Source organism: Cyanistes caeruleus, chromosome 6 (genome assembly GCF_971803275.1).
Source record: "Cyanistes caeruleus chromosome 6, bCyaCae1.hap1.1, whole genome shotgun sequence".
NCBI classification, from domain to species: Eukaryota; Metazoa; Chordata; class Aves; order Passeriformes; family Paridae; genus Cyanistes; species Cyanistes caeruleus.
In genome coordinates, this window is record NC_141706.1 from 49,843,510 (window position 1) to 49,915,598 (window position 72,089).

Here is a 72,089-nt window from a genome sequence, read left to right on the forward strand (position 1 = left end):
GTATGTGGCCCAAAAGTTGATTACTGCTTTTAACTTGGCATTTGTCTGATCTATATTATCACTTCTTCCACCTCCATAATCACTACAAGGTGGTTCGCTGAAAAACTATTTTTATTTTATATTTTCCAGCTCCTGAATAACTTATCCAGGTGTAAAATTCTTAAATAATTATTTAGGGATGTAGCTTGTGCTGGCCTGGAACATAAACTGATTCAGAACACTCATTCTCTGCATTTGCTTGCTGTCCTTAGAAGTTTAATGGTTCTCAGTCTGCCACTACAGAAAAAAACTAGAAAACTTTTGAATGTTGAGATTGAGACAATAATGGTGCCAACTATACCTCAGAGAAAATCTGTTTTCTGGATTTTCCTAATCTCTAGCATGTAGTTTACAACTACTTAAGCACAACAATTCCTTTTTTAGACAAAATAAGACACATATTTGAAAGTCTGATGCTAGTGGAGGTTTTTAAAAATGACCAGTGGTGATTCCAAAATTGACTGTATGCCCAATGTACATACTGATATTGGGAAAAATTCCAATATTGGATTAGTGCAGGAAAGATAAATATTAAAATGAATATTTGCACTTTCAAATACTATTTAACAGGACATATGTCCCTTTAAAATCTCAGTCTTGGTGAATACTGTTGAAAAAAAATTATAAAGTGATTCTATTCTTGTGCAAGATGTTTTCTTCATGTCTGGAACACAATGCCTTGAATTCTCCTAGCGCATGTAAACATCCTATTTTATAAATAAAAAGCTTAGTATATATGATGCTACATATTTTTGATATTTTATATTGTGAAGAATTTTCTGTTCATTTATAAGGAAAATAAGCCAAATTCAACTGCATCTAAAAATAGCTATGAAAGAATTATCAGACATAGTGAATGGCAACATGCAATTGCGCAGCAATGCTACAGTCTGGGAGAGACTACACTGATTATATGAACAAGTAAAATCATAGACCCTCTCAAAAGGAAAAGAAGGGAACACAAACTTATGTCACTTGACAGCAAATGAAAAGTAAAACAAAGGAAGGTGGGGTTTTTTATACATACATACATAGCTAAACAGTGGAACACATTGAGAAAATATTGTGGATTTCTTGTATTATAAAAAAAGTTATAATTAAAATTTGGGTAAGGTGATTAAAAACAGACCCAGCCTTGGCTATACTAAATAGAATGATCCAGCTGAAACTTTCCTATACAACAGCTCTCCAACAGTAAAATCTCTGAAGTGTGGGATTTTATGCCATGGAAGTATTACTTTATTCTTATCCTATTTTTAGTATATTTCCTGGGCTGACATGCCTAGTTCCAGTGGACAATGGTGTTCTAGACTGAACTGATCTTTGAGATGATCAATCTTCTGTTCTGTTCTTCTCTTCTAAAGGCAAAGATTCAAACCCCAGCTGTTCAGGAGAACCTGCAGGATGATCAATATATATATATACAATGTGCTTTGTATTTTAATTTCAGACAGCACAGTAGGTTGGGTTGTGTTGGACTCAGTTTGTCTGAGGGACACATTTTTCAAAAAAACGGTGTGAATTTAAGTCTTTGAGATTTTTATATTGTCAATATCTTCAAGTTAGAGAGAAAAAAGGGGAAGCTGTTGATTTAAAGGAGGTGGTAGACCACTAGGAAGGCCAAGTTACTGGCAAGTAGATTCATATCCTTCTCAAGTGATTACACAGAAGAATAAGGATTTTGACTTCTGTTTTGGCTTTGGTCTTCTGAGGTATCATAAAGTAGCAGAGAAAATAGTTCAAAGAATAGCAATAAGCTTAATAAATTTGTATCCATGGAATGGGGCAACTTAGTGAAACTCCACTGCTGTTAAAATTTTATCACTTAAAAATTTCATTTTGCTGGCTATATTCAGTTGCTATAACTTCTTTTCTAGTCCATGTATTGATCATCTATGCTTTTAAGTGCCGTAAAAGAATGAGAAAGTTCTTTTTACCAATATTAGGTAGAAATCCTGAATTAAAAGATTTTAATTTACTTAAGTGGTTCAGTTGTGTAGTAACTGTAAAGTCTTGCATGTACTTGTATCAGTTATAGGTAAAGCTGCTTTGCTACAAGAAAATAAACCAATAGCTTTTCATGAAGGAGTTTGGTTGTCACACAGATCAGGGAAAGAACTCACAAATTTTGTCAGTTTTCACCTCACTTATGAAATATTAATAAAAAACAAGGACATCAGAGAAAATATTTACAGTTTTTTGTTAATCTTAATGTCTTCATTTCTTTGTAGTCAGGCTACTAAGTTTACAGACGTTACCATCTAATTTTTAGGAATGCTTGGTGCTTCAAAATACTCTAAGATAAAAATTAAACTGATGGATTTTCAGGCTCCCGAAGAGCTACATCAGTTGAAGTCAGAGATTGAAATGTGTATGTCTGGAATTCTTTTAGCCACAGATTTTTAAAAATGTTTTGTCTGGTTGCCAAAGTTTTCAGAGCCAAAATATATGAGAGAAAAGTCAAACCTGGGGGAACCTCATAGTCTATACCCCTGAAGGTAGGAGCCCTACATACTGGAGATGGACTCTGATACTCTACTTTTGCACAAAATACTGGTCAGTCATGGCTAATACTTTTTGTTTTGCAGTTAACTGCTGCCACTGGTCGATCCTGACAAATCAGTTCATAAAAAGGATAGTCCTTTTAATGCACACGGTATGCTGCGTCTGGCATTGTCAGGCATTCATTATTTGCACCTAAAATATTTTCTTAAGAGGGGAGACACCCTCCACTGCAGGTCCAGTAAAACAGGCTAATCAGGGACAAGTTTCACATCTGTCTGCCAAGTTAGAAACAGAGCCAGTGAGTATACCACATACCTCTGATGCATTCAAGTGTGCACCTGGTGTTAGTTAATTGGGTGAAGACTTTTTGCCTGTGGGTGGAAAGGATTTAGTGACAGAAGGTTTTTCTATTCTCCCACTACCCCTACCCACAAAGAGAACATGATTGACTGGCCTATTTTTCAAGACTGTCTGGTTCAGGACTGGGGAATGTTCAAGGTTAAAAGGAGAGTTATTTGATTTACAAAAAATAAATAAGCAGGTTTTAGGATACATAAGACAAATAGAATTCTTTTCTCAAGTAAACCTTAAATTCTTACTGACATAGAAATGGAAAATGGAGTAAGAAGATTCATTATAATGATTTTATTGCTGATTTTTCCAGCAAGGTGTTTGGAAGTGGGTAAAACACAGCTGGTTTCTTTTTCCACTGCATGTGTCTACACAGGGCATAGGGGCATGGCTACTGGAAAACAGCACACTGGTTTCTGGCAAGGATAATAAATAAATGACAATGTAAAAACTTTCCCAGATTTAAAGCATGCTAGAAATATTTAACAAATTCAGATTCACAGCAACCATCTATTTTGGTTCTCTTTTACAAGAGAGGGAATAGAACCACAGAGCTTTGACCGCCAGATCCTGTACACTACTCTGTGCTGCAGAAGACCCCGTGGAGTGTAGAGGTTGTAAAGTTCTGTTCAGAGACCCATTGTGATTTACAGCTCACATGGTAGGCATCACAAATGTGCTGCAGTTCCTACTGTACAGGAAGGAAAGCTGTGACCAAGCTAAGGTACAAAATAATATAACTTGTGAATGTAAAGGTTATTCCTGTCTCTTGCCACTTTTCCAAGCATGTTTATTCATGCTCATAAATAGTGGGAAGCAATCATTCTGAGTCCTCTTGCTGAAATCAAACTGCAAAGCAGATGATTCGACACACTGACAAAATAAAAACCCCTTCTATTCCACCAGGAAAGGTGGGAAAGCTTATTGTTAGCAATGGAATTGAAATTTTACTAAATCCTCATTAATTCTCAAACTCATCTATATACTAACACATGGAGGAAAGTGCTGTGAGATGAGCCCATAGAGAATCTCAGACTTTAAAAATTTTATTTTTAACATTCATGAGCAGGTGGACTACAATTAATAATAGTTATAGATGGACTACAATAAAATAGCTTGCTAATAAGTAACTATGAGGGCTGTAGGGGAGATTTAGGAGTAAACTGCAATGATTGATGATACTGAATTAGGAGAATCTGTGGACTCCCTCAAATGCAGAGAGGCTTATTGGGAAATCTGGAAAGCCTAGAAAGTTGGGTAATTACCAGCTGTATGAAGTTTAACAGCAAGTGCTGCATTTTTCACCCCAGAATCTCACTAATACATCCAAGAAGGGGAGAACAAGCTGCAAAGCAGAGAAAGAGAGCTGTGGTTCTGGGTTGCTGGCAAGTCAAACAAAAGTGTATCAGGGTGCATCAGGACCAGCATCACCTGCCAGTCAAGAGAGGTGATTGTCCTACCCTGCACTGCACTTGTGTGGCCTCATCTCAAGTCTTGTGTGCAGTTTTGGGCACCTCAGTGCAAACTATTAACGTGTTCACAGGAGGGCAACCAAGATTGTGAAAGGTCTGAGGTCACTTGGCTTGTTCAGCCTGGAGGAGACAGCAGGGTGATCTCATGGCACCTAGAGCTTCCTCGAGGGGGGCCGTGGAGGGGAAGATGCTGTGGTCACCAGTGATAGAACCTGAAAGAATTGAATGAATCTGAAAGGTTCATTACAAAGGAGAGGTTTAGATTAGACAAGGAGAAAGCTTTTCACAGAGAGAGTGGTCTGTCACTGAGCAGTCTTCACAGGGAAGTACTGGACAATTCAAGGAGCATCTGAACAACAATCTTAGTCATATGGTTTAGTTCTAGCTAGAACTAAAAGAGCAGGACTTGATGATACATATGGGTCCCTCTCAATCTGAGATATTCTAGGATTCCATGATTTCTGAAAGTGTGGATCCAGTAATTTTAACTGGTTGCTGAAGAGGTTCTAATTTGCCTGTATGGCTATGAACTTCAAGTGAAAAATATTTTTCGACTTTTTTAAGAGAAAAATAAATCAGGTGCACTGAAGGCAGCCCTGTTTGAAAAAACTAAATTTATTTTAGAAGGAGGCACATAGATCAAGTGCTAATTGAACAAAATAAGAAATTCAGTTTCCTTTGAAAATGATATATGTTTCTCCACTGTGAGAATTTGGTGTAGCTCATAGTCTTGTACAAGTGAAGTTTCTCATATTTCTAATTTTTTTCCAGTTTCCTTTGATTTTTTTTTTTTTATTAGGAGGTGGAAATGGTATTAAACTTTTCAAAAAGAAAGCTGTCAGGATCTTGTCAGTATATTAAGGTATGAAGGTTGTAACCATGCATGCTGTGATTTTAGACTGTGGTTTAGGAAGGCAGTTAAAGAGCAACCTAAGTGAGTATCTGAGTCATCTCTTTGGAGTGACACATTTGAAAGAATTGTCTCCTACTTAATGTGTCCTTGTCACCATACATGTTATGCATCATCTGAAATGAATCAACTTAAGCTCTGTCCCACTTCCTAACCATTTGTTCTTCAGCCCAAGAGAGAACTGGAATTTGTGCTGACTATCTGAAATATTTATTTTACTGGAATGTGAAAAATAAAAATTATTATCAGGAGAAATTGCATGAAGTTTAATGCAAGGCGTTAAGTCTCAGGATCATTAAAATAGCTACTAAAGGGTGAAACACAGTAAAGCCTACACATTTATAAGTTTGTCAGAGCATCACAGCTCTCTGCAGTCTTCTGTAACCTTTAAATGGGTAGGTGTAGGAGAACACAAAAAATGTCACACTGTTCTGGTCACTCCCACCCATTTAGCACTTTCTCTCCCCAAAGTGCCAGGCTGTGGGGACTCAGATTCAAACTTGAAAGAGGAAGCCTTTTTTCTCAAGTGCTTAGGTCTGGTTCTGCTTGCTCATTCTGCTTCAAGTCCCCCTATTTAAAGATCAGATCATTTAAAGGAATGAAGTGTAACTTACTGTCCCTTCTGAAGTAGATGGTAATATCCTTTTCCTGAGGAGAATCGAATGATTAGGAAAGTCATATGTGTCTGTGTTAGCAGCATTCAACAACAGGAAAAAGCATCGGGGGTTAAGGTATTAGAGCAGTTGTTGGGAGATTTTGAAATTAATTTCCAATCCAATGTGTTTTCAGTTTTTTCAGGTTGCAGTCAGATGAAGAAAGCTGTACTCCTACAACTGAGCCTGATGGGAGCCCAGAGCATCTCTGCAATGTGTCGCAGCACTGGCAGCTCTCAGAATCTTATTGCAGAATCCTAGTTTCTTTCTGATCTTTCAGAGGTGATTGGGATAGTGAGTACTTTCAGCAATGGTATACAGTGAAAATACTTGTAGAACAAAAAAGGAAGAACCACTTTTTGAAGCAAGAGAAGACAAGATATGTTGTCATGTTCCACACTTCAGGATGAAGTACTAGCAGTAGTTTGGGTGACTATCACGATACTTACATGATAGGGTTTGAGGGTCCACCTGCACTTTTTAAACTGCAAAAATGAAGACAGAGAGGCAGCTATCTCAGTATTCAGATTCCACTGGGGCTGTGCCTACTTTGCACTTAATCATTCACTACAACAAAAAAAAAATCTAGCCCAGGAAAGATAGATTCCATGAAATATTTTCATCTAATAAAAAAGGAAAAATTGTTTATATCAGGAATCCAAAAACAGACCATGAGGTTTTGAGGGCAAGTTACAGTGCTGAGATATTGAATTATAACTGTTACAATTTGAAAGGTGGATTACGGAACGCATCAGCCCTTAAATCATGGATATATTTGTGAAAATGGACAATCTGCAAATAGGAAGGGAGACTAGATATTGAAAATGTATTTTTTAGTGTCAGTGACTCAACATTTCTGTTAAATAAACTTTTTCAGTTAAAAGTCTAAAGTTGTATTTTTTTGGGGTTATTTTTTTGCATGAAAATATGTTTCTTGTTTCTGTAAAAGTTGTGGTCTATGTTCAAGCACAATCCCTGTGACCTCAAAATCTTGTAAACCTTATTCAAGCGCAGCCCAGCAGACATGGCTGAAAATTCAGTGTCATCTAGAGGATGCATACTAGTATCACATGATAACATAAGAAATATTAAATATGTCACCAATTAAAATTGTGAATCAGGCTTTGGAATTTTATCATTCATATATAAAAAAATATTACAAGTTAGTATGGCTAGCCATAAAGGTCAGTACACTGGACACAGTTTGGTTGTCTCTAATAAATACTTAAAGTCAATTTTCTACTTTAGATCAAAAGACGAAAGAGCAATAACTTGAGAAAAGAAATAATATTATCTTTCCATTTAAGCAGGTTAAAAGCCATTTTTAATACCAGACATACTGAGGCAAGACTCGTTATTTTTGAACTTCCAAGTCATTCCATTTTAATCTGTGATCTGATATTTTTATGAGGCATTGTTGAGCTTGGGGAAGGAGGGTTTCTTGTCAAACTTCACCTAGCAAATTTTTCTTCAGCTTTCAAAATGAAAGGCCCAGCTACAGTCATGCAAAAATTATTATCATAAAAGTGTAATGGAAACCAGGAACTTGTAATTCTGCAAGAGCATGACTTTTTTACCCTTCCAAATCTTGTCTTTGCCTCATTTCTTTAATTTGTTGGATCTCATTTTCTGTTGATCATCATCAAACAGCATTTTGTCCCACAAAATTTTTGAACTAGCTCTCAATATTTGATTTGTCTGCTTTGTAAAACAGACTTTTTTTTTTTTTTTTTTGAGGGAAAAAAGGTACAGCAAGGACACAGAAACATCCCTAACATTTATGCCTGAAATCCCTCATATTAATCCCTGAAATTAATCCTGGTGTCAAACACCTTTTGGCTTTGGCCCACTGATTCCAAATCATAAAGCATTGTATCTTGTGTTAAGTACTAACTGCATAATCAGCACCTCTTTCTTTACTGCTTCCTTTGGATTCCTTCCTGGCATTCGGCGGAGTCATCAACTCCTTCATTCCCAAAATTATCAGCATTTGTAGCAATACCAAGTGGAAATTTAGGAAATTTAGATGTGTTAGATCATATCTCTCTCCTGCATTTCTAAGACTCTGAGCTACCTTAGAAACTAGGATATACAAGCATGATTTTTCTTTATATCAGCCATGGCTCAGCTGCTTAAGGAGACAGTATGATACCCCACAGAAAATATCTGTCACATATATTCCCAGTTATTTCCAAAGGATGCAGAAGGGTGCTAGGGAAGAAACAAGAAGAAGAAATGTGCAAGTATTTAGAGAAAAAAGAAACATCATGAAATATTGATGAAATAGTTAAAATGTTGCCAGTCAACAGATGAGCTAAGTGCCAAGGGTAGTAATTCCTTGTATGATGCACAAAGTTAACACTTTTCAATGTCTTGATCTTTGACTACAGGGGGGAAATGAAGCTATTTTATATTTAGAATAAGGGTTTCATGCAGGATTTCAGAGCTGTTCTGGAGTTCACATTGATTCATAAGTCAGTCTGAAAAAAAAAGCCTTTCCTGCATGCAATGGTCTTAAGTGGCCCTGCTACTGGATGTGTTGAATGACTAAAGTTCTAGAAGGAAAGATGCTGTAAGACTTTAAAGTAGTTTTAGTTATGATCTCAAGAACATCACTTTGCTCTTAACAGTACAAGCTGTAATGCGAACAATCATAAAATGCTCTTTTCATCTCCCTTGTTTCTTATAAAACTCTATTTTCTGTGGCTAAGAGCTATTTTTCAGGATGTTATTCTCCGTATAACACTGTATATTTAACTTACTGAGGAGAAAAAAAGAAAGGGGGTGAGGGGAAGAAAGGAGAGAAAAGGAGAAAAAATGTGGGCATTTCTCTTTTCTTTGTCTTCACAGAAAATAACATAGTACCCAAGTTAAGACGTCTCTTGACTAGACTTGTGAAGAATTATTAAGGAATAAAAGAAAAGAAATGAAAGAACACTCAGGAAATCATACAATAACTTTCACTGATTATCATCAAAGCCATGAGAGCTACTAATTTTGTAAAGTTTTAAAAGTGCTGGATAAGATTTGCACTTAGGCTTTTCTGAACATGATTGAGTTTATGAATTCCCTCCCCACTGTTCAGTACAGCTTTTAGATAGATGTAAATAGGACAACAAACACAGCATTTCAGGAGAGAACAGATCATCCTTTTGGCTCTATAACTGTTACCTTCAAATTTTCTCAGACAGACATTTATTTGTCTTAATTAGTTAGCTGTCTTCTATTAGTTAGTAGTTAGTTCTCAACTTCAGATATCAGTTGATATACGAAGGCAAAAAGTACTATGAAACTACCCCCTCTTACCTTGAGTGAACAACTTGATTTTTGTAGCTATAACCATCTGAAATTTAATGTTTGTCATCACATGGTTTGAAAAATGTGATTAAAGGATTGCTAAGAGTCAACTTGCTCCAAGTTTAGTGCGAATGATGAAAAAACCCTGTGTTTTGCTGAATAGAACAGGCAGGCTAAAAAATTTCTATCAGAAATATAGAAACTTTTTGAATAATATTTATCACACATGATGATATATTGATTGATTTGTCTCATGCAAATATAAGGGAAATATAAAGGAAAACAAGGAGAGGTAAGTAACTCTTTTGTTCTTTCAAGTATAAAAAAAACTTAGTGATGTTAATGTAAGATACTGTACTGGTGATCTAGACACTGAATTAGTGGTGTTGTTTCTACTTTGGCCAGTTTAACTACAGACGTAGTAGATGTTTTATCTTTCCTGGTCAATCTTAACTCATTTTCTTCAGCACCGTTTCAAATCGTTGCCTAAAAGAGTGGGTTTATGGTTGACAGTGGGTTTTTATCTCCATGATTTGTTATACATTTGACCTTTGTAGAAGATTCATTGAGGTTTAGTTCTGCTGCGGGTGTTTACTTACCAGGAACTCGGAGTGAGATGCATACAACCAAGTTTACATAAGCTGAACGGTCATTAGGAGATAATGACTTTCAGTCAGTGCTCTTTGAGACTGAATTTGAAGCAGCATCTTTAGGGTCAAAGGCTTTGACTCATATATCCTTTTTCTCTCTTTAGCAATTTACCAGACTTTTATCTTTTTATCAGCAGCTGTTCAAACAAGGATATGAAGACATGTATTTATTCCCTTGAAAGAATCAACAAGAGGCATTGTGAGACAATGTTTCCTTGAGATGGGTTTGGGAAGCTAGCAGAATAATATTTTGCAGGTTTTTTTAAATTGACTTGAACTTAATAGTGATTAAAATAATGAATTCCTGAATATAGAGTTCTTGTATTTAATGAGCATGAAGGGTGTTAAATCAACAGCGGGAGCCAAGTCCCTTCTGTGTGTTAACAAACAGCAGCAAAAAAAGGATTATCTGATACTGCTCCATTCATGCAACATAGTTTTATCAGCAATTTCCTATGGAGTCAGAAAAAGACTATGAATCCCAAGTCTTCCTGACAATGCCAACAAAAGATTATCATATGTTCTTTGGCATTTGGTACTTTTTTAGTGTTACTTTTCTATAAGTGGAAAACAATTGAAATTGCTTTTTCTTTGCTGAAATAAAGCAGGGAAAAGCAATACCAATGCTGAAACCAAAGCATAAACTGTTTCTAATAGTTAGTCTTGTTCTATTTTTAATTTAGAAGCCAACAGTTCAACGAACCAGTGAGCAGACACATCAGCAATATCTCACAAACTGGAAAGTTGCTTTTCTTGAAAGGAATAGTGATAATATCGTTGCCTGCAGCAGGATTAATATTTTTCTCTGTAATATGAAAGGATTTTAAAGAAATATTTACAATTTAAAGAAATATAGCTTTACAGGGAGAATCAAAACAACCAAAACACTCCAGAATGTCAGGCATGGCCCTGCTTATCTAAGCTGTAGATCCTAGTAAAATTCTCTAAGTTCATGAAGAAAGGACTTAATTTACAAAAGCTTATGTAATAAGGTACGTGAACTAAATCATTGCAGACCAAACCTAGGATAGACTTAACCTATGATTTATTATTTTTGTTTATACAAAATATTGTATATAGTAGAAAATGTTCATGTGCTTTCATTTCAATTAAAGTGGAAATTTGACATGCAATTTTATTAGATGATTCCACTAACAGAAGGATCTCTAAGTTGCAGCACACAGGTGCCTCCTTACCTTCTACAACTCTCTGAAAACCATACTCTTCTCTATTTCCCTGTGCTTACTATCCATCCCATTTCCTGGCATAATCCTTGCTTTCTTTGTGCCATGTGCACACCCACAACTGGTGGTGTGGGGTCTAGCATCAGCTCTTTCATCTGTCTTTGACATGTGCTCTAGCTTCCCTTACGTAGCTTTCCTCTGAAAAGTTAAAACAAACTGATAGACTAGACAGATGTTTCAAAGAATATATGCTTTCATTGAAGGCAGTGCTTCCGAGAAACTGGTAAGGATAAACTAAGCATTCAATGACACACCCCTGCAATATAATGTTTCCAGTCTGTTTGTTAAGATGCCCATAACACCTTGGTTACAATGATGGGCACAAATACCAAAACTTTACAATTAATCCTTGCTCATTTGGCCATTACTATACTATGATTGAACGACTGACCAAAAACTTGTTAGTCAAGAGTACTGCTCCTAATTGATCCCAGAAGTTTTTAACTAGCAGTAACCTTAGTAACATTAGGCTGGAAACATTGTAGCAAGTTAGAGAAAGAACGATCAAAACTTACAGGTCTTTCTGTCTAAACAAAGATGATAATTAACTTGAATTAAAAAATCTAATAGCTTTCATTGCTGGCAATTGTAATTTGTTGATTTCCAAGTTCATAGAAAATCTTTAATTTTATAATTGTGGAAGAAGAAGAATTTTAATAGTCAGTCATGGAAATATATTCATCAAAATCTTCTATTAAATTGATTTCTGTAAAATATTAATTTGAAGTTCTAATTTCTTGGATTTCTTTGTACATTTGATATAATGGATGTGATGAATTGCTTTTATGTCCATTACTTTGTAAAAATGCTGTGCTTGCAGCCCAAGATGGAATAAAAAAGTAAGAGACCAAGGCTTTCCATCCATGAAAATTTTCAGTCTATTAGTGCATTTATGCATTAAAAGAAAAATAAAAGGGCCATTTGATTTGGAAAATATTTGAAAGAGTCTGTTGTATGAATAGTGCTCAGAGAAAGTGTTCAACAGCTCTAAAGTAATGCCATATCAATAAGTAGAGGAATAAATACATCTGGGGAAGTCTGATTTCAGAATGGATTGTCTTGCTAGAGGACTGATCAAAGAGATTCCATCTGAATGAATTATACTGAGTCCTACACAACTGACCATGTAAACTCCAAGGCCCAGCTGGGATCTCTGCACATATGTAGCTAGGCAGGGAACACCATCCTGGTTTGTAACTGCATGCCGCAAATTTGCAAATGGCATGTGCCTATTTTTGAAAGCTCAGTGCAAGTCACTCCTGTTTTTCTCTTCCTGAAAGTCCTGACATTCCATAAACCACTTTTCCTTGGCTGTTTGTTCTCACTAAAAATAAAAAAATAAAAAAAAAAAATCTTCTTTTTAGCTGTTTGGCATCTGTTATTTTTCAGGAAAAGCTGGAGTCCTGTAATTCTCAGACACACTAAACCCCCAGGTATTCTAGTCATTTTAGCAGAATGAGGTCTCCCAAATATATCATGAGAGACAATTTCTGGTGAAGGTACAATCTTTTATTATAGAGAATAATTCCTTTGTTTCCTTACAATTCCTTTTCCCCTACAATTCCTTACAGTTTTTAAACAGTAAACATCTTCCTCAGGTGCACATTCAGAAGGCAATAGTTTTGCTTACCGATTTATTGATCAGTTTTGGATTCATTTTAGCAGAGACTCAATTAGCAAAAGTTACTTGATGTATTTCTAAGCCCTAGAACATGGGAGAAGAGTCTTTTCAAACTTGACATGTAAATTGCAGTGAAGAGAAATGACTACTGACTGCATTTATTACCCACATTATTGGCCAATTTATCAGCTGCTTCTGACACCACTTGCTTGCTCTGCCAGAGAAAAAAAATCCCACATCAAGAGTAGAGACGAGGTAAGCTCTGAAAAATCAGATTGTGATGTAGCTTTAGAGCACCAAGTGATGAGACAAGGAAGGGACAGGAAGACAATAATATCAAAGCCTTAATGCATTAACAATTTCTTTATCTTTCATTCTCCCACCTCCAGTATATGCCTGTGTGTTCTTTTGTTGCGTAATCTGTTGCAGGCAGCTCAGTTTGCAAACTGAAGCAGATGGAGGTGCAGGTTGAGCTCTGGGTGCGAGCCTGAGGCAGCAGGCCGTGAGCTGCCAACCTTTGCATAGCAAAGGGTGAATGGATGCTGGGAGAAGCAGCAGGAGCCCAGGCCTTGGGAGGGGAACAATTGAAATTTGTGCGAGCCTGGACTGCGAGGGGATAAAAGTCCCAGGGCTCGTTGTTTGGGCTGTTGGTGGAAATACCAGCTGGGGTGTTCCGAGCTCCTGCACCCTGCCAGGAGCAGGGAGGAAGCTGGGTGTGGGTACAGGGTGCAGGCCATGGGCCGCGGGCTCAGGCCGGGACCCGCTGGGCCGCTGGGGCTGCCCAGGAGGCGAGTGGCCTTTAGTGCCCGTACCCAAAGTCTCTGGGGTCAGCTGCATGACAGCCAGAGCGTGAATGGCCAGGCTGGGGAGTTTCCTTAACGCTTTCGTGGCACTGGAGCCCAAACCAGCTGGGATGTTCAAGTACTCTTCTCTCAGTGCCTGAAAAAGAGAACGTGATTATCAGTGTAGGAATAAGCACTCACTATTTTCTACCAAAATGGCTACTCAGGTGAGCAGGTGTCAACAGCTGATGAGACATTTAAAACCTCCCCTCCAAGCAGCTCAACAGCAGCAGTTAAACCTCAGCTATGTCTCTGGCATCTCATACTATCAGGCCTTGTTTCTATGAAGAAGGCCATTCACTTGCTTGATGTTTTATCTGGCACTTGTCCATGCACAAAAATCAATCTCCAATTCCTTTTAATGTTTAGCACTAAATCCAGAAAGCAAAACAAAGCATATGAGTCTTGCATTTATTATAGCAGCCTCTTGTGCTTGGCTTCAGGGCAGCCTTCTAATCAAGGGAATGAATAAACAGTCATTGACTCACTTTCAGGGAATACGGGAGACAGCTCAATCTTCTTGAAGGCCAGCACAGAGCAGGGGCCTCCAAATCATACATCAAAACACTATCACCCTGTTAATTTAGCCTGGCAATTATTAAGATGTTAAAGCATTTGTACTACTATCTTTGTTGATGGAAGCTGAGGGACAAACTCAAACTTCCTTTAAATGTCTACCTTCATGGAAAATGAAAGTATCTTATAATTAGTACAACATTTTCAAATAAGTTTTTTTTTTTTTTTTAAATTTTCTTATTGGTTTCTCCTCATCTAAAAGCTGTAGAAGTATGAATTTGTTCATGAGCATATGTGACTGTTTCTGCATATAAATAGTAATAAACAGGCATAAAATATGCTTTATAAGACAATAACATTTCATACCCACATAGTTTTTTTGTGGACCAGATTCCCTGGATAGTTAAAGAATTATATTTGCTCTCATTTTTACTTTGGTAGTAAGAATCTTAACTACTGTGATCCCTTCAAAATGAGTAGTAGATTTCCTAGTTTTCTTTAGACCACTCCAAGGACATATGCATAGAATCACATCTCAGACCATTATTCTAGGACATAAAAATGAATTGATGTCATATTCAAGTGTTCTTTTGACCAGTATTTGCTAAATGAGAAGTGGGCCATGTTCCAGGTGTACACAAAATGTTAGTTTATATTCCTCATGTTTTCAGGATCTCCTGAAGGCTCTAGTCGATGAGAAAAAATGAACCCATTCTTATCTCTTTATTACTGTTTAATATCACAGTTTTCAAGGTCTGCTTCAGATTTTTGGGTGATTTTTTAGTGCTTGAGTTTAGAAATGAGTTTAAAATGAAAAGAACACTTATTTTAGTCTTCGTATCTTGAAAATTTTCTAAAACCTTAAATGATGAATATTTGAAATGTCACCTGAAGTTTTATTTTTTTTAAAAAAAACCCTTGCAGTATAATTTCCTTTTACTGTGTGATCAGAAATAACACAGATAATGATCTGTTCCCAGCAAAAACAGTGCAGTTTCTTCAAAGCTGCATCAATTTTGATTAGTGCAGCAACACATCAGACAACCTGCTGCTACAAATACTTCTGAAACACTGTAGTTGATAAAGAAACTTGCATTACTTTCTCCTTACTAGCTGAAAATTTAGGTTTCAATCCATACAGAGAATGTAAAGATGAAAAGCTAAATGTCACATACAATTGCGGAAGTTCAGTAATCCCAGATTGCTCATCGGGCTAAACCGATGAGATAATGAAGCACATGGTTTCAGGAAACAGAAAAATTTTATTTACCTGCCCAAAGGAGAAAGACAGTATTTCAAAATGTTTTCAGTTTGTGGATTTTTATATATTTTTAGTGTTTAGCTACCTGGTAGCTTTGGTAGTTTTGAAAAATTAAAACAATTTGGTAGGCATCAGTGCAGAGGATGTTTAGAACCTAACAAAATACACATTCATCAAGCCGTTCAGTGGAAATCCTAATTTCTTGTAATGCCATAGAATTGTGTATCCTTGCTTTTTCAAACTGTTCTACCTGCTTGTCACAGATTTGTCATATAGTTTTGTGCACAACTTTCTTTTATTTTTTTACTTGTTTGTTTTCTTCCTGTTTTTCTTGATTTCTTTTGCTTACTTTCTTTAACCTTCATTTCTTTAGACTGCATTCCTTCCTTCCTTCTTTCTTGTCTGTCTCTTACTCTCCCTTTCCTCTCCTGTTTTTTTCTTTCATTTTCTTTCTCTTGCTTTTTAAAGTTAGAATAAAACTGAATCCCAGATGAAATTTTCAAATACATCTTAAGATGAAAATATTCTGGCCTTTCCACTGTCTATCCTATTTTGTTAAAAAAAAAGATGAAATAAATAAATGAAACAACTTATATTTTAATTATGTCTCAGAATAACAGTTGTCAAAAAAATAGATTCTTTTATTTTAAATTCCACAAGCTACAGTCAAAGCTAGTTTTCTAAATTTATAGAAATTTCATGTATTTTGAATGATATAGAAAACATGAATCAAAGCAAGATAATTAAAAAGGTAGAAAAAACAAAGAAGGAAAAGAAAGATGGAACACACCTGCTTAGCAGAATTTATAGTCAACTTTCTTGGCTGTACCAATCACTTAGAACATTAATTTGTCTTTTAAAGGATTAATGTGTTTAATTAAGTTTATGAAGCAATTCCTTAAATGCTAAGTTTGTATCTGGCAGAATAATAAATTCTTTGGAAAGGAAAAAACCGTACAACATAGCTTCACCCTAAACTGTTTTTTGTGTCCTTTTTCACACAATAAAACCTGAGTGAGTTTCAGAGTAACAGATGGTTCTCTCTATTATATTTACTCTTTATTCTATCTTCAGATTATGTGTCTGAAGAAAATACTCAAGCTTTAATAATGTTCTCTGTTATATTCTGAGTCCTCGCTATCTGTTGAAGTCAGGATAAAAATATAAATACAGTAACTGTAAATGACGAAAATGTAGCATCGTCTATTGTTGCATCTGTCTGTGGCTTACTTGACAGGCATTTTATTTGTATAAGTATGAAGACAATTCTTTCATTTATATTGGTTATAGAGCTTTCTGAGCTTTCTGAGGGATTCTCATCCTCTTAACTCGTACAAAATAATTGTGAGGACATGCTGTCATTGATGCCTTCAAATGTTGAAATCAGCTTGACTCAAACATTTTGACTGTGTCTATTTTCAGCTTGACCTAATGTTATAAAATTGCAATATGTTACAATCTACTAAGTGCAAACATCTTGAATGGATTGACTTCAGGCCCAGAAGACCTTCTCTGACAGTCACACACCTTTTCTGTGATGTTTTTTAAGCTGTACTTCAGGCAATTAAATTCACTGGCAATTGTCCCACTATTCTTCTGCTTATTCCCAGAGAACAAACTTCACAGAATTTTAGAGAACCATGTTTTTTGGTATCACACATTATGTTTTTCAGCCACTAATTAGCAGTATAGACAGGGGAAATGTAGCTTATGAGGCATGTTATCTGCAGGTGATATTGAAATTATACTAATTTTCTGTGTGTGAGAATAGTTGAAAGGAATTGAATTGCTACATGTTTATAAGCTAAAAGTATTTTTTTTTTAATGTGTAGTAATCACCTTACTCATCCCCTCCCAGAGCTAGAAAACAAAACCATACTCATAAATAAAAATGATAAATAAGACTTTTACTTTTACATGCCAGATTATTGCAAGACTAATACAAAAACTGAATTTGTTCCCATAAATGCTTTTGCCTACATAATTGGATTATGGAGAATTGTATCTGTAGCTTGACAAGGTGGACTTAAGTAATTTAGGTAAGAATTGTATTGATCTTTGTACCAATATCTGTTATGGTTTTCGCCACTTCTGTATCATCGTTTACAAAGGAAATATTACATTTAAAAATACTTTTCCATAGCTATGCTTAGTCCAGTCATGTAAGTCAGTATTAAATGTATGTAAAGTTCAACATACAAATGGTAAGATTATATTTTTAACTACTAGGAAAATTGTATACTGTGGAAGCAAGCTAAGGAGAGTGGGTATCTCCACATGTTTTGTGAAATTTGAATTACCATCAGTTCCACTTGAGGGCCAATGAAATCCTATGATGTCAAGAAGGGATTCTGTTGCTTAAACATTTGAATTTATGTCTGTTATGCTTGGCATGGTGTGCCCAACACATCCTGCACATTCTTTAATGACAGCCTTTGTAGCTAGAGGTGTCTGAAAAGGCAGCAGATGATGGAGTTTAGGGGCCTGACTGCTTGATGCATTGTTTGTAGGTTAGTTAGACTGTGCTGTTTGTAGAGTTCCAGATATGGATCTGGAAACTATTCAAAAAGATCAACTCTTCCTAATGAAAGATGGTCTGTTTTACACTTCTTGTGGGACAAGATGTATTGATTAGTACAATTCTGCCCTTTTTTCCCTATTAATAAAAATTGGTGAATTTACTGAAATTAGGTGGTAAAGTTGAAATTATAGTAATATCCTAGAATATACTTCTTATAGATGAGATATTTCAACATGGAAAATGTGAACTTGAAAAAAAAAAGGCATAGACTTTTTTAATTTTTGGAATAGAATTTGAAGTCCTTGGATGTTAAATGCTGTAATTTAAATCAAGCAAAAACGTTTGTAACATTCCATTCTAATGAATGGAACAAAATAGACAAGAGAATTCCCTTTTGGTGACCTCAAAAATAGGTATGTTGACACCTTCAGAAGTGTCTGTAAATAGTGGATTAATATATCGGATTTTTTTAGGTAGGATATTAAATTTATTCTTGTTACCATAAGAATAAATCATCATTTCTTCTTTTTAGAAAGTCATATGTAAAATTGGAAGATAATATATTAATATGTTCCAAATAAATTTACATTTTCAGAAGCCTGTTTGGAAGTAAGCAAGAATCTGAATACTTCAGAAGTGTAAAACTTAGGATTCCTGTACTAATTTTTGTAGAATATTGTCCTCTGTTCATTCTTTTGCATAAGAAAATCTGTTAGCACCTAAATTTAATATAAGGAATACAAGAGGGGCTCTGAGTGTTTATAAACACTTCATTTTAGGGGAAGGATTCCATATCTTCTCTGTCTAAATTATCTCCACAACAGCAGGACACAGTCTTCGTCCAGCACATGACATTAACTTGAGTTACATTATTGCAGTTTCCTACTCAAAGTGTTTGGGAATAACAGATGCTCAGATAGTTGACACATCCAATTTAGCTATCTATATGGCCAATAGAAAGAAAGCTGTTACATTTCAGTGAAGGAATAAAAGTATTTATGACAGTACTTTCCCTGAGTTCCTGTCTGGAAAAGGCTTCCAGAGGCTTTTCTATGCCTGTAAGTATTTGGAATAACTAATCATTTCTTCTTTGCAGACGAGGGAATTCCTGTTGATTTGCGATGCAAGGTGTGATCAGCCACAGCTGGCTGATAGCACATGAGTACTAAGAACTTACTGGAAAAAAATTGTATGTGAACTTTCTCATTGGAGTTTTTTTGGGAAGGTTGGAAAGATTAGATAGATGTTAGAGCATCCAATTCTAACTTCACTTATGAGATTAGCTCTTAAAGTTCACAGCCCCAGTTGAGTGAGATGGCAGTGGTCCTCTTGTCCCTTTTGTTTGATGTGCCAGCGTCACGCCAGTGATGAGTGAGACAAACATATGTTACAAAAGCTGGGACGGACAAAGCTGAAATACAAAAGCCCTCAATTACATTTTTTTTGCTGAAGTATGGAAAATAAAATAAGAAAAACTGATCTCCCAATCGTAAAATGAAATAATCTGAAAGTAGGGTTTGTGGCCTGAACTCTGACTGTTCTGGCTCTGGTGAGTCTTTGGCATTCAGATCATCCTCATTTCAGCAATGTTGGGGTCAGTGCCTTGCATATGTGCTACTGCCCATTTGTGTTCTGCCTATTTGGTCTTTTTCACAGTGAGACACTCCAATGTTTCTACTCTTGAATGTTTGTACTTGTCTTTTATCTCTGAGGCTGAGCTTTCTTGTTAACTTCATGAGTTCCTAACAGCCTGCTCAAGATTTCTGAAGTAATTTCCAGGCTTTTGAAGAATATATCTAATTCAAGATAATTCCCCAAATTCAGTGCATTGCACTAATCATAGCTGACATTTTTGTAAGAAAAAGTGTCACAGTCACAGTGATCCAGCTAAAATTCCAGTTTTGTTAATTATGTCAAAGTGTCAGTAACATAATTCTTTTGTGAGTAATTGAATATTATGCTCTCTATTTCTAATTTGAAACAGGAATTATAAATCATCCCAGATACTTCAAGACTATGTCCAGTGATTCCTTTTTATTGCTTACTCTGTGACAGTGGAATTACTAATCATTATTGAAAAAGATACTGTTTATACTAATTTTCTACTGTCTTTTCTAATATATATCTTTGTGTTTCATTAAAAAGTATGAAAAATAACCCACAGTTGAAGACTGGATTAAATGGCACTTCAGATTTCCATGCCAGATGAGTACAAATGCTGTAGTAGATTTACAAAGTGTATTTGAGTCTCCAGCCCTGCCAATGGCTACTGTGTTAATAGTTTTGATATCACATAATTCAGTGCCAATATTTAGAATGCATCTATAAAGAGGTGCTTGGATCCTAAATCCTGCGTAATGGGAGCTAGCTGACAATTTCTCAAGACAATGTATGGACCACTGTGCAGCAGAAATCTCCACCTGTTGTTTTAGGACTTCATTTCTTGTCAGTGACAGTAAAATCCAGCAAAAGTCAGTGGATACTTACACTGTCTTTGCCCACATTTTCTTCAATCTGAATAAAATATTTCCCTCTCTAAGATTATCAGTTTTCATCTCAAAGGTCACTCATAATGGGAAACAAACATCAGAAAGACATTAACTTTAAGACACTGGGGTTGATGTCACTAAAAGACACAGTCAGTTCAAAGCTGGACATTCTCTTCCTCACTGTCTTTTTTTCCTTTTTTCAAAATCTACCAGTCCTCTCACCTCATAAAACTTGTTAATAGAGACCCTTGTTCTGCCTAAACACTAAAAAAAGAAAAGTTTCCTTCACTTACATGTGCAAATCTTTATCTCCATCTGTTTCTTATTCCATGCTTCAAGCCCATCTGTCTTCTTTATGATCTAGATGCTCTTTCTCATAACACTATCAATGTGGTAACTATGTTCATTTTTTTAATGATCTGGGAAATGCTTTTGTCTGAGTTTCTTATTTTTTATATTTTCCTCTCTATCTCGAAGGCTGATTAAAAAAAACTTGTAAAGGTCTTTTAGCTCTTTGAAAGTCTGTTTTTCTCTTAATTATTCCAGAGAAGATTCCATAGGAAAAAAAAATAAAAATCTTCTCAACAGTCCTTAATGGTACTATCAGAAGAGGAATGGAACATAAATAACTCACTGTTCAATGTTCATTAATCCCTGGATTGTTAACAGAGACCTGATATCAAGTGGAATGTTTACAAGTTTTACAGTACTGCCTGTTGTTCTGTTCCCCACACCTGCTCCTTACCAATATCCCTCCCTTACAGAATCTCTGGAGATAATTTTACATCATTTAAGCAAACAAAAAAATTTTCTTTTTATAGCATTACAGAATAGATGTAATGTAAATGTAAAAATGTAAAGGATAAAACCATTTTTTTATTTGATTCAGAATTTATAGATGCATATAGTAATTTCTGTGGTATTATGTTACATTAATCCATACTTTATTTGTAGGAGTATAGGATTTTCCTTTAAAAATTAGGGGGAAAAGATCAGGCAAGATGGAAAGACAATGAGAAATGGACTTCCTCCTGCTCCACTGAGTTCATTGACTTCACCTCAGGAGAACATACTTTATGTGATGCAAGAAGATAATCATTTAAAGAGGCCTAGGAAAAACAGTATTATATGTCATGATTATTTCCCCTAGCTCATCATAGAGCTTAGCACCCCTGGGTTCCCCAGTGCACATGTACATAATACTTTTTGCTTACTTGGGTCATTAAATGTTCTGCTTCCAACACAGTCTGAACTCAGGTACTGATTCTCTTCAATGAGATTGATATGGAAAAAATGATACAACAGCAGAAAGAAACAAAAATTCTTTTAGTTAGAGGCTATTTTTTGTCCTAGTACTATTTTGTCCTACTACTGGAATACTACAATATTGATAAGGATAAGATAAAAAAACCAACTCAGTAAAAGCTTGCATATACCGATCCATGTAGAATGGATAGCTCTGTTATTATGGCATTTGCTAAAATAAGGACATCCATATTTTTAAAAGACAGTTTATTTAATTGGAAACAGATAATTGAATCTGTCTTCCTGTGAATGCATGGAAAACATGGTTAAGATACCATCTGACTTTCTAATAAAAATAGTAAATAGATTTTCCTTTCTCTGGCAAAAACATGGGGTTTTGTGTATAAATATTGCACTGTTAGCTTTTTATGATGTTATGGTGGTTTTAAGTGAACAAAGTTTTCTTATGGAGAACTCCATGCTAAAGCCATAGAAATGTCACAACTAAACTGTAGTTAGTTATGACTAACTTCTTAGATTGTGGTGCTGGTATGTTCATGTTGATTACTTGGTTTTCTGTTATGGATTGCTGAAATATACAACCCCATAACCAATTTCTTAAATCAGCTCTGAGACAAAAGAAACAGTGCACATTCACAAACCTAGAATAGGCACTTAGAAATCCTTCTGATTGTATGTTGTCAGCTCTTTCTTACCTCTGTAGGAACCAACAAATAGTTCTGTGATTTAGGCTTCTAAAAAAATTTTATTGATAAGAATGTGGGATCCTGATTGTCTTTATGCTCAGGTTATTGCTTGGAATGATGGTTTTATACTAATAGTTATCTATCTATTTATTTATTTATTTTATCTAGATTGACCTGTGAATTCCAAGTGTTATTTAGAAGTTATCCAATAGGTTTACATCACATATTAAAGTACTTAAGTAAATATCTGTTCTGATATTTACTTAATAACCAAGAAACCAAGCTTTTAATTTTATTTTCAGTCTTTATCATGGTCCTGTGTCTTACTGTTTTTAGGTTTTCTGAAATAACAGTTAAATTCACTGTTTTGAAGAAGCTGTTGCCACAGCTCATTTTCCTCCAAGAACGGCTCAAATTCAGAGAAACCTCCTTGTATAAACAACATTCCACATCTACTTTGTTCTAATGATACCTCAGTATTTGGTAAACACAGAGACAAAAGTTCATTGGTCTAATTGGCTAAACCTGACTCTATTGCAGCAAACCATGTTCAATTTCATAATGAAGACAAGGGTGAGCAATGTTATTTTACCATGTGTGAACAGCCACATAAAACTAGAGTTCAACTGTCACTGTTTTCCCTAAAAAAGTTCCTTCCTGCCAAGAAGCTGAAATCATCTGGATGTAATTCACCATCTGAAGACCTGTTGTATGGAGCCTTCCCTAATTAAAAAAAAATATATATATGAAACCAAGTGCCCTCCTTCACTTTTTAACCAGCTTTGTAAGTCTTTAGAAAATCATTTCCTGTGCTGCAAAATTGTCCAGAGATCATACCTCCTTTGGAGGCAGCGTAGGATCTTCGATAAAAATTTAGAATTCCTCTTCTTATTTGTCCCTCTGTACTTTGTGCAGAAAATAGGAAGAAAAGATGTTAGAATCACATTGCAAAGGCTTCTCGATAAATGTTCAAAGCTGGAGTCAATATGGGTTGCGATACCTTGTGTACAGATCAGTTGTGGAATACATATTTGATTTTGCCTCTACCAATAGCATTTTGAGCATACAGCTATGATTCCTTTAGATACTATCTGTTTAAAATTGCAAGGGCATTAATTTTAGAAATAACATTTTAAAAGGAGAAGTGATTGGGCAGACTTAAAAAACAAAAATCAGAATTCCACTTATGATGAAGTCAACATTTTCCATTATGCTTTTAAGTCTTCTTTCTTTTTGCTCCACATAGTCTATGCTCATGAAATTCGGCTGTCATTAAAATCCAGCAGAGTTTTATCACCAATTTCAAACTAGAAAAGATTTCATCCTGGGATTCTAGTGGGATTAATTTCAGCATAAGGAACTATTCAGCCTGAATAGCAGCAAACAAATTTGGTCACAGAATAAACTAAGCTCTTGGGTTTTATTTTCCTTTTGCCATTATAATGCTTTCTTGTACTGTAAAGGTAATATTAGAGGTTGTCCAAGACCACATAGCACTTTAAAAAACAGCCAGATAAAGGATGCCTTCAACAGGTATAGTGTGAGTTACATGGGACAACACATGTCTTAATTCAAAGGTGAAGGAATTAAAACCCACATTGCTTTTTAACAATGAGTAGTTCAGAGTTTTCATTTCCTTGGCAAACTGCCTCTCCTTCTCCTTAGCAGCATTACACTTGTGTTTATTTAAAATATTCACATGTCTTTTACAATTTAGAAAGAAATCTCTCATTTATTTACCTAAATGAAGCCAGTAAAATTGATATACTCTGTAGGGGTCTTTCTTCTAAACTTCTTTTTCTCTAATATAAAGCTACGGTGGCTTAGTTTTAAATTTTAGCATCCTGTTAAAAAACCAGCAGTCATCTTTTTCTCGTAGAACTGCTCCTCTCCTTTTCCAAACTAAATATGACAACTGTTTAAGGCATTAGACTGCTAATTGAGATTATCATGCAGTGAAAAAGATAAAAGAAATATAAGAGTAAAGAAAACTTTTCCTTGATATTTGGAACCAATGACAATGTGTTTCAGATGACATCTAGGTGTTACAGAACAAGGTCAAGTTATTATTATTGTTAATTATCTTTACTTGATAACATTATCAGCTATTTCATAAATGAAGCACAATGCCATTTGTGATATTGATTTTGAAAGGTGAGGGCTTATTTACATTGGATTCAGAACATCAGTCAAACTAACAAAACCTTAGATGATAAGACTTCCCTAATGATGCCCTGCCCCTTATTAATTCTTTTAAAGACTTACATGTTTCACTGCAGATATGTATACAACCTGATAAACATTCAAACTTCTTTTTCTGTCTTTTGTTTTTCTCTTCCTTACACCTCTTTCTTTGTACACAAGGAATTATGCTACTTTTACAACTCAAAGAGGATCCACCTCATCGTCTTTCAATTACCTTCTATTCAATTTCAAACCCCAAGAACCTCAGTAGCAGGTATTTTGTCTCGATACCATTGACATGACATATCATTCCTTAAATATCTAACTGTACAAATGTCAACACTCATATCAGCCACCTGAGGCAGACTTTCTTTACTCTTTTGCACTTCATGTTCATACTTTAAATGAAGACATAACGTGAGCTATCCACTAGTATGTTTCAAAACATCAAATCAATTTGTGTATTCTATTACTAAGAAAAATATTAAAAAGTGACCACTGAAATCTCCATAATATCTAAACACCTAAATATCTAATGGACAAAGGCATTCAAATCAGGTTTGGATAAAATTTTGGATCTCACTTGTTGATGCAGGATCAAAAGTGAAAACACTACACTGATCCTCTCCTTAGAAAAAAAAGACAAAATAAAACAAAAGGCCAGGGTTGTTTAGGAGGGCTTAAAAATCTACCTTACTAAAACTTGTTAAGAAGGGTTTTCATACATCAATTGATTCTTTCAGAAAAAATTGATCCATACCTTTCAAAAGAATTTTAACTTCCTAACAAGTCCAAGTTCAGGGCAAATTTTCTTCAGGTTAATCCAGTGTCTTCATAGCAATTTCAAAAGTTAGCCAAATGGTATTGATGGATGAACAGCATCTCTTAGGACACCAGAATGAAGGTAGAAATGTTTGTCATTTCATGCTTTAAGAGACTGAAATTCATTAACCAAAAGCAATAGGAAAACCAAAACAAATCATCTGAGAAATGTTTTAAATACAGAATGGATAGGTTCTGAAGGTCCACAGAAGCCACAGTCTTGTTATTGACAAAACACACATCAAAACACACACACAGAGGCTGCCTCGTTTCATTTGGAGGACCAGGGAATTTGTGTGTTTTATGGTTTGAAACAGAGAAAGGAATAAAAGCATTGATAATAAAATATGAGCTAGGTTAGAGCAGAGCATTAGACACATTTTATAGTCATAGTAGAGATACAGACAGACACAAACACACAGGGAGTAAAGGAGGGCAGGGAGAGCTGTCAATAGCTAATAAAGAAATCCTTAGAGTGGATGCTGGACACTGCAGGTAAGGTAAGTAATAAAACACCAGGAAAATATGTATAAAAAACCAGTGTGGGGTAGAGAAAGACTGTAGAGCAACTATTCTCACTGTCATCCAGTGACATGACAAAAGCACAGAGGCACATATATAAATACAGGAAATTCCACTCTTTTTTTATTTCATTTTTTTAAAATTCATTAGGGTCAGGGAACTCTGGAATCTGTTGCCTGGAGAGTTTTTTTGACTGTCTGTCTGTGAGATATTTGAAACTTGACTTGATACAGTCATTAGCAATCTGCTATAACTAACTGTGCTTTGAGTGGGAAAGTTGAATTAGTTGGTCTCAGGAGGCTCCTACCAGCCTTAGACTTTCTGTGATTCTGTAATTGATCAGAAGAAATAATATGAAATTCAGTTTTAAAATCACATAACAAACAAGAGATTACTTTAATTAGTTTAGCCACACACCAGTGAGAAATAAAGCTATTATCAGTCCTATGAATCAAGTCAGAATTAAGCATTATATAATAAGTAAGAATTAAGTTATTCTGTGTTTTGAGAGCATGTATTCATATTCACATTCTAAGTGTCAAGTTTTTAATCTTAGAGTAAAAAGTGGTGCAAGTCTCCATCACTTTATACGCTGATCCTGAATAATCATGTCGTTATATCTTCTATCCAAGACAACTTGGCTGATGATTTTTCAGTTAATTTTGAAAAACTTGGAAAGGTTCAATCAAACAGGATAAAGCATGTAATTATACTATATCTAAAATATCCCAGAGACTATCAGGTGATGACAGGGCTGTTTGCATGACATAGATTTCAAAATAGTGTTTTAGTGACATGAATGATAATATTTTAGAAAAAGCTGGCCAACAGCAGAATGTAAGTTTCCAGTGTAATATTATGGTCAAATGTGATCCTCAGGCATAAATAATAGATTACTGGTAGAAGTGGGATGATTATATTTATTGTATCACTTGAGTCCTGTAGAGTTGTTACTGTAACATGGGTCTTGTTTAAGTGTATATTATTGAAAAAAAATACTGACAAATCAGAGAAGGTTCAACAAAGAGAATGTGTTTAATTATAGACTATCAAGGAAATGATGTTCATGCAAAGTAAGAAATTTGATTGGGCACTTAGGATTTAAATGTGTTTTGTTGGAAAAAAAAAAAAATTATATTGTGTGGTTAGATATTTTATTACATACATTGCCTAGAAACCTTTTCAGCATATGGCAGCTGAGACTGAGTTGTTAACTTCTCTTTTAAGAGAACATTGAAAAAAACAATGTATGAAAATGGCTTTCTAGGGATTAAAACAACAACAACAAAAAATAGTTTTGTTTTTTCTTCCAGAAGATATTTGAAAATTAAATCTTTGCTTTGTGTTGTGTCAGGCACCAGGTTATATGAACAAAATAACTGAGCATTGTTCAGTGTAAAGATGTCTGAGTCAGTTGTCTTTGAAATAAATCAGCTAGGTTGGGTCTGCAGAGCAGCATAGCTGCAGTGCCATGCAAGTACAAGCAAATGATTTAACTGTCCTTTTGTAATATATTGACTATGGACCTATAAAATAAACACATGCTCATGAAACAAAAATAATTAAAATAGAAGAGAAATATGAATCTTTGTCAAATAAAAATGAAAGCAATGAAGACTATATGGAGGGCTTTCAGAAGTATTGCATAATGACTGTGAAAAAGAAAGAAAAAATGGATTAATCTCATGCTACACATTATCATTAATAAGCCTACAAAAAATTTTCATGACACATTGATGAACTCAATATATGATTTTTATCAGTATGTTTTACAGAATTCAAGAGCCATGTTTTGCAAACATACTTGGTTAGCAAAAACAACCTATATTACAGGATAAAAGCATGAAAATAGATAGTACTTTAACAATTCCTAAGGTACATATTTAATTCTATAAACATAAAAAATATGTACATGTATTTGTATTTGTATTTATGCATACATTTTTGTGCTTACTGGTGCCAACCTAGTATTAGCTATGATCATTAGGTTGTATTATTTACATTCACAAGTATTTAGGTAACGTTTGGATTAATCAAATAATTGAATTCTGAAGTATAAATTAATTATAACGCAATAAGATCTTCAAGGGTTCATTCTGAATGAAAGATAATTTACATATATGTGTATTATCTGCTGCTATCCTACCCAAAAGCAAGATCCTCAAAAAATAGTTTTCTCTTCCTGGTTAAATAGGATGTAATAAAATTTAGTGAATATTCTAAATTGTGAGCTGCAGTACAGGTCTATAGTGTATAGATAAAAGAAGAAAAGCTGAGTCTGGGTGGGATTTCAGCCTCTCCTTTATATTCATGAGCCACCATCGTTTGAATTCTTCTGTGTACATTGCAAAATAAGCAATCATTAGCATTCAGGAATTTGCTTATGAATGCAGTCTAACAACAACAGGTAGAAAAGTCAGGATTCGTAATGAAAACTCAAGATGAACTACTTTAAAGTCCACGGAATTGAAATTATTAATTTTCATTAATTTACAAATACATCTAGATTATTCTAAGTTGGATGAGTAGGAATCAGCTGGTTCATCAATTATGCTCCTACAAATTAAAGGTAGGTAACAAGTACAAAAATAGTAATAGATATTTATTAAAAAGGACCAAATCTTTGATTTTAGTATTTTTTGAAAAAAATTACTGATTAGTTTTAATCATGATATTTACATGTTTTAAAAGGAACCTAGTGTTAATAAATTTTCATGTTTTAAAGTTCCATAAAGATTTTCTTGTGCTTATTTTCTGTGATTCTGAATGTGGGAATCTATTGAACCTCAGTCAGAAAGGCTGAATGTATGCTCATGGACAGACAGCGACCTTGAGGGAGAGAGAAGGTGTTGTAAAATGCAACAAATGCAAAGAATTATGAAAAAATAAAAAGTACTGGACTCAGTTTCAAATAACTTAGTAGCGCAACAATATATAGAGCAAACAATTTAGTAGAGCAACAATTACCTAGAAATCAACCCCCTTTTCACATATCTTCCCATATCTTTAAACAGTAAAACACTCAGAAGGAACCTAAGGAGAAATCTTTTTTTTTTTTTTTTTTTTTTTTTTAATGATGGAACAGATCAATAAGAATATGTCTTAAAGCTACACAGATGAAATTGGGGGATTTAAAACTTTTTCATCTTCCATCAGATATAGATGGTTTCATTCTATTTAAAAATAAAGTTAAATCCAAATTCATTATTCCCAAGTGCTCACATGAAAATATTTAGTAAATACTTTTGAATTTTTTTGCACTAAAAATAGTCAACAAATCCATGTGATTCAGTTTGCTATGCTTTGCTTCTTCTGGTTCTGCAGATGAATGATGAACTCTGACCTGTAGATGATAAATACTTTGTAAGTATCAATTTAACACACTCATTTTGTCTCATTTTTGATGATATGATATTTGCTTGTTTGTGATTTGATTTAATCATTTGTTGCCATTAAAAAACCTCACCTCTTCTTGGATTGAATGGATTGAATTAATGATTTTTTATTTCCAAGTTACTAAATGATGAAATAGTACTTACAAGCATTTAGTATTTAATATTTAATAACTACTATAATATCAGAGTAAGATATATGATATTATCTCTTGGCCTCTGTTTCAAGTGAGTAGAACTACTGGAATCAGTTTGTTGGTCGACATTTGTGTTGATGATGATCCAAAATAATCCAAATTTGTTTTCATCCATTACTTCGCAGTATTCATTCCAAAGATTTATTTACCAAACATTTCCACACATGCTGAAGTATACAGCAGTGAACACCTTGGGAATTCAAATTACAAATCCTGTGGCATTGAACTGTTTTCCAAGAGTAAATGTATACCAAACATGGCTTTTTGTCAAGGTCATATTTTTCAAGGTGGGTGACAAAAATTCACCATTCTGCTTATGTTCTTTGGATGCCACTCCTAGTGAATAAGCAGGGCTGCAAAGGTGTTCTCTCTGAGTTCCCAGAGTGCTTATGTCCTGTAAGTCACAGAGCCAAACTTCCTCATGAAACATCCTGTCTTTGGCCTTGTGTGATTTCGGGTAGAATTTCTGAAGAAGGCCAATGCAATTTTTTTCTACTAGTTGCATGTAGTGTATTTAATGTAACTGGAGAATAAAGAGAGAAGTGGTGGGATTAACATAGCAATTTCCTGCACTGAACTGAAACCTTGCTAATCAATTTTAAGTAACCAGCTAATGCATTTATGTAATAAACTAATCAATCTCAAATGCACATTTTACCATTTGGATTGAATTTAATATCCCAGCATGCAATTAAGTGACATTATTGACAGTGGTTTGAACATGTAATTGGTGATTTGATATTACAATTGGTGTTCTGTGCCTGAAAACAATTTTCTAATAAATTCACTACCATTAATTTTTTCCTTCATATTCTGCAGGACATATAAAATATAAAATAGTAACTAATTTGGAAAGAATGAATATCTTGGGTTTTAACCACCAAATTCCTGACCTAGATCCTGTTTTCAAATATTTTTTTAAAAAAACAACTGAGCTGAACATTTTAAACAAATGTTATCAGCATATCTTTTAATATAAATAAAAAGACTAGTAATATTTTGCAGTATTTTCAGCTGATGTGAAATTTGGGCTGAGTCTATGTTTGAGACATTTTCTGTTATGTTTAATGTGTGCAGAACTATGTACTTAACTCTTGTAAATTTTCACAACTAGCATGATGCTAACATTGCTGCAGTAGAGATAGAGAATGTCTAGAAATGGTACAGACACAAATGTGTGTCACAGAATAAAGGAAGTGTTGGTATTTAGAGAAAACTCAGAAGTTTGGGCAACCAAACCTTTAACTAGCTGACTCATTCAATTATTCATGTCCTGAACTTTTTTTGTGTGAAATTTGATATGTGCCAAAACCTCCTGGATAGTACCGGAATATGTATTATTATTATTATGAAGTACCAGAAATTTGGTATGTACCCAAACATCCTTGTTTCACCAAGAGAAGGCCAATATTTCAGCTGCACATTTCTATCTCTGTTAGACACCAAGATCCATCTACATCATGGCAGAACTAGCTGTTATCAGTATCCTATCTTTTCTAGTTGGTTAACTGTTCTAGCCATTAATAATCTCAATTATGGCAGTTACAAAACTTTGCTTGACAGCTTATTCCATTGTGTTTAACTCTTCTTTCAGCAGTAAATCTTTTGTCCTAATATTTAGCCTACTTTTTTTCCAGTGAAGCTTGAGGCAATTATTTCTTGTTCTGACTTCCTTGACGGTGAAGTACAATTAATCTCTTTCTTCTTTATAGCATCCTTTTATGTTTCTGCAGTCTTCACTAAAGTACTGTTATATAGTTCATTCATATTATTTATTTCTTTCTCAGCACGTGGATAGTAAATAAAACATGAATGACTGAACACATAGGAGATTCAGAAAGAAGGGGGTGTGTGCAGGTATGTATGTGTGTGTGTTTGAACATTCATATATTTTTTAAAATGTCACAAAGCCAATCAATATTACCTAAAGCACAACTTTCTGTAAAATTCACAGGGCTGTTCAAAGCCAATGACACAGTGTGACCCCCACTGCAGGTTAATAATTTACCTTCCTAAGTAAAATCCTTTAACACACCAAGATGAAATGACATTATCTAGAGGAAGTAAAGTACATAAACGCTGTTGCTAGTAGTTCAAAGAAGAGGGACAAAGTACATAGATCCCTTTAAAATTTTTTGAGTGTTTATATCTCTGGAATTTCAATTAACTAGCAGAAAGCTCTTTATTCACATGCAATGGTTGTAAATTGTACTTGATTTCCAGTCAGTACATTGATGTTATAATTTGTATATTTTGTAGATAAATAAAACCAGCTTAATTTAAAATGATTTATAAATATAGGGAAAATATTTTTATTACAAACTTTAAACACTCATTACACCTGAAACAATTTTCTTTGAATATTTTGAATATTGAGTGCTCTGTACTAAAACTGCAGTAAAATTTAAAGCTTTTGCACAGTATTACATGATGATATAGCACACTGAGGATCTTATATGAACATAAAATACATCATGTTTTAGGATATAAGCACTTTTTAGACATCAAGTGTCAACCTCATTCCTATGTAATTTGATAACTGAATGCTTAAACGTGTCTCTTACAAATCATATTCTCTGTGCTATCGGTCTCTCGCTGAAACTCACTCAGTTTCAAAAACCCACCTGGTTTCAGTGTGACAAAGATAACTTCTATATGAAATATCTTGTGCTCCAACAGGCAACACACTCACCCACGTGAGGGATGGCAGAGTTTGATAAGTCTTTATCACTGTAAGGAGGAAAGTTCTCATTGCAGACTGGTATGTCCTTCTTGTGACAGATAATGTTTTCAAGCTCATAAATCTCTACATATTGACAGAATTATTTGGTCATTCTGGTATGAGACACAGTTAAACCTGAAAGACATCAGTGCAGAACAGCTTTGTCAGTGAAATCATGTACTTCTCTTAAACACAGGCATTTTGAAAGCTTTTAAAGTCCCTGATGCTGGTCAAAGCATTTCTGGTTTCTATCGGCAATTTCATGATGTTCACCATATTCATGTCCTGCAAAGCATCAGGACAGTATTAAAAAGTCTTGATGTACAGGTAGATCCTTCAGCCATGATCTGACTTTTTTTCATTTTTTCCCCATATTACACAAATTTAGTACATATCCTAACTTGTGCTCTATCTGGGAAAGAATTTGACCTCCTGACCTCCTGAGCTAGGGATATAATCTAATAAATGTCAAGGTGGTTTAGTAGCTCTTTAAAATCAGTAAAAAAGGGCAATGACAGTATGAACATGTGCCTAGAAAGAATAAAGTTTTCTCACAGTTAATGTTTCATCTGTAGGACATGAATACTACATTTTATTCTGGTCCCAAGACAGATTTTGTTGATTCATTCAAGGTATGATCTGGTCAGGACAAATGGAAGGATGATACACAGGGTTTTGTTTATGGAGTTAAAGAGGGGGAGAAAAAGTAAAGCAGATATAAGTCTGTGCTCAAAGAAGCATTGGATCATTATTTTTAGTTATTATAAAAATAGAAATATCATAATATGTTGCTAAAGACATGCATATGTATAGATCTTTGCACTTGGGGCTTTCAAAATATTTAATCAAGATTTTAATATAACATATTAAATATATATTTAATATAATAATGTACCTGTGGTAGCTAAGGAAAGAGATATTGAGCAGAACATCTGGTGGAATCACCTGACACTCCTCCTTCCCAGAAAGCAAGGGTCCATTACTTCCACCCCCAGTGGTGAGTGGGGGGTACAGAATATCACCCTAGACATGCCCAAATGTCTCCAGCCTTTGCCCCTCAAGTCAAGTATGAAAAACACCTGTTCTGGCTAAAACCAGGACAAGGTTCATTGTGAAAAAAATATATCTTCGTTATATAGTTTATTTATGGAAAAAATACAAAGTACACAAGGAAGTGCTTTAAATGTAGGATGTTTATGCATGGGAAACTTGAATTTCTGCAATATGGAGAAACATCTGAAGGTCTTTTAAGAGATGCAGAAAGGGAGAAAAATAATTTGGGAAGACTTACAATAAAAGTGTTACTATTTATTTGATTTAGTAAATATTATTGTGGTTCAATATACTTCCGTACGTGTTGAGGATCAATGGCACGGTGCAATCAAACCTGTAGCCATGGTCAGGTTACACAGGTTTCAAGTAAAATACCTTCAATTACTTTCAGACATTTTTAAGACCCATCTGACCACCCAGTGTGAAATGCACCTATAGCAATAGAAAACAAGCTACATTATTGATTGAAATTATCCATTTAGAGCATTTGAAGTAAATAAATGATTACTGGGTCACAACAGAGTGTGGCCACCCAGTTAATAGAACAGAACAGTATGAAGAGGATAAAAAACATAAGGTGTGACTATAGGTTAACTAGGTTCTAGGCATGTACTTCTCTTTTCCCTGTCAATATTGAACACATTAGTAAAGACCCTGGTTTAAAAATTACTCTTTCTATGCTGAGACAAATCTATTTATATTTGATCTAATAAAAATTAAATCACTGAGTTTGCAAGACTGAATGTTTTCATAGGGGAAGGCAATAGTTTGGGAGTGGTGAGGAAGTGAATCATCATCATTATGGACTGCTGATGAGGATCTTCTCTCCAAATATTCCTAAGAAAACTGGAAACAGTTTTATAGCTTTATTCTGGGCAGAATGATTAGTGATTAATCATCCTCCAGAACAGGGAAATATTCATATTCATTATTCCTATACATAAGCAAGACAGCCTTACATAAGTAGTTTGAGAAACACAGATGGGATCATCACCCGAGTGAAGGATATATAATCTACTTTAAATTAACTTCCTCTCCTAGAAAGAAATGAAAAAGTTGTGGGGGTTTTGTTGGTCTGGTTGGTTGGAGTTAGTTTTTTGTTTGTATATCTTTTTCTTTCTTTAAACTTTTATTGAGAGACTTTTTGAATTAAGCAGCGTGTTTGAAAGCCATCATGCATGTCTTCTAAATGAGATAGGAAAGAAGTCAGCCATGCTTGTTCTTCCATTTTCTTGGCCCTGCTTAGAGTAAGACAGCCCCTGGCTAGAGCATAAATCAGATCGAAAGAAAATCCTTGGTGCTGACGTGACTGAAAACAAACATAAAAAGATGTAAGGATAAAGAAGATTAAAACAAGAACAGAAAAGCACTCTCAGCTGATTCTTCTCTCCAGATAGAACTAATGCTGTCAATCAGAGCTGCTGTCTCTGTGCTCATGTGAATGGTCTTGCTCCTCAGGGACAGTTCGTTCTCCCGAGCTCCCTTGTGCTACGTTCAGTTTCCGAGGCAAAGGTTCCTGCTACGTACATAAGGTCTTGTATATCATTTAGAGAAACAGATGCAGTTCTATGATGACAGGCAGAGAAGAATTTCTGTCTCCTTAGGTGGTGAACTTAGCTGTGATGGCAGCTGGCCTAGTGCCCCCCTTGGCCTTTTACCAGAGTGCTGTCAGATGTTCCAGCCATCATATCCCCAGGCACTTTTGCCATTTCCTTGGGTCTGAGCTCAGACAGAGCTTTTCTGTCTTGGGATTTCCTGACACATATCTCAATGCAGACCCTCTGCATGGCACCCACCACTAAGATTTGACTGTTAATTTCCAGGTGAATTGTGACTTCTCAGATTCTGTCTGGAGCCTCAATATGAAATTGCTTAAATGGCAATAGTGTATTATGGCTTCTCATTAATTCTTTGCCTTTGAGCTCACATAAATCATGTTATTTTAGTGCTCAGGTTTCCCTTTTCCTTTTGGACCCCTCTAGGGCTTGTCTTTCAACTTTGTTTAAATAGAAATAACCTCTTTTTTTTTTTCTGTTTGTTTGTTTGTAGTATAGAATGCCTAAATTAGGTAAGGCTTTTTGCAGGATAGTCTGCAAAAACATGCATGAGCACATATACCTGCGGTCACTCTCCTAGCCTCCTAGATCAGCCTGACCTGTGGTAAATGTCACATATTGCATATGGGTGTAATAATATCCTCTTCTAGATCCTCTGTTCATGGTATGCATATGTGTGGTGTTTTTTACAGCACTAAGGTTATGAAAAACCCCACCTCGATATATTTAGAGATTCTGCACCAAAGTTTTCTTTTTTATTTTGTAAGATTATTATACCCCTCAAATTGCAACAGCCTCTTCCCCTCTCCTCCTGCTTTTTTAATTTCTTTTTTTACATTTAATTTTAAACTAAAGGGATAGAGAAGCAAGGCTATATCTAATAGCAAGGATCCTACCTTGAGTACAGTGCATAACTCTAAAGAATTCAAACAAGTCAAATTCAGTAGTGAACCTAAAAAAAGCATTTGTGTCATATTACTGTGGTAGATGAAAATGCTTTCATTATGAACTTTGTTTTCAAAATAGATTCTTTGTTCTCCAGTTAGATGATATGATTAACTCTGTTGCTTGGTATGTCTAAATATGCTTGATTTTTTTAATGAAGTGTAGGGGAAATTCATACTTGACTAATGGATCCTGCACGCTTGTTTCTGCTCCTTCTTGGCCAGCAAAGTAACAATACTTGATATTTATGTTATCCTCTGATAATTAGGTGCAAAACCACTTTCCAAATATTTCTAAACAAAACTTTTGCAACTTAGGTAAGCCATGTTCACTTATAGTCCCTAATGGCAGGCAACCAAAGCATATAGATCTTGTTTATTTTTAAAAGTCATCCCACTCATAAACAGATTTTCAAATTAACATTATACATGGTCTCATGTAGCTTGTTCCTTATAGGAGCTGCTGAGAGCTGTCTACTTTTGAAACCATAGTTACTATTATATAAATAAAAGGAAATTTTTGTCTTTGAAGTCAGCTGGGGCTCTTGAACACACTAGAATACATGGCTCAGGATTCCCTATAAAATATGTGCTGAGCGAAATTACAAAGACCTTATTCCAGTCCAGAAGTACATTTTCTTCAGTAATCACTTCAGAAGTTAGGCCAATAATACCTACCTCTGTTATGCAGGCAGACATAATTAGTAAAAATGAGCTACTGACAGGAAAACAGAAGCTCTTTCTTACCCTCTGCGCATCACTTATAATTGCTTTTATGTTAAAATACATTGCTTAAAATGTCTCTGTCAACAGATTTCTGGGACCAAATGTAATGTGTCAATTTGACTAAAAATTGCAACATGGCAAGAAAAGAATCCAACAAAACAGCTAAATACATTCTGCCCTTATGAAAATACAATTCTTCTTTTTAAAAACTGTGTGAAGGACATAAAAACCTACTTGATTTCTAGTGCAGTTATAGGAATTCTGGTTGTATTTGTTTTTTGTCTGTTTGGTTAATTGGTTTTTTTTTTTTTTTTTTGGTTGGTTGGTTTTGGTTTGTTTTTGTTTTTGGTTTTTTTTTTTATGACACATTCCTGGACAAACTACAAAATCCCAGAGACAGGTCAAAGTTTGTTAGTCTGGGAGATGACAAGCTATTTGAGTCTCCAGAGTCATATGTGTATGCCTGTGTGTGTATATACTCTCTGCTAGTCTTCAAACATAGAAATCTTGTTGGAGCTTGTCTTGAAATATTTGCCCTGTGTAATTTAGTCCAATACAAGGAAAAATGTAAGATAGTGGAAAATCACGTGGAATAACTTATGGTGAAGGAATCAGTTAGGTCTGAAAATAACTATTAAAGCAATCCCTATCAAGAAAAAAATACAGAAATAAATGAGATTTAATTTTGAAAGTCAATTACCATATTATCTCTACATATCCAGAACAAATGCTTGTACAGTCTCCAAAACATTAATCATTATTATGGCACTGTGATGTTTGATCCAAAGTTGGTTTGTTTATTTAATTTTACGTAATTTTTGTTCTGCTTTCCTTTGCTTTGTTTCAATCTGTTCTACATGGTTTTATGGAAAGAACTATTTTATTTTGGACAAAGGAGATTCTTTGAAACATTCTACTGAAAGCAAAAAAAAAAGCATTACACCTGCTGAGATTGCAATGTTTCCTACCCTTTCTAGAAAGAGATTCACCTGTCTCAGCTTTCCTTCCTTCTCTCCTTTTCTCATCTCTCAAGTCTGTCCTTATAATAGTCTGTACTTTCTAATGCTTAATATTTTCTATATACTCTACAAAGTTCTTCTTACATTTTAGTATTGGAAGTGTTAGAGAAAAAGATTTTAAAGATTTTTTTTTATATCTGGAAGCAGAAGCCACTCAAAGCCAATATATTCCACATGAAAATGAGTGTTGATTTAAAGATAGTTACATTACTTTTGCACCAGATACATATAATAGTATACAATTTTTAATAATTCACTACTTCTAAGATATTGTTTTCAGATTTCCATGGATAAAACTCTGAAGTTCTTACTGACTCTCTCCCAAAAAACAGCACTAGAGTTTTAAATCAGGAGTTTCAAGTAGCGTTTACATACTCTCTGAAATAGTTTCTACTCAAAAAGTAATGTAGGAATTCTAGACTTAGACAAAAAAATGGAGCCTTTTTTTCTTTTCTCTCAGAGAGATACAGTCAAATAACTTCTAATTTCTGGTGCCTTCATAACTGTTATTCATATTCGTTCCAATATTTTATGTTCTCCTAGTATAAATTGCAGGATGTTTACATTTTCTTTCTTCAATAGGTATAGTGCCCCAAAGGCAACAAATGCAAAGCTGGTACTAATACCAATAATGAGTGACAGTTTTCATAATCAATTGTGAAAATGAATAACAATTTTCAAGTGCAAAAATGCAGTGGTACTTTCCAAGGAGGTGTTGATGTATGGCGCAATCCATGGACTCTTACAACGTTTTGTATCATTTTCCTTTCCTTTTCAGAGCTCAAACTGTTATAACTGTGTGTGGAGAGACTTTCATTTCTCACTCCTTGGAGAAGAGAAAAAAAAAAGCAAAAGATTGTCACTCCTCTCTCAGTTAGGAAAAGACGTGCAAAAGTAAAAAATAGATCTGTGTTCCACTGTTGCTGTAAACAAACCAGCAAAGGGGAAAAGAAAGAAACTCTCTAAGGAAACACAGAAGAAAATGATTCCTTGTCTGCATTAGGCTACAGTTCAAGCAAGTGACAGAGTTTGGAAGAGATGTGGAATGACGCCCCTGTCTCGCTGCAGCTGGCAGTGGGAATGTCCTCATCTGTTTACAATTCACTCTCCCTGCTAGGGTTGCTGTAAATTGGCTATAAGAATGTGGTTAGCTATCTCCCCTTGACAGATTTGCCATGGCACACATATATATATATATGTTTACTTCTTTCCAACTCACTGAGGCTATACAAAAATCCTTTTTAGTTGTTTAGCCAATATTTTCCTTTCTGTCATATCCTTATGAAACTGATATAAATATAACAGTAGCCCACAACATATTTCATTCAGTGTAAGAAAGAAATGTCTTCCCTTGTCTTGTCCTTTAGTGTTTGAGAGAGATAACCAAGCAATGCATTAATCCTTAAGATATAATTATATTCCCAAGAAAGGGAACATCTTAATGAAAATAAATTTTGTTCTTGGTGGAAATAATCACAATAATTTTTACTCCCATATCAAGAAAGATAACAAAATAATTAGTACCTGGAATTTTTATATATATTTTAGGTATTTTTATATATAATTTCAAAAATTTTAACAGTACAGGAAAATTCTAAAAAGTCACCCAGTTCTAAATCATCTTCTAAAATGCAATATCTCCTCCTCCAAAAAAATCCTCAATTTTTCTAAAGTTGTCCATCAACGTAGTAAACTGAAGACTAAATTACTTGGCTTTGAATTTAGTATGTACTTATTTTAAAACCTTTAATACTGCAATTATGATTAGTTATGAGGAACTTTATTTGTATGAACACAAAGTTATTACTGTAATAAAAGAGGTCTGAGAAGGCTGCAGTGACAGCATTATTAAATGTAAGTTATCCATGTCTACTTATTTCCTACAGAGACTCTGGAATCAAGCCTAGGACAACTATGGATACTTGAACTAGACATCTCAAGGGAACATGCCCATTTTACTGCTAGCACAATCAACTACAAATTTCCTCAAGGTTCTCATGAATTTGAAGATGGACAGTTAGTAAGACACCTGAATATCATTGTTCAAACAAGTTCAAGAAAATTAACTCCAATATTTTGATGCTCTAAACCAAAGAAATTTATAAAGTTAGAAATGCATTACAGAAAAAAGCAATTTCTCATGGCTTATGTGACTTTAGAAGGGCAACTAATTAAAGAAATATTAAATTTTTGATGTGAAAATACTGAATTTGCTATCTTCTCAAAGATATTTTTCTAACTTCTACATGTAATAGGTGGCTCTGGTTTACTTTTTAATATTTTTTTCCTAAGGGCGAATGCATAAGGTTTTCAATAGGATAGGACATACTGTTTGTAGGTTTAACGTGGGAAATAAATTTATGAAAAACAACTGGTAAAATGCTTCAGACGCAGTTTTTGATCAGGAAACTCCATGGAAGAGAGAGAACAAAGATATATACTTATGTTTAAAATATTGAGGGTTTTAAGGCATTGCATTTTGAGCACTGACTGAAGAAATCATATATTAATAAAGCAATGTTGTGCATTACCCAGTGAAATAAGTAATAATTTAATGGTAAGAACACATGCAAGAGCACAAATCTCAGTACCATATATATAAAGCAATTCAAGCAAAAATGCTACTAATTTGCTTTGAATTCCCCACTCCTGGCTAATACAGTGTCCAAGTCTGAGACACTAATTTCAATATACCCCAAAAATATGAAAGAAATTTATAATTTCAAGCACTAAAAGCAAAAGCAAGCAAACAAAACCAAAACAGAACCAGAAAACAATCTGTATTGTCACAATATGAAACAGTTACTTCAATGAAAAATGAAGAGTAGCTTAAAATAGTAGAGAAAAATTACAGAATGGGGAAGGATATTGTGGGAAAAAGTTGTCATTCAATGCAAGTAGTTATCCAGAATTATCATGTTTAGCTTCAAGCCTCAGGGAAATGGCAAGATAAAGAACAACTTTCAACAGGAAGAACAAGTCAACATTTGTGTAATACTAAATAAAACTTCATTTTTGCACTAATATATGTTCCTATGCAATAATTACTTGCATTACCCTCCTTTTTTTAAAAAAATGGAAACAAAATATTAGATATTTAATTCTTCAAGAAGTTAAATATGTTTACATATTCTTCATACTTCACAAATATTGATTCATCACAAATAGCTCAAATTTGATTGCCGGTTTAGACAGTCTAACCTCCACACCTCATTGCTAAGGATTTTTTTTTCCCCATGTAGTACATAATGATTAGTCTGGAAAACTGCATTATTCTTGGTTGTTGTTTTTTTTGTTGTTGTTGTTTTTTGGTGGGTTTTTTTGTTGTTGTTACTATTAATTATAATTACTATTATTAGTAGTACTAGCAGTAGTAGTACATTAATTTAATATCTGAATAATCTTCTGACAAGGCATTCTTGGTTTTTTGTTAGCTATAGGTGCAATTTTTTTCAAAAATATAAAAAATTTCACACCAGATTTATAATGATAACAGTTGTTTTCAGTTTACACAAAAATGATGAAATGTAAATGATATGATTTATCATATAAATGAATGACATTGTGAAAACTTGTGAAAACTGCTTTGATTTTTTTTTTTTTTTTTGTTAATGGAAGGTCAAGGATCTTACCCATCTTCTTTTATCCAGTAGAAAGAATTTTTTTAAACCCTAAATAATATCACTTTTCCAGACCTCTTAAAAAGTATTCTGTTCTACAAGATGCAGAAATCTTAATTCAGCTATTGTTTTGAAATTGACACTGACTCTAGGAGGTATCATGCCTACTTTGAACTGAATTTCATTTTGATTTAATATTTCCATTTTATAAAATATTTATCATTTAGCTGTTGGTTTGGTTTTGTAGGTGTTTTTTGGGTTTTATTTTTTTAAATTCCACAGAAGACCCTGATGCAATTACTTTTGCTTATGGAGCTGCAATGGTATAACAGATTCAAAAGTCTCTATTCCAGCACAGACAAATTAAGTGTTAAGGGTCACCAAAACAGCCAGCTCCAACACTCTTTCTCTTTTATCTTTATCTCCTTACCTACATTTAAGATACCATATATATGCAGAGCTCATACTAGTATTTGTAATGTATCAAGGAGTACCTGATAGTATCTTATCTACTATTCTTTTGAGACTTACTGATCCTGTGACTGAATAGATATGGAGGAAATGGGAAAATAAAAGCATGGCAGCACATCCAGTTTTGCATATTACTGTTTCTTTGAGTTCCAGAGTCCTACTCAGCTAAGATATTCGTTAGCTTCATCAAACTCTGAACTAGATAGTTTATTTTTTTCATTTAAAGGTCTGTTTGTCTTTCTCCCTTGCTTCCACAAAAACATAATTTCATGCTAAGCATACAAGCCTTTCTTGTCAGTATTAGAAAAAGATAAGGCTAACTCAGAAGTTATTCTAATGAGTCAGTGGCACTGTGCTAAAGCAAAACCCTAGAGTGAGTTTAGAATCAGGAAGACTGAAACAAGTAAATACAGTATGTCAGTCTGCAGCCCAGAAGTAAAGTTATTTTCTACCTCCTGTGTACCTCTGGCAGCTCTCTATATTTGCTCATCTCCCATCAGCATCAGCAAATGTAACCACTTAAACTTGATCCCTCTGTCCTGATCAGTTATATGGAGAAAAGGCAGTAAAGATCTGTCTTAATTCATGTGTGATGCCCTTAATGCTTCCCTAGAGTGGAAATGATTTTTTCTTACTAGAATTATCTGCTTTCTGTTTCTTACACTAGCTATTTATCTGTTTCCATATCTCATGAGAGATACTTGAAAGCTTCTGCCTAAACCAGGTACCAATTATGCAGAATTAAGAACAGGCTGTTGAAAATTCAGTCACAGAACATGTGCTGTCATTTTCAATGCCATTGGCAAAGCCTTGAATTGTAGAGGATGTGAAATAGTCAGGAGTTCTCATCTTCACTCAGAACGTTGAATATTTCTTAGTAAAACATAGAAGTCAGGTTAGCTTCAAAGTACCAAATCTATTTGTCAGAGATGAGATCTGTATGGAAAGGGTGAAAGCCCTGTTTGGATAAAGCGCTGCAGATACATATGAGCAAAAGCTTGGTTCTGACGCTGTAGCTCAAATTCAGAGTGCAGCATTTTTTGTGAGCCATCCTGATGAATGGAAGCTAAGTAAAAAATTTGCAGGTGGGGTTCATGGTGGGAAAATCTGGCATTCTGGAAAGTGACACAGGATCTGGGTACAACCCAGTCATCCCATACATTATTATTTTTGTAGTTGGAGGGCTCCTATCTCACACAAAACATAAACATAGGATCATCTGTCTGCTCAAGCTTTTTGGAAAGTTGTGGGTGTGCTGTTATTATTTTATTGGGGACTGCTGCTTTAGGTCTCCTATAGGATGCTATCCCATGTCCACTTGTCTTTAAGCAGAAGAGAAAACCAAGAGTAACTGACAAATGTTTGCTTTCCCTTGCATGGTGATGATTTAGCTCATCTTGTTGTCTGTTTATTGTTATTACCCATCAGAAGTTGAAACAGATATCACTGTTCTTTTCCTATGTATCTTCATAAAGATTTTATGCTCATGCAAATTTAGACCACACTTCCTACACATTCTATGAAGAGCAAGTGAAGATGGAACTTACATAAAGCCAACTTTTGGCAAAGGTATTGTTTTCATTTCATTTTTACTTAGAAATATTATAATATGTATAAATCTTATACAAATGTGAAAAGTAGTCATTACCTCTGTAATGAAATATTATTTATCATTTTTAGTTAATTATGAATTACTGCAGAATTACTGGAATCAGAAGGTCTGTTTTAGAGTGAGAAACTAAGACTAAAATCACTTGCCCTCAATTGCCTAGAAACCTGGCAGGAGCTGTAGGAAGAAAAGGTAAGTGCTTTAGAAACCCTTTCTCAGTTCACAAAGAGAGATTTCTTTTCCTCTTCTTCCTTCAAAGTGCTATTAAACTAAAACCCCAAGAAATTGGCCAAATGTGTCTGTTTATACTTTGGTCACCAGCTTACTTCGCAGTTAAACTTTTTCACAGGAATTTGACCATCCTTTCAACTGGTAGCATTGACAAATAATAGCTATTTGAACAGAAAGCACAAGACATCCAGAAGCAAACTCCATGGCATATATCAAAGTATTCATCTTGCACCATATCTTGAAAATTCAATTCTTATAAAAGCAAAATCATTACAGAAACACAACTGCTCTGAGGACATAACTGGGAGCACATGGGGGTTGTTTTCGATTGAAGCATAAAAGAATTTTAAATCAATTTCAAAGTTCAATACCCTCCAAGGGAGGGTAATGAGGAAAGTATATGCAACAACCCTGTTTTCCCTGAGAATATTTTGTTAGTTTGCTGTGTTACCCAGGAGATTTTACCCTTGCTTTTTCTGGATGGGTAGGTAAGTGGAGAGCAATATGCAAGCACCTGAGAGGGTCAAAACACATAAAGATTAATTCTGTATTCTGACAACCCTTGCACATTTGTATCCACAACTCTGACTTAAACTTTTTATGACAAACTTGGTCCATATGGTCAATGAATATTACCTCTTTAAATTAACTAATTAACCAAAATAGACAAGAAACACTCTGAACTATAGAGATAAAGAGTTTACTTTCTGTTTATTGAACTCTAAAAAAGTACTTCTTTGGTTCAGAAGAGAGCTTTGATGAGTTTTGTCCAAAGTTTTTCAAAGCTGGCAAAATAGGTACTGTGGGCCAGTGGAGAATCAGATTGAGTTTAAACTAAATTAATTCACTTTAATTCACACAAATTGTTTTGAGATGAGAAAAATGAAAAATGGACATTCTTATCAAGATATTTTGAAGATATTCTGCTATTTGAAATGTCAGAGGCAATCTCAACAAAGACATCATAGAGGGAAATAAATTGGTCCTGGCAACATAAAGAGTGCAAAATATCACATAGATATCACTATCATACATAAGACAAAAGTTTAAAAAATGGACTATATATGTTCTCTTCAGTATATTGAAATTATTGATAGATTTTCTTTACTTAATATGCATGGTGTCCTGTATGTCATGGTTTAAGATGACAAAGTAGTTAAACACCACACACTCTTGCTCACAACTCTCCCTGTAGTGGGATGAGGAGGGAATTGGAAAAAAAAAGTAGAATTTGTGAGATAAAGATAGTTTAATGGGACAGAAATGGAAGAAAAAATGATAATGCTAGTAATAATAATGATACAAAACTTAGACTGTACAAGGCAAGTGATACACAATTTACTTTCACAGGCTCACCACCTGACCGATGCCAAGCCATCCCTTGGCCAGCTTTCCCCCAGCTTTATATGCTAAGTGTGACACCATATGAAATGGAACATCTCTTTGGCCAGTTTGCATCAGCTGTTCTCTCCATGTCCCCTCCCAAATTCTTGTGCTCCTTTAAGTCTACTCACTTGTGGGGTGGTTTGAGAAGCTGACCAGACCTTGACTTAGTGTAAACACTGATCAGCAGCAACTAAATATGTTATGAACATTATTTTTATCCTAAATACGAAACAACTCCATACCAACTACTTGGAACAAAATTAGCTCTATCCCTAAAATCAGGACAGTATTCCAAAAAAATTTTATTAGGAATTCTGGTGTTAAATTCCTTTAGTTAAACATGTTGCTGATCTAAAAGTCTAAGAAAAAGATATTTAGTGACATTTTGCTTCTTAAGATATCCACCAGATAACCCATACATAGCTGTTATTCTGTATGTTAAATAATGTGCCAGTCATTATTTAACATATCACAACTGCCTTATTATTAAACGGGAATTAAATACATATTAAAGGTATTTAGTCTGAAGTATGAAGATAAATATCAAATTTCTTCATGCTTTTCAATGGCTATGTGCAAAGTATGACTGTTATATTTTTACAATATTTCTGCTCTGTTTAATTTACTAGAATTTGACCTTAGGGTTCTTTGCCTCCTGAATGGTGATCAGGGTAACAGGGCCACTGTGGGCTATGAACTCTCAGACAGGTTTGGTGAAGTTCCTTGTAAAAAACTGAATCTCTGCTGAGTATTTATATACACCACCAGCACAAACCATCCCTGGAAGCATTCAAAGACTGATTGGATGTGGCTTTGAACAACCTGGACTAGTGCCCATGTCAGGAGTGTTAGAACTAGATGATCCTTAGGTCCCTCCTAACCCTAACCATTCAATGAATCCATGATTTTATTAATACCTGTGGGGTATAAATGTGTCTTCTTGGGAGAGTGTCTACAAAGAAATGGTGAAGCTGAGCTGCTCTGGCAGATGTATCAAAAAAAATCCTCATTGATAGCTTGAGGAGTAAACTGCAACTTGAAGGCAAGTATTCTTTCTCATGGTATGAATCAGATATTGCATATATCCTTTTGATATTAAAAATAACTTCGTCATGCTTTCACAGTATTTGGTTCCCTTTAAAGCTGTACTTCATATTGCAGGGGAAAAAAAAAAGGATTTATGCTCACACTATAAATTTAAATCCCCTTCTCCCCAAATTTATTTTGATGTAATTTTGTAATTTTGTAAAATGATGTAAAATTGTAATTTTGATGAATTCTGGAACAAGTCAGTACAATGCAGAAGAGAAATTTTGTGTTTTCATGAAATTAAGAAGCATTTGGGATTTAATTTTGCATGTCTCCTTACCATTTTTTTATTTTAAATCTCAAAAGGAAGAACCCATCTCTTTATACAACATCGATATATGTTGAACACAAGCCTTACAGCCAATACAATTAAACATCTGAGCAATGCTTAGACATTTTCAAAGTTAATTATTTATTCTTGAATGCTGTTTATATTCAAATTTCTGATCTTATTAAATTGATCATTTTGTAGACATATAAATATTTTACTTATTGATAAAATTATTTATGTAAGTATTGAAAGTTTTCAAGAGTTTATTCTTCCACAACTAATCTAAATTTTGATGAGAATAATGATGGCTTTAACAGAATTAAAAAAATTCCTTGGCTTAAATAGAAACTTGTCTGAATAAAAACCATCTAAAATTAAGGAAACTGTTATTTGGCCTCAAATCAAAGAAACTTTCAGGCATTTGTTTTAATCAGCCATCAGTCTTGGTATTTTTTCGCTGAAAAAATTGTGATTAACGTTAAATGTGAGTTAGTAGAAGAATTATAAATTAACATTCAGCAGAAAACAGTAGTAGAAACATATTGGAATTCTTCTAGAAAGAATTAACTTGCCACTCTTCAGCAGTCCAAGGAGAATATTGTATTGTAATTCTGGAGAATTCTGTGGACTACTTTTCTTTGAAGCAAAAACAGAAAGAAGGCTGTGGTTTTATGACAGGCCCACTTAAAACTGCTACCAAAAACTTAAATTTATTGCCCACCATTGATATTTTTTATACCTAAAGGAAGCACAATTTCCACTCCTTTTTCACATTTTTGAGACATAGATATATGCACAAAATACTTATATACACAAATATATACACATATGCAGACAAATGCATCTTTCACATATGGCTATGCAGTGAGGAATGAAATAGAGTACATGCTCATGAGAGCTACCTCTGGGATTTTGTCCAAAATGAAACATTTTCAGAAACCTGACATTGTCGGATGGAGGGAGAGGGTTGAGCAAACGGTATAGAGAGAGAAGTGCTTGCTGACAGGTTGACAAAAGTACATGGAGCCTTTCCTTCTAGAGGGGAGAGGTTAGCCACTACACCACCACAGCAGAACCTTGGGGTATTACACAGCTATCAGTTCGCAGCTTTCACAGTGATGAATGAGGTCTTAGCAGATGCCTTGCAGAGAACTGGCAAGACAGAGAAGCAGAAAGGATGAGATTGCTCATATGTCTGCCCTTTTCCCCTCTCAGACTGGGTGAGGCAGGTGATTAAAAGATAAAGTCTTGGGTGATCTAATCAAAGCCATCTGCTCCCACTCTGGTCAAGTGAAAGAAATTCTCAGCTCAAGGAACATGAAGAGTTGGTTTAATCAGAACTTAAACAGAAATATTATTGTAAAAGCGCTCAGGGGCTCTGAGGACAATCCTCCTATTCATTGAGGAGCTCCAGATATATGGATATAACTTTCTTAACTGGTTCTCAGGCTTCAAAATACCCTCAGTTACATTAAGCAAAATTAAGGATTCAATAAAACCTGATGGATTTGAGCATGAGGGAAAAAAAGCTTAAACCTGTCACCAGATACTTACCTTATGGGGAATGAAGCTTCTTACAATTTCTTTTAAAGCACTGAATACTGGCTGAAGCCATATGGAAAATATTCATTTATGAATGGTGATGACAAGACTCATTCAGAAGATTATAAACAATACAATTAATAAACGTATCCTTAATTTGAAATTTTTTTCTTAATCATTCTTAATAAGCAGGAGAAAAATTCCTAACAGAATATTCTGGCATCAGCAGCCTTTGTGATAGCCAGGAAGAAAACATGTACAAAATTGACTACTCCTTTTTAAGGTGAAAAAAAGTAATAAATACCCCATAGCCCAAGGAAACTAAGAATTTTACTCTGTGTACTGACTGCTCCATAAATGTAAAGTAAATGTAAAGTTCTAATTTCACTAATTTGTAAATGGTAAATGATGACCAGCTTTTTCAGTAGAAATTCCTGTTTTAATCTGCTTGGGCTCATGCATGTATGATAGTCAAAAGAGACATGAGCATTTCTGATAACCATAGTGAAAGGCTGCCTGGTGCTGCAGCAGAGGTTTGGCTACATTGCACCTATTTTTATTATATTGCATTTTCAAAGGATTGTTAGTATGTCAGCCACAGTCTTTCAATGAAATTCGGTAGTATTTTGAGATGCACAAAATTTTCATTGTTGCATCTATTTATGGAGACAACATATATTCATTCTCCCTAATCTACCTCTAATTTTCTATGCAAATACTGCCAGGCTCACTCAAGGCCCCTGGATTTAGTTACTCACTTGACTGAAAAGCATGTCAATGCAAATTCAGGCTGATAAACCAGCACACAAATCTCCAGGGCTTCAGCAAGTTATAATTTAACCACAGTATTAACAAAACAAGATAGCAATTATGCAAGGAATCAGCTGAAAGGTTATTTTTAATTTTAAATTTCTGCCTCTATACAGCTGGGTGTTGGAAGTAAAAAGCAAGACGAGGCACGTGTCCCCATTAGGCAGGCCTTTGGAAACCAAGCAGCATACTGTACTAAGCATTACGCTGCGGATGTTTCACAGTAAATTTATCAGTGCTGGCCCTGAAAGCAAATGGTTTTCTGGTGTGGTGGAATGTTCTTTTTAATATTAGTATATCAAATAATTTTGGCTCTGACAGTGACAGCAAATTAGTGCTGACTTCATAAAGGCAGAGTTGTGTGCAAGCTTGGGGACATTACAAGGGCTCTTCTGGCTGTCATAAGTCCTCACCTCCAGGACTGTCTTGTCCTGAATTCAAGCTTCACCATGAAGTCAGATCAGCTGAAATTCTTAACTTTCTCATTCTTCACTGTTTAATATCCTTGTATAATATATATAATAATATATATATCCTTGTATAATACCCTTGCAGAGGCTCTCTAACAGACCTATTTACATTAAAGACTTGATTTTATGTATTCCCATTTGTTCTTGGTAAACCTATAGTTCCTCCTTATTCATTAGCTGCTCATCAGTCTCCCATCACTTAGAGCTGGTAGAGTTCCTGTGAAGTCACAGTCCCACAGTAGGCTGTTTTGGAACCTCTATAAGTCTGTGAAGATGACCAGGCTGCTCTCAGTCCCCTGACAGTTCTGTCTGCCCCTGTCTGACCTCTTCTAGGGCATCCACATCCTGTCTCTTCAACCTAGGACTCAATGTCAGCTTCCCAGGGCCATCAGCCCTTATCCAGCAGCAGCATGGCAGGGCTGGTGTGCAGCTCTCCACAGGCCTGCCCTGCCTGGCTCCTCTGTGGCCCCACAACCCATCCTGTCCCTGGTCCATTTCCACTCCATGGAGGTGCCCAATGCCTGGGGCCAGGCTGTCCCCACTGGCCAGCCTGCTCTGCTTCTGTATGGGACAATGGGCTGGGCCCCAGCTGTCAGCCCCTTTCCTGCTCTCTCGGAGAGGATCCCTAAGAAGGCCCATATCCCTGTGAGAGCTGGTGACATTTGCAGTGCCCTGAACGCATGAACAACATCTCTGTGAGACCATTGAGAAGAGGCAGGGAGTGAACTCAAACACATTTGAGTGATGGGTACACTCAAAGTTTGTATCCATCGTTAAGATGTTCCATGTTCAAGATTTGGTTGCTCCAAGGCAGCTAATGATGTTCCAAACATCTTAGTCTGGATGTTAGCTATTCCCTGCAGACATTTGTGGTGTTTCAAACTTCTTTTGAGGTAGGAGAGGGTATAATAAAATTGATACTAGCTCAGCATGGTCACTCTGTACCTCAGGTCAGAGAAATGTCCACATCATGTTTGAGTTATTAGAATAAAGGCAGCCAAGATAAACTCGCCATTCATATTATGGGTTTGATTCAGTTTCCTGGACATCCAGTTGCAGGGGTTTATTGGAAATAAATTGAGGAGTATCCAGCTGGAACCCCAGCAGCCACAAGGGAAAGTCTTGGGTAAACAGTAGGTTTCCCTCCTATCAGTCAGTTCACATCAATGTCTCACAGATCCTGAGGCGTCTGAGATGTCACTTTTATGATAACAAATGTGCAATTGAATCAAGGCCTTTGTGCTTACACAAGAACAGCACCCCCGTAATAGACAGGTTTCTGCAATATAGAAGCTTTTGAAAAATGTGACAGGTAATTTAATTTGCAAATGTGCATTACACTGCTATAATTGTCATTCATTTGCTTTTTAAAGTTCTAAAATCTTGGGACACAGATTTGTAAATCATCCCTTCTGTGTAACACAAGGGAAGATATGATCACTGGAAATGTTTCATATGATAAACAACTTTAAGAGGCTTTGATGGTGCATACTGCACACTGTAACTAGTTTTCTGTTCTCCTGTTGATCTGATTCAGCCCAGCCTATTTACATTATATGGCAGAACACATAAAAGCAGTTTTTGCATATGTGAAATGAAATTCAAAGCCTTTTGAAATCAGTTGGATGGATTCTTTTCTTGATTTCCAGGAGAATTAGATGTGTAATGTGGCACTGAGCATCTCAGATACTCAGATGGGAGGTTTCAATACACAGGAATAGTCAGTTTGGTTTTAACTGGACATCTTTGATTGCCTACGTATTTTCTGTGACCTTCCATGTTCATGCACATTTTAATTACTTTAAAAATTCCTGAATCTAGAGGCAGACACTTCAAACTGCATAAAAATAAATGAATGAATATCAGTAGCACTGTTCATTTCTTCTGATGGATACACAGACTGGCCCACTCTTATTATAAACTGAATGTTTGAACAATATACATCTAAACCCTTAAGCAGTATGAAAATTAGCTTTCAAATGAAAAAGCCTGGGTTCAAAATGTTTTCATGAGTTTGAAAACTTGGCAGTCGACTGTGAGCAAGAGGAGCAAAATAAGACATGAGATAAGAAAGACTATTAGCAGACCTGGAGTAACTGTCACCAGACCTTCATCTGCATTAGGCCCGACATTATTATACTATTCATAACAAACTGTCTTTCTTTGAGCTGTTTAGATAGTCTAATAACAGATGCTTTTACTATTTTCTTCATCTTCTTACAGATGGATTAACAGAATTTTAAACTAAACTGGAATAACACCATTCCTGTAAGCTCAGCACTGGTCTTTTCTCCAGCTACCTTAGTGCTTTTGCTTTCCATCTGGTTGCCATGCTAATTTCTGAGTATTCAGAGCCAGAATGTTGTGACCTGCCTCGGGGGAGGCAAAGAGTTACTTTTCAGATAAGCATTGTCCCACCCCAAACCCCTTGTGAAGGACGGCCCAGGTGCTCTGATTGGGTTTGAGTCCCTGGGGGTTTCTCCCTTGCTGTGTTTCTAGTGGTCCCTGACCCTGAACTCCACCCTCAAAGGTGGAGACCCTCAAGAGTTCTGTCCCTCAAAACCCCTTCTGTGGCTCTGTTTGGGGCTCTCTGTTCTGGACCTGAGTTTGTTACCATGCTGAATAAATGGTTTCATGAACTGGAGCCCATCTCGTTGGTGTTCCATGCTGGTCCCCAGAACCCTGCGGCTTCTCTGGATGAGATCCTGAGGCTGTGGACTGCAACACCAGAAGAAAAAAAAAAAAGAAAAGGAAAAAAAACCTTTTTGAGAACACACTGCCCAACAGATCAAAATATTTTGTAGTAAATGAATTGCTTATTTCTATTATTCCTTCTCCTTCACTCCAGCACTTTTCATGATCCTATTCATGACATTGCATTTGTGACTGTCATATAATTTTATTGAAACATTCATATTCTCATTTATTCTTTTGAAGGGCAAAATATTAAAGTGATATCTCTCTTGTTTTTTGATTTAGTTTGGTTTGTTTCCAAAGAAAAAATATATGTGTCTCTTTCCTGTGTCTGGCCAGCTTGCTAAAACTTTCATTTCTCTTCTCAAAATTTCACCTGGCAATTACAAACAGAAACCCTGCAGCCTAAAGACAATTGGGTCACAAGTGCAAACATCATGAGACTTCTTCCCTTTTCTCTTTTTTCATTCAATCTTTTTTCTTTCTGTTTCCACAGAAATATTTTGCCTTTTTTTCATCTTTCAAAAATAAACTGTAAAATCCCAAACCTAAACCAAAATGATGGAGAGAGAATTATCACGTTATTCTTCATTTGCCTGATCAGACTATTGAGATGTGAGAGTAACACTGAAAAAGAACAGGGTAAGGAAACGGAGAATGTTTGTATTTAAGTTAAACTGCTGTAGTGGTTTAACCTGAAGGTTGTCACACTTGAAAATTCCAGAGCCAAGGTTCATAAAATGTAAAAGTATTCTTGCACAGTTAGAACTTGGCAGGGCTATGAAAAAATAGTATAATCTTCTTTTCCATTTATTCTGGTTAGCTGACATTTTTGCCTCAGTCTGGCATGCAGTAATCATTAAGAGAGGCTGGCATTTCACAAAATTTGGTAAATGAATGACAAATTCAGGGACTTTTTCCCCTTGGTTTTTTTTTTTTTTTTTTTTTTTCCTGGGCATATTAAGCTGGTATCAAATGTGACTGAGAAATTACATTTGCATGCACACACCTACACAAGATTTTTTTGTCCTGTAATTACTATAGCTATTTTAAGTGCACACTGTGACTGTGTATATATGGATTTATTCAGGCACAGTTTTGACAAAGCACATGTGTGTACTATAGTTAGAACAAGCTTTTGTACATGGGCTTGAACAGGATGATGGAAGTTAGGATTTGCTCTAATTTATGTGTAGGATCTACCCATTTCGTAGGACAGAAAGACAGAGGCAAAACCCTTAGGTTAGGTTACCCAGCAGGGTAGTGAGTATGTACATGTGGGACGCCTAAAGGTCAGACCACTGGAAGGAACCTGCCTTCAAGTGTCTTGACATCAGCCTCCTGAAAAGATGAAGAATTTTTGTCAGAAATTTTCTGGTTGTCTAAAGAACTAGTTCTGTTTTTATGAACAAGTACCTCTTTTGGAATAGACCTAGGTTACTTCCTCAACTCAGACCTCAGTGTAGGCAAAATAGGTGTTTTGTTTTACCATATAATGCAAGGCTAGAGGAAGGCTAACTAATTAACAGATCATCAGTTTCTACAGGGTTGTTGTATCTACCACTGCTGGGAAAAAGATAGTATTTTCTCTTTCCTTCTCTTATTGCTTTGGTACCTTAGTACAGTGGTTTGAGTTACCACACAAAAATTCACAGAGGCAGAAAGTGACTGAGGTTGGAAGAGATCTCTGGAGACTGTCTACTCAACCCACCTTCTTCCACAACTTCTTTCTCCCTGCTCCACCTAGGAGAGGAGAAGCAGAAAAAAATGTTAAGCCCATTGTAGAGATAAGAACAGTTTACCAATTGAAATATATTAAAATACACTACTACTAATACTACCAGTAATAGTAACAATGAAAAGAGAGATAGATAACAAAAAGAGCGAAAGTAGAAGAAAACTCAAGGAAAGTGATGCACAATAACATTGCTCACCATCACTGCACATCAATAATTTAAATATCAGTGTTATCAACATTATTCTCATACTGAATCAAAACCAAAGCAGTGTACCAGCTAGCAGGATGAAGATTAGCTCTATCCCAGCTGAAACCAGGAAAATGTGTCACAATCTTTTCTTATATTCTCAGGTAAGACTTGTCAAAGTGGTGCTAGATTACATCAAAGTGTACATTCATATATTTGGTAACAGGAAAATGCAGTGAACTTAGCAACTCATTTTATAGAGATCATAAAACAGCTCTCACAAGGTAACAGTCTGAGGTCACTATTACCCTGGGCTGAAAGTGAAACAGTGACCCATGAGATATAATAAAATGCTCCATATCCCATTATTATTAGGGTGAGCTCCTTTTATCTTCATTCCAACACTTTTTTTGGCTGTCACCAAACTTCTAAGATTTAAGGCATGTATCCTGAAAGTCTGGGTTACTGCTAGATTAACGCCTACTAGTTTTAAGAAGGAAGATAAAAGACAGCCTTTATTCTGAAAGAAAAAGAAAATTAGAAAGAAACTGAACTGATTTATTGGATTTGTATTGTCTTTCTGTCTTCCAGCTCTAGGATCTGGCAGAGGATGTTTAGGTTGACACAAGTGGCTTTTTTCCGGTTACTTACAGTGGGGAAGTTATGTATTATTTATTTTAAAATCTAGAGGAAGTATTCAAGGCAAGCAGAATAAAACATATGAAGGAAGGACTTTATAAACTTTTGGAAAAAGTTTTAGATTATAGAAAGAAATCACGTTTATTGAGCAAGTAGCCTTTATACATATAAAGCAAATTTACCTTTTGTTTGCTTACCCAGACGCATTTCACATATGACATAGAATTGCTCCCCCAGACCTGGATTCAGATTCCTAATCACAGGCTGTGATGTTGTTCTTGTACTGCAGCCATGTTGTTGGGGAAAATAGTTTTGGGAAGGAACCAGCATATTTTTTTCTTCTTGAAAATTATTATTTTCGGGGGGGAAAAGAGGGTCTAGAAGGCAAACGAGTGACGACATGACCCAAAATAAACAGACATAGGAGAATGACCCTAAAATTGAATGACTTTAACATTAAAATGATAATTTTTTCATTCAGTTAAAATAACCTATAAACTGATTGAAATGATTCTATAGCAGACCAATGAGAAAAAAACTGTTCAATCTTCTCATTACAATAGATACGGGGAAGAATGAAATAATAGAACTTGTTATTTTTAATGTTCAAATCCCTTTTAAAATGTCTTGTGCAGAAAAAGAGAAACTCTAAAAATATCCAGCAGCATAGTTGAAGTTTACTTGGCCATAAAAGCTAAAATGTACAGTGGTACTCCTAGTGTTTGTATTTAATTTATAATCAATCACACAGTCAGAGAATAAGCTGAGCTGGAAGGGACCCACAAATATCATCGAGTCCAGCTCCTGTCCCTGCACAGTGCCATCTCAAAAGTTACTAATGACTGCCTCATCTTTCAGGTGTTTTTCAATACCTCCCAGAATAATCTTCTCCATAACTTTAGCTCACTAAAGTGAGGCTGGCAGGCCTGTTGTTTCTATGGTCATCCTTCTTTCCCTTCTTGGAAACGTGGACAATATTTGCCAACTTCCGGTCAGCTGAGACCTTTTCAGATTCCCAAGACTGCTCAAAAATCATCAATAATTGTTTTGCAGTGATAAATCAACATCTAGGGCACCCTGGATGTTGTCTAATAGTTAAATTAATTCTGGGACAAGAATTCTCTTCTGGGAGTAAAATAATGGATAAAAGCTTTGAAACTGCTCTTCCTCTCATGTTCTCTGCACTCCCACAGACTCACTCAAAGTTAAACTATATTGAGGATCTCAGCAGTAAACATGAATCTCACAATATTGATTTCAGGGATGCATTTTCTGCAAATAAACCTGGCTGGCCTGGTTTATGACTATATCTCTTCTTTATACTTGTCTTTCAAATGGTTCCTAAAAATGCAAATTATGGGATATAAAAGGAAAAAAAAACATACCAAATAACTTTTCAAGTAATTATATATATTTAAATATTAAACAGTCATTAAATAGTCCTTGTTTTCATTTTTTTTTCTCAATCTGTAGAACAGACATTAAACTGTGTGAAATGTGTGGGCTGATGTTTCTAAGGAAACAGCATCTAAATAAATTAAAGAATTTGGACACACCAGTTTGCAAAAATGAGAACACCATGAAAACAAATTTTTTTCTTTATTAGCTGAAGAAGAGTGAAATGTAGCAGCAATCAGTGATGGGTTTATTGGAGTGTCTGTAATGGCAAGTGGTTTTGCTTTTTAATTAGATACAATAATAATAAAAATAATGGCAGTAAAAACGTAAAAATAGTAAAAATGCACTTTGATTTCCTGTCTTTACTCCTTGAGTGACATGTAGACACATTGGTCCAAGTCAGTTTGCAACCTGTCAGAAATGAACAATAAGTTATTTGAATATGAGATGTGAAAAATTGTAGGAAAGCTGTTATCTGTCACTTGATGGCTCTGAATCACCTTGTACCTTAACAGTTACTTATATTGCTTGGGATAAAATACTGATCAGCCTGAGAAAGAGAGGGAGAATCTGGGGTCATTATCAGAGGTAGCACTTAGACCTTCTCAGCATGCCTGCTATCTGACAAGGAAGTAGATTGAAAACATTGGGAATCTTGAATGGAAGTTGCATCAGTAGATCACAGTACATATCTCATTCACGCTTTTTTTCACACACCTGGAAGAGTAGGAGGAGGTTCTACCTTCATCAAGGAGAGAACCTAATGGAGCAAAGTTCTGAGGCGTCTTGTGTTGTCAGCTAAAACTCAGCTTTAAAAGCTAACAGTGAAATCCAAATTTCTTCCCCTTAAGGGTGGGTCATCACACCTAAATGTTACTTGTCTTGATTTTGGATGTAATTTTTTTTAAATAGGTCACTCCACTAAACTGAATCAATTAAATTTCATAAATCAAAAGCACTTCCTCTCTAGACTTCCCATCTGCGGTTCAGGAGAGCATATTGCAGCTCCTGTCTCAGTTGAGCTGATGGGTCATGCATACTTAAGCCTCTGAGCGCGATTGTCTGCACTGTTTTGCCCTTCATACTTCGGGGTGGCAAGATCATAGTGTAATGAGCATTATCCTGAGCTAAAGCCATATTTAAAATGCAAAAGAATACCATGTATCTTTTGGTGTGCCCACATTTTGTGTGGGACACCATTCATAGTCACCGGCATGGATTGATACCGTATAGCCTGTTACACTTTGTTCAGCATTCTCAAAGCTAGAAAAACAGTGTTTAAATATTTCTTCTTTAGACAGGACTGTATTGGCTTTCAATCTCATATATATTCCATGGTGATGCAGTCTTAAAGGCAACTGTTTCCCGAACAGTTCAGTCTTCACATAAGTTTCTGAATTCAGTTTCATTCATGGTGTAAAACCATTTCCTCAAATCAGAAAAAAGTGTTTGTAATAGAAAGAAAATACCATCACCTTCAGATTAAAAATTGTAAAAGCTTGGCCCCCATCACTATAAATCTCAGACATATGCAATTTGGATAAATGTGATGAATATACCTTATGGAACCTGATGGTTTATTAGAAATATGCAGAATTCACTGCTTGCCCTAAAAGTTGCCAATTCAGCCACAAAAATTTGCTTTTGTTTTGCAAGGACATGTTCTAAATTGAACTTTTATGTAAATGATTTTGAGGGAGTCAGGGTTTATTGCTTCAAGACTAAACTGATTGTAGACAAAGCTCTGTTTACTGTGTAGTTAAAAAGAATATGTTAATTATCTTAAGATATCATCTAATATTAAGAAATCAGCTCCCCAATCCACTTCTTAGAAACCTAATATCTCTTCCCTGACAAGCTGGACAAAGATAGCTCAAAAGAATCAAAGAATAGGACAGTCAAGGGTTAATATAGACACACAAAATAATTCTCAAAATATGTGACTCCGTAAAAGATAAAATTTATAATACACTAAAATAAATGTTTTTTTTTGTCTTGAAAGAGAAGAAACAAGTTGCAAATTTGCAGCTGATGGTAACTGGAGAAAGGAAAGGGCATTGACCCAGTTTTGGAGGGAATGATAAACAACTGTAATATTTATACTGAATGTCTCAAGAACAACAACAATGTATACTTTGATGTGGGGATGGTATGGTGATGAATTTTCTTTCTACTAACAAATTATAATAAAACCACCACCACCACCAATAAAATAACTGGATCATTGTTTTCCAGTTTCTTTAGACAAGTGCTTTCTTCAGCTTCCTGCTTCTATGAGAAGGAACAAATGAATTTTTTTCTAGAGATGTGTTAGAACACAGAAATCATTTCTGTGCACTTGTAACTATTACTTTCCTCAGAACTTATACTGTATTTTACATGTCAAGCAAGTAAAATCACTCCCAACTCTAAAAAAACATCTTTTCTTCCCTTTGTAGCTTTTCCCATGCAGCACTGAAAAGTCCGCAGATTTTTTATTTTTCCACAGAACAAACAAGAACTCGTTATGGTTTTATTCTGTTTTTTCATAATTTTCTACTTAATATTGCCCTAAAAGTTGAGTTTTGAAACAATGAATGGTTTAAAGTAAACTTGTTTCATAAAACTATATACCTTAATGGCTGGAAAAGAAAATGTACTGTTGACTGTAAAAAGTAGGAAGTTGGAAGAATGATTTTTTGATGTTTCCAGTAGAATGTTTCACACATTTCATAGTTTGGGAATTGAGGACACTGCTAAGAAAAGATTGTAAATATGGACTTCAAAGGGATGATTAATAAAAAAAAAAATAAAATTGAAGGATTGCCTGTTGAAAAGATACATAACCATTGTTCTCATCCTGGATCTTCTTAAAAGTTATGGGTTTATAATAATCTAGTTAGGTTTGCCATGCTGCCTACAGTGTCACTTTGTCACGGGTATTTCTCTGACTCACTGCTTTGAAGGTCACTATGAGAGTTCAATGCCTCAAGAAACTTCCACTTTTGTTGAGATGACAATCTTTTGCTTTGTCCATTTTTCACCTCAACCACTTTCTTCCCTTTCCCTACTTGCATTTTTAGTAGGAGAGTTCTTCTTCAACTTTGAAATTCTGTTTAATTCTACATATAGATAGAAGTCTAGAGTTTCAATGCATGGAGGAGCCAATGGAAAGACTGAATAAACAGTAGGGTTTTAGATACTTTAGGAACTGTAGAACTTTATGGACAGAGGAACTTGAGCAGAGATAAACCAGCTGTGGCGTACTCATAATGGTAGCGTTACCCCAAAAACAAAACACTCAAAAGGATTATTTGAATCAGAAGTTAATGGAAAGCCAGTTTTTGCAGAAGAAGAGGCAGTTTAGGCTGAAACAGTCTGCAGAAGTGATATCAATACTAATGCTACGCGTGTCTCCCAAAGGAGTGAAAGGAAATTCACAAGGGAAGCATAGTGCTTTATGCATGGAATATGCAACATCAATCAGTGAAACAGGAAAAAACTTGATAATGCTTCCTTAATTATGCTGGGAGCCTGGAAAATAACATAAGGAATTATTACAATTCTTGGAATCTAAATAATTGCCCCGACATACCAGGTAACTCAGAGACTTGGTGGAAAGGGGATAAGCCATGGAATGTTGTGTTGCTAGGCTTCCAGCTTCATAGGGATTGTAGACTAGGACATAATGGAGGAAGGATAAATGTAGGAAACTTAGGGAACATTAAATTATTATTATCATAATTTAAAAGCATTATTCATTTTGGATGGAAATTTTATGTTACTAATAAAAGTGTAGAACCAGCATGGAACTATGCTTGCCCTTATCAGAAAAATACAAAATGCTGAGTGAGATGGAAAAATTTCCAAGTTTGGGAGAAGTACTAAGTGTGAGAGATTCTGATTATCTATCTAGAAATTTGATAGGGATTGAATGGAATGAAGTGTAAACTTACTTTTTTGTTTTTTTGCTATGATGAATGTTTTATTTCTAGAACAATAAAAAATCTTAGAACTCACAGGAAAAGATTATGTTAAAAATTTGAACTTGAGCCATGCAGGAGGAACCATTTCAAGAGATATTATTGAGTGATTTGTTATGTGATAGTGCCCATGCCAGAAAAAGATTTAAAAACAAAAGGTAAAAAAAAAAAAAAAAAAAAGAGAATATGAGTTTTCGTTTTTCAGAAATGTAGAAAGATTTACAAAACAAATGGAAGAGCAAACCCTGGAAAAAAGCCCATACCAAACCAAATAACCAACCAACCAAATAAAATACAATAAGAAAATTTAAAAAAAAACCCTAAAACACTCTTTTCATCTTGAATTCTACCTAAAAATTACTACAGTGGAAGTCCAAGTAAGAAGAATGTGAAATTAAAATAAATCAAAATAGACCTCAAAGTCTTATGTTAGGTCAGTAGCTCAGAATACAAGCTAAGAATGATAATATAGATAAAAACTCAGTGTTGAAGAAATTAAAAACACACTAAGTATGGATAACAAATGAACCATAAAATACTCAGAACATACATGAACAGGATATTTAAAAAACATCAAAAATAATTTGAATAGCACCAGCAAAATTGTGCTTAGACTGATAGTAAATCTGTCCCTTAGTGCAAAACACTTCTGATAGGGAATTGGCGAGACCATATTGTGACAAACTTCTGAAAGAAAACTCAGGTGTGACAAGGCTGTACTAGATAAACACAATGAATTCTTTGAATTGGTCTGTACTGTGGAGGACACTGAATAGATTCCCACATCTAAAACCCTTTTGCAGGGCATAGGTCAAAGAAATTCAGTCACTTCTAAAAATATACAAGATATATTAGACAAAATAGATAAATTAGATGGTCATACATCAGCAGCACCAGGTGATATTTCACCCATGGTGTGAAACATATCATGGTGAGGCCATGACATGTATAGAACAGGAAGACTGTCAAGATTGCCTATCTGTGAAAATATCTAAGATTGTGGGAATTACAACGAGTCTGAACCTAAAATAGAAAAATAAAATCTTTAACATAGCAGTAAACAGAGCCTTTAGGGAAAGAGTCAGCATATCTTCTGTAAAGGGCAATCCCTCCTCACTGACCTGCTGCAGCTCTGGAAGAATGATTGTAAGCATGAGTATGAACAACTGATAGTTGAACCAATGAATTTGGATTTTTAAAGGTTCACCAAAGGCTGTTAAAGAAAATAAGTTGTGGAAAGCTTCCTTTAAGCACTGAGGCTAAATGATAGAAGGGGTAGGGTGGGATGGCATAGCATAACATAGAATAGCATGGGACTGGATTAAACACTTGCTTTCCAGGATGGGGAAGGATATGCAATGTGGTCCCATAGGGTAGCTGGTGGGACCAGCTCTTTTCATGATTTTAGAGACCTGGAGAAGAAAGGACCAATGAATCTGCAAATCTGTGACTACTACTAATCTCCTTTGTGGTGAACACTGAATTGGGATATTATTAATCCTGAAAATTAATAGGATGTTGTTAACCAAACTGCAATATTAGAAATAAAGGTTTTTCAAGCTAGAAGTTTCTATTGAAGCAGATAAAACACAATCTTTCTTAAAACAGCAAGTAGCATATTTACAGAGTTTACTGCACTATGACATTGTTGGTGAAGGCACACAGCAAGCTGAAAAAGAATTAGATGTTCATTTACTAAAACATCTAAAGAACAGGGTATCATTAAATACCAGCCCATGGCCATTAACAGAGTTTGAAAAGCAACTAGATTGGTGTTCCCTCTCTAAACATCTCCTGCTTCCTGTGTCAATGATTGGGCTCTGGGCTGGATGGGCTTTTGGTTTGACATCATATATTATGTTTTTAATTAATGTGTGTGGCCTTCTTCTGATCACCCAAAAATTCCTCTGTGAATTCCTGCAATACCTGCCTAAATTTCTGCCATGTGGTCTCTGTATAAGACCCACAAGAACAGTCATAGCTCTGATACCTTCTTACTGTTTGTCATTTCTCAGAAAATACTATATGGCTAGGCTTTACCTTGTGCCTGAAAGCTAGATTGACATTTCCAGAAAACATGGATTTAATGTTTATTTGTTGAGGAAATGATACCTCCTTGTCCAGGCTTTCAGAATTCTGACAACCCACTGAGAAGTAGCTTTAATTAGGGTAACAGTAGTGCAGGAATGACAGAAAGTTTAAAAATCCCTCAGTTTCATCTGTAATAAATTTACAGATGAAAGTAGATTTGATGAAGCCTGGGTATACACTTGCTGCAATCATTAAACATTGAGCTCTCCCATGATTTTGTTAAAAGTCTTCATTTTGACTGCCAAATCCTTGACATAAACAAGAAATTACCTAGTATTCATAGACATGGTAGACATGTTGGGTTCCCTCTTGTCCTTGTATGTGAGCCATCCTAATATTTAAAACACAGTATAGCTTCTTTTTTACCTTAATTTTGCCTTCATATTTTGGCTTTTTTTTATTGTTTTGTTTTTGTTTGCTTGTTAGTTTTTTTCATTTTTCACAGATATATAGGTGGAAAATGGACCCAACACAAAGTGACTTAGTCCCTTTTTGTTGATCACAATATCAATACTGATATACTGAGATACTGAGACACTAATGTTGTACCATGCTGCATATTGCTCTTTTACCAAAAATTGTAATTAATCTGATCACCTGCTGACCAATGCCTAGGAGGAAGAAACATAAAATCCAAACCAAAAGCTGAATGCACCCAAAAACATGTAAGTTAATGCAAGGAAAAATTGTGTATTGTTATTTATTTTATCATTTTATACTTTGAAAAAGAACATTCAGTAGCCATTGAAATAGATATAGTTGAGTGTGTCAGTAGATTACAAAATTTCAGGTTTGTCATTGTAGTGGAATCAGGGTAAGAACATGTACTGTTCAGTTTGAATACAAGATACAGCTTATACTTACACATGCTAGACATTTTTAATAATAAAGGCAGCTGTCAAATTATCAAAGATGTCAGAGCAGATAAAATCCCTGCAGCCATGCTGAGCTCTGGAAAGGTTTTCTTTTACTAGTATGTCATTGCATCCTTCACTATCATACTAGGTAAAACTTGAAAGACATCAATGATTTCCACTTGAATTATGTTGTCTTTGTTCTTTTCAATAATAAAATAATCCTTTTTTTTTTTTCTCTTAGATACACCATTAAAATCGGGCAAACAAGAACATTCTCTACATTTTTATTTTTATTTTTTTTTAAATTTAAAGCTCTATTGTAACAACTAAAGGGTTTGAAATGTGACCATCTTCAACAGTCCACTGGAAATTTTGTGTGTGGGCTGTACAGGCTTCTTGTATTAGCAGAAATCAACTTTCCACTCCTTTAGCTAACCTACACACACTTCATGATTTGCCTTTATCCAAAGGTAAGTAATAAAACAATGATGACAGTGATTTCCTAGCCCACATGAAGAGGTTAAAATGCTTAAAAGAAAACTCAGGAAATGCTGAAGAGGAAAAGATTTAAACAGTACAGCTGGCAAAATACACTTAAGCCATTGCTCAAAAACAATCCAGGTAATTTACAATGCTGATTGAAGCCCAGCCTCACACTGAAACTTCACTGCAGCCCAGTGACTAGTGACTAATGCTTTTTTACAAAAACAAACAAACAAACAAAAAAACCCAGCAATAACAATAGCAACAACAAAACAAAAACAAAAAACAACAAAAAAAAAACAAAAAAAATCATCAATTTCTTAATTTTCATCCAGGTGGTTTGAAGACAGCAAGGACACATGTAAATAATCTGCTGTATTAGAGAAAATAGGATCAAGAAGAGACCTTTTGTATCATAACCTTTTATACATTTTGTAATGGTCGACTAAGGCTTGGAATTCTTCACTGCTTTGTCTGTTCTAAATAAAACAGGCTCCAAGCATTTCTTAGGAGAATACACTGTTTGCAAAGAAAGAATTCTGTCTCAAACAGGTGTGTTTGGGGTTTTTTTTATTTGTGAAGTTTGGGGGATTTTGTTTTTTAAAGCTACTTTTCATTGCAAATACCAATTTTTTAAATTTTTAATTCATTAGTCCCAGTTGTCTATCATATGACAAAGACAAAATGACACATACACATATAGTGGATACAAGAAAAATAATTCATAACAAATATTGCAAATTCTGGAAATATGAATATTTTAATGTAATGCAAACATATAAATTACAGGGACCAAAATCCAAAAACCACTTTATCCAGTGATTTATAATTAAACCTTAGGGAAATAGAATATATTATCTGAGCAATCCTTTGTCTAAGAGAAAAAAGTGTTTATTTCCTCCTCACCTGGAGGAAAAGAAGAGCTCCTTCCCACACCTCTTATTGGTTCCATCACCCTCAAATCAAGTTAAATTACAATTTATATTTTTTTGGTGGACATATGACTGTAAATATAAGAATAACTTGGTTAGATCATTTATATATAATTTTCAGGTAACTACTAATTTTCAGGTTACTACTAATCTACTAAAAGAATTTGTACTTGTATTTAAGAATGTAATATTATCCCTTGAATTGTAGTAATTGAGTAGCTGTGATTATTACTTATCATTGAATTGTAATCTGAATGTATAGTCAACATTATGGGATTACTCAAGTAGATAAAGTGCTGACATAAAGCTAACTGTACAGCCCAGAAGACAGGACACTGCTGTACTGAGGCATTTTGATTCACCTGACAACAGTATTATGTTTTCTATCACGAGGAGAAACACCAAGTGGGAAGATAGATGCAAACACCACATCAAAAGGGAGGAAAACACAGACCATTTTGAGGAGTTTCTCTGTGTGCATACTGGAAATAGAGAGAGTTCATGCACTCACAGTCATACAGAACACTAAATAAAATGACTCCTGCACAAAAGCCCTCCTTGAGATAGCATCACTGTTCTTTGGGCTCTTGACAGTTTTAAAGGCCATTACTAACACCTCCTCTGCAATCTACTCCTCTGCATCACATAAGTGTCAGGGAATTAGATCAAGCAAAGCTCCCATTAAAGTCAATGAAGGTCGTGCTGTGTAAGGAACAAGTGTAAACTCAACAAGGTTCTTTTGGTTTGGCCTCAGGAGCTCAGGAACAGCCTCAGAGAGAAAGGATATGCCCATTAATAGTGCTCTAGGTCAGATAATTTTCTGCTCCATTAGGTTAAGTTCTTGAGAAGAGAGAATCTACAAAGAGTACTTTGTTCTCTTAAGTATTCATATAGACAGATAATAAACTTATGATAATTATACCTTAGAGACTTACAAAGACACACTTAAGCAGACATCTGTCTCTAGTTATGATGAGGCGCTATTTCAATTCTGATTATCACTTAGAAATTTGGACAATTACATATTTTCTCCTTATTTAATGGAGAGAAATGTATTTTACTGTTTTCAGGGATGTGCAACGCCAAGAAAATTACTTGAGCCTCAGTTATTTTGGATTTGGAGGGAATGAAAAACATAACAATTAAATAGCGTATTAATATATTGTTTCCTCAGTTCCATGTCACAAAATAACCTAGGACCAAACACATCAACTCAGAAAAAGCTAAGGCTTCCTGACTGAGGATAAAGTTTCCTTGAACCACAGTTCTCTTGCAGAGTCAGTGAATGAATTTATGATTTTCCAATTAATGGTATTGTTGTTTCAATGGTTAGGAATTTGTTAATTATAGCAATTCTTCTGGCATACCTGAGTTATCCTTCTTTCATCTCATGAATAACATAGACATGTCTCCTTCTCCATCCCAAAATTAATAAGGAAACACAAATAAATAGGTTTCTGCATTTGTTCCTAAATTGTGTGGAAAGGTTCTGCAGAGTCTCTTTTCAGAAATATAAGTAGCAACTCCCAGATACATATGTATTTTGTAAACATCACTATTCATTAAAATGTTTATGGACTATTTCTTCATACCAAAGTAAGGCAGGCCATGAAAGAAAGAAAATGTTTTTCCTCTTTTTTTTATTTTTCCACATGAATTTCTACTGGGACTACTGATACTGTGCCTTCCTGCACTTGTCATAAAATTCCACTGAGCTTAAATGATACATTTCTGAACCAGAAATATTTTCAAAGATGGAGGAGGGTCCAGGTGATTGAACATCTTTTTTGCAAAAATTATCCAAGGCACTGATTTTTTTTTTTTTTGGTGTTGTATTTTAACACACTTCTGAGACTACACATGAATAAATACATCGGACATATCTCAAAATAAACTCACAAAAGAGTTTCAAAAACATAAGTGGTCAGTGACACTTCAAACATTTCAGTTAATTGTTCAGGACCAGAAGATGCTAACAGGGTGTTAACAGTTCATGAGATTGGTCTAGAGAGAGGGTTAATTCATACTGAGATATACTTCTCTTGTCCAGGGGTTAAAATATAGACATTTCAAATGATCTTCCACTCACATATTAGGAAACATTTCCCAAATTCTAATTATGGCACTGTTGTACATTGAGCTAAGCTGTGTCTTATCTCAGGTTCCCTTGCATGGAATTATCGCTTGCTAAAGTACAGTTAATATCAAAGTTAAAATATTAACATAATTTAATCCATGTTGCTCACATTCCTCTACAATTTCCCAAAGACAAAAATATCCCTAACATTTGAAAAAGAAAAAACCAAAACAGGATGATTTTTTGGTGCAAACTGTCCCAACTAACATCTGGAGTAATTTACTTTTTAGATCTGTGGGGTTTGGTTTGGATTTTTTTGTTTATTTGCATGTTTATTTAGAAAGAAAGAAGAAGAAATGTCAACAGACAATAAAGACTTTTCAAAACTTGAGGAAAAAGAAAAGTGGACATTAAATCCCATGCCAAATGTCAGCCTAGAGCAAATTATTATGCTGCAGTCTTGGGTGGCGTGGATACACATAGACAGGCCTCTCACCATACCCCTGCTGTAGCTGGGCAAGCAAATAATCGATTGAATTAATGGAGGGTGACAGTTTCCAAGCCTTTCTGCTGAACAAATTTCATAGAGCATTTATGTACATCTCAACACATTTCCACAAAACTCCACATTAGAAAAAAAAACAGATGGAGACCTTTAGACAGTTTTGGAAATTCAGCATCAGATGAATCTCTACTGCCACAGTGAAAATTTCCTGCGGACCTACTGAAGGCGAGGAGACATTTCATGGATATTGCCACTATCTTCCCAAATGGAAATGGATGATTATAACTGTTTTTAGAATTGCAAATCTCTGAGAACATATGCTTTCTTCTTTAATTTTTTTTTTCAGTTTTGTCTTGGTTTAAAATATGACCACAATAAATTCTCATTAACAACATACTCTTTGTTTGAACTGTAAATCAAATGTTGCCAATGAGCACTTATAAATTATTTGGCACTAGTTTTAAACTTCCTTAAAATGTTATTCTGAAAAAACCCTGCACCTTGACAAAAACTTTTTTTTTTAATCTAGTTCAGAATTTAGAATTTAAAACTTTGGATGGATTTTTTTACAGTAAAGCAAATATTTGTCTTGTGTCCTTATCATGCACGATTATGATTTTATTTACACTGAGAAGTTTCATTATGTATATTAGCCTTTGGTCTGCATTGGGATATTAAAGAAATTAATAACTTCATGTTTTGACTATTTCAGGCACATTGCATGTGCAAGGTATGACAACACCTTGAACCTATTATCCAGTGATTTTGAAAAATATGTGTTAAGTACATACAATGTTTTTTCCCTCTCCATTTCTCAGCATACATTTCAGGAAACAAGATGAAGAACAGGAAAGGCTTTAGTCTACAGGAAACTGTAGAATGAAAGAATGACAGCAATAAGCGCATTAAATACAATAACATATGAGAGATATTCTCTTTAACCCAGAGCTATACCAAAATGTTACAACTAAATTATAAGGGTCCAAAGACATATGAGCCAAAATATTGCTGATTACTTTTCATATTGAGACCAACATCATTGAAATCAGTGACTGATCCATTTCACAATTTTTATCTTACCACTGAGGAATGAAATGATGAAGCTGACTTATTCTCTGCAGTTACTATTGGTTTACATGTGCAGTTCTGAGAATTATTTTTCTCTCAGGGATGATGACAAAACATCTATATCTTATATATATACTTATGCATCCTCTCAAATGCTGTTTTCTGTGTCATTAAGCCACTTAGATGAGTTTAAAATAGTCACTGCATTTAGCAACAGGGAAGTGGTAGGGAAGGCTGAAAGGAACTTTGATCATGGGCCTTTTTCTCCCACCATTCAGAATAAGACATTTTTCATTAATAAATGACTGTGACCATATAGTCATGGGAAAATGACCCATATTCTTCTGCAATACTAGAGGCTACATTGCATGGAAAAATAAAAGCATTTTCTTTGTGGGTAATCATTTAGTTGTTAATATATTTTCAATTGCCAGAAAATCTTTAACTGATCAAGAATCTCCATTTTCTTATGTTTTTACAGATTCAGTCAGCAACTGGGAAGATCTATTAGAGTCCCCTAATTTTATCTTCTTCCATCTTTATCCTATTTATTTGCTTTGCCCAGAAAGATGTGGGTGATTCATTTGAAAAACTTTCTGAATTTAAACGTGAATATTATCTTAGTGCTTGTATAGGCATTAGGCTAATGGTTAAGTAGTTATTATTTCCAGATGTTGTTCCTTTCTATCTACACTAAGGTGCTTTTCAGCTGTGTTTGAAGTCAAGGAATCTATCTACACACACAAAAGACAAAAAAAAAAAAAAAAAAAAAAAAATCCATGTTGAGAAATGTTCCATACAGCTGAACTGTAGACTCATAAATTCCTCACTCTAATGTTTACATACTTCTGAATGGCTCCAATTGCTACCAGCCAGAGGCTTGGGTGTTCTGCTTGCCACAAAGAAATCTGAAACCTGGAAAAATTTCATAAACAATTGTCCCTAACCAAGAACATATGCTCACCCAGCCACTATGTAAGGCATTAAATATCCAGGGAATATAAAGAATGGGGAAAGGGGAAGAAGAAGAAACAGAAGAACATTGAATGCTTTGTTAAGTGAAGTAGGATTGTCAGTTAAAGATCACTGTTGTACTTTAGGAGATTTTGCACCTTCAGTGTTGTGCCGAGTATATGCTTTCATTTTTTTGTCTGTCTGCAGCTATCTGCTATGAAATATTTATGCTAAATAAACATGCACTATTAAATATCCAAATTTGCCTTTGCTGATGTTTACCTTGTTTACTCACCTTTTGCACATTGAATTTTCAAGCTTACAAGTCAATTAGTCACAGCAGTAGCACATAGAATCTCTCCCCCATTACTATATATAGAGTCTAGAAACTATGTTTAAACTGATTTTCCAGCCTTCTTAAACAGTGAAAGTTTGTTTCCCTACAGTTTAAACTATTGACAGCTATTAGGATTCCACAATTTCCTTTCAGAAACTATTTCATAATCTAATAGACTCCACCATGGGGAAATTCTTCTTATATAATTGAGGATGCTTTTGCTTAATATGTATTCTTTAGCTTGAAAAATTACTAGATTTGATTGTTAGTTATGGGAGGTTAATCCTGTGTTTCTGTCATTCTTTCAGAATGCAAGTTCAGCTCAAAAAGTGGAAAACTGATCATAAAGTATAACATCTTTATTTTTTTTTTTTTTTTTTTTTTTTTTTTGGGGAAATATGATGCACTGTTTTGAACATTGATGGCTTCTTTTGTTATTATCTAAAACTCTGTTTCTCTCCTTGGGAAAACATCCCCATGGAATTTGTGCAGTTTTGGCAGCATGATTAAGAAATGTTGAGGTGATTTGACCCACTATCCTTCCATCACTGATGCACAAGTAATATGTGCATTGAATGTTTCCATGCCTTATTAACAGAATGTAACTGTAGTTGAGTGTATTTAAATAGGAAATATAAATCCAGAACTCTGAATAATTCTTGTTTAAGAGCATATATAGTTTAGCAGAAAGGTATCAGACTAGCTAATATGACATTGTAAAAGATACTCAAAATCAGTACCCAATATACCCCCCATTTTACCCTGTTTTGTGTTTCAGATATGCTTTTAAAATTGATGAAACAAAAATGCCTAAACAACTTCTATTCAGGGTCTGAAGTATAACCATAAAAATCATTCTTACCTGAGAGATGCACAGATCTACTCCAATACACATTTGCAAAAGTGAATTCTCAAGAGAAGACAATACTGAAATCAGTTTCAGGTGTTCTGTTCATCAGGAGTAAAATTCATAAGGAAAACAAAAGCAGAAATATGCGTAGCCATATTTTCTTCCTGTTGATTTAGCAGGATATGGTCTGTCTTACATCACAGGTTCTTCCATCAGTTTTGTCACTTGGACTGTCCCATTGTCTTCATCAACAAGCCCATACTCTTCTGCTCACCTGAGGCTTGCTCTGCTCTGCTATGACTGCTTCAGATATACCTTGTTGGACCTCTAACACTTGATGGATCTTAATGAATGAGTCTTGGCAAATATTTTGTGAAAGCTAATTCAAGAAGAGTTAAGAGGAAAGAAAGGAGCAAGGATTCGAGTAGGCAAACAGAGCACTTACAGAAATAAGATAAATTGTAACTTCATCTTCACAGCATCTTCTTTAAAGAGACATCTGAAAAGAAAATTTGCTAAAAGTACTATTGGCAGACAGCATACAAAGAAACCTGCTCACTCAAGCTAGGATGCAGCAGAATGCTGAATGCAATGTTCTGAACTCCAAGAGCAACAAAAATTTGTCTGTTTTTGTTCCTCCGTGGTTTCTTAATTTGAATATTACCATGTACAAATACTGCCATATTTCTCTTCTGAAAATATCACCTTTGAAAACATCACATTGAGGCTCACCTGTCGGGACAGTACTTACACTGCAAACCCTTGGTGACATGTTGGCACATCCACACCCCTTGTGTTCTGCCTTCCGTTACTGGAAGAAGAATAGAGGAATATAGAACAAAATTAAAATGAAGAAGCATAGCTTTGAATACTTGAAATAAATGTGGGGAACAGATGAATTAGCTAAACCTAAACATGGATTAAATCAGGAATGTAGTTCTCTATAGCATAACCAAGTCAACTTGTCCCCTTTCCCATGGTTGTAATAATGAATAAAAACAGAACAGTCATTATGACATATATTTCATATGCCATTATGCATCACATGCAAAGAAAAACAAAAAATACCTCCCACATAATCCAGAACTGTTCTATGAACTTCACATAGATAAAAAAAGTAAACCCCATGAATGTATTGTCATGATTTATGGAGAAGAAGCCATCTTTTACGACTGATTAATTAAAATGATAAATGACAGCCCTAATTTCCAACACAGGAAATTTATTCTGGGAGCTTTCTATGTGATCTTATATATGAAAGCTAAAGAAGAAAGTGTTGTAAACAACTGTAAGTACACTTTCCCTGTCTACTTTGTGAAAAGACAGATAATGGTAAAATACATGCCTGAATCCTCCAGTTATATTGTCTCCTCCAGTCTATATTGTATGTACATTGTTTGATCTCAGACAGGTCTTTTAATATCTCTACAACTCAGCAAGAAAACATACATGAAGAATAATTCTATTTATTCTAATTATAAGGAAAATGTTCACAGAATAGAGACCTTATAAGATCCTACAGTTCATCTGAAGATTCCATGTGCCACTGTAGTTTTGAATAATTTAGCTGAATTTTTTTACATGTTGAAGTTTCAACATGATATACACACATATACACATATATATATATATAAATATACGTAGTTTGTTAAATGTGATCACTCAAGGCACTCAAGCACTCAGGGCACTCATGTGGCAAGGAAATAAAAACTAGGCTTATAGTGTAATTGCAGATCACTTTATCATGTTTTAATATATCTAGCATCAACTTTTATGCTGTTGAGCATACTTAAGCAAAGGGAAACTTCAAAATACTCAGAAATAGTATAATTATGCTCTTTGATCAAGCCTTGAAGGAGCAAGGATAAACTGATTGATGTCAGTAAAGGCTGACTGAACAGTCAACAGCTAATACTATGCAGAATTTCTTGATAGCATAAAAAAGAATAGAGAAAAGTTCAGATTTTTGTCTGAAAAAGATACTATAGACTACAGATTATTTTGTGCATCTGTTTGCTTTTTTTAAATTATTATCTCATTTTGTAAAGTGAAAAGAAAAAAATACAGTGGTTTTAGGAATAGTCTATGGTGGAGGAAAACAAAGGGGCATGTTCCTCCTCTTCCTGCTATTGTCAGCAATTTTCTTTATGCAGAGCAGCTTGGTGTAATTTGCTTGAAATCCTGCTAACAGTTAAAATAACTCAAATATTCCCACTTCAGGCTGCCAAATATGATCACTGATGTCTTGCAGTTGTCACATATGAATTTGTCAGGCTTTTGTCTTTCTTGCTATAGGGCCAGGAGGTGGTGTCCCAAGGGAAGGAATACACATTTCTATGCCCTAAATGCACAGCTTTG

The 72,089-nt window shown here is 35.0% G+C and overlaps 1 long non-coding RNA gene across 1 annotated transcript; it reads left to right on the forward strand.

The window, feature by feature from the left end:
- The first annotated feature begins 13,507 nt into the window (after nucleotides 1–13,507).
- LOC147652676 (uncharacterized) lies at nucleotides 13,508–41,672 on the forward strand. The gene is made up of 2 exons (XR_015288291.1): nucleotides 13,508–13,751; nucleotides 39,347–41,672. It is a non-coding gene; the product is annotated as an uncharacterized LOC147652676 (long non-coding RNA).
- The last annotated feature ends 30,417 nt before the right edge of the window (nucleotides 41,673–72,089 follow it).